Below are 72,089 nucleotides of genomic sequence, written 5' to 3'. Positions count from 1 at the left end.
GGCAAAGTTCTTTGCAAACTTCATATGCTTACAGTGAAAATATATCCATAAGGAAGAAAACTGTTTGGGAACCAAGACTAAGATGTTAATCTTAGTATCTTTTCTCCTTACCTAGCTGCCCCAAGGTTTTTGGTGAGTTTTAATTGAAGCATTCAAATTTTGTATGTGGTTAACATTACTGGAAAATTTTGACTAAATTATCTGGGCAATAAAACAAATCAATAAATCTAAGGGACCTGCAAAATACCCAGTCACATTTTTAGATAGACTTCCATTATCTTTAGGGATATTACTAGACTTGAAATGTGACAGCATACAATATGACTAATGCCATTTATGACTAGAAAGGATTTGGTATAATTCAAATTCTACTTTAATTATATTAGATACTTTAATTATATTAGATGGGCTTTGAGGATTATTCTCATATTTGCTGATGTATTCCATATGTCTTGTCTCATGTTTTTCCTCTTGTACATGATTTTTTCTTCTGCATTGTTTCGATTTTGCACCCTTGGCCTTCAAAGCATTCTTTTACAGAATTCATCCTATCTTTGTTGACAGATTTTCTTCCTATTTTTAACTTGTGCAGCTATCATTCAACTCCATTGCTTAGATTTTCAATATAGCATAGTGGGCAGTAAAAGGTTTTGATACATCTGTTATTAATACGTGCAACCTAAAGAGATGCCAAGGAAATCCAAAACCATGTACCCATGTGGTGGTGTCATGAAACAGAGTCATGAAGATTAAAAACCAATAACAGGTGTTAGAGGAATAAAGTTAGCCAACACATGGAATCTCCCTCTAAATACTTCCACACAGAAATAATAGCACTGTAGGGTTTTTAACTTATCAATTCATGTAACTTGTCATATGACATTATTCATCTACATCTTACGATGCAAAAATTTCCTTATATTCAATTAACTATATGGTTGTTCACCAAAATTCAATCTCCATTTCTTTTACCTAAAAACATGAAAATTTTAGGTAGACAGTTGGCTGTCACAAATAAAAATTAAATTACCCAGGTTCTCTTTGAGTTAAGCAAGGTCACTTTTTTTGCCAGCTCTGGACAAAAAGTGCAAGTCCCTACATGAAAAATAACCTAAAGCAGAAAAAGGCTGGGGGCATGGTACAAATGACAGAGCCCTTGCCTATCAAAAAAAGGAAAAAAAAAACAGAAAAAGAGAGGAAGAAAGGAAGGAAGGAAGAAAAGGAGAGAAGGAAGGAAGGGAGGGGAGGGAGGGAGGAAGGCAGGGAAGAAGGAAGGAAGGAAAAAGAAAGAAAGAAAGAAAGAATTTCTATATTGTTGAGACATTGCTCATTTTTTATTTGGTTTTGCAAACCTTATGGGTAACCTCAATTTTGAAGAATATAAGCCACCATTTCTACAGCAAAACTTGAAATTTTAAAATTGTTTTGCTTCAAGATAATTTGCAAAAATAGATTTTTCAATTTGTGTTTGTGTCTATGTTGGGTGATGGTTCACTACAGGGGGCACTCACCATGTTAAAAAGGCACGCTTTAATTTTGTCAGTCAAATACTAAAAAAGTGGGGTTTTCCCTTTGTTGATTTCTCAGGCTGTTGTTTCAGTCCTGGTGTAAGCCCCCTTCCTTTTTTTCTGTTCTTCATAATGTGTGTATACACCAGCTTCATAAGCCCAGACATGGAACTAATTCCAGATAACTCATTGTCTATTAATCACATTTTCCAGTCAGTCACCAAGTGCTGCCTATTCTACCTTCAAAATACTTCTGCTCGTTCTCAACTTTCCAAGGGTGTCATTTTCTATCGCTCTGCCTCACCCTGTTACCATTGCTCCCAGAAGCAGTGGCCACAGATAGGCCACAGATCTTCCCTGCCTTCCTCCCTCCCTCCCCTCCCTTCCTTCCTTGTAGCCTCTCCTTTCTGTTCCACATGCTCTTCTCATTACTTTTCAGAAATTGAACATGCACATTAAACCACTCAAAACATTTCTGGGATTTCTCATCCCCAGCAGTGGTGGCAATGCGTTCTCCTGAGTTGCGGGGTCTAGAATTATCTTCATGATCCTCAGCATTGAGGGGAAGGCCTGAGTTTGGGCTCTAGCCAACCTATCCTCCTCTACTAAACACACTCAGTGCACAAGGGCAGACCACTGAAACTACTCCTCAGTAGCAAGTATGGCCATATATCTGCATAGGGTTTTATTCCTAAAAAAATACCCATCATTTCAGCGCATTATATTTTGTTAGAACAAAAGTCATTACCCTAGCATTTCACTTATTTTCCTGGATGTAGATTGAATTTGATTGTAATGTTATATTTTCTTATTTTCACTCTACAATTTGCATTCTTTCTTTACCTTAATCAGTCTTTTAAGAATTTGTTCATTTTATTTGTCATTCAAATATCCAATCTTTAGGTGTTTTTGTTTTGGTTTGGTTTTGTTTTGTTTTGCAGTCCTGGGCATTGAACTCAGAACTTCAATCTTCTTAACAAGTACTCTACCACTTGAACTATGTCCCCAGTCTTTTTGTTTTGCTTTGCTTTGTTTTAGAAAAGGCTATCTTTTGTCTGAACAAGGCTTCAAGTTGCCATCCTCCTGCCTCTACCTCCTTAATAGACAAACTTTAGTTTTATCACTTTTTTTTTGTATTTTCTCCTGTTTTATTTTCAGCTCAGTTTGAACATATTTTAGTCCTTTTTTTCTCAGGGTATAATTTCTTTCTCATTCTAATTTTGTTACCTTAATTTATCTTCCTTCCTTCCTTTCTTCCTTTCTTTCTTCCTTCCTCCTTCCTTCTTCCCTTTCTCCCTCCCTCCCTTCATTCCTTCTTTCCAGCCTTCCATCCTTTTACTTTTTCTCTTCTTGCCTTTTTTCCCTTCTTTGTTTTCCCACTCTCATCTCTTTTACACTTCAAATAATTATAGTTTTCATGCCTACAGATTTTTTCTCAGAGCTTTAATTATATAACAAAGTTTTTAGTATGAATTGATCAACTTTCAATTACATTGTCTATAGTTGGAAATTTCAGTTTTTTCTTTTTGTTTTGTATTTATCTACAGGTTACTGAGGAAAAATATGAATTTTAAGTATTGAATTTTTAAAATCATTTTATTTCTAATTTTATTGTTTATAATCCAAGAGTGTAATTATAAAAGAGGTATTCTTTAGACTCTTTGGAGTTGTTGGTTCCCTGGTGTCCTTTTAATCTTTAAAGTTCTCACTCTCTCTTTTTTCATCCCCTTATATAGATGATTGTACTACAATTATAAAGAATAAAAACAAATTCTTTATAAAGAATAGAAACTAAAGACAAAAACAATTAAGTCTAAAATGACCTAAAGATAAAAGACCTATTTATGTATCTAGAACAATGTGTGTCAGGAACAGTTTATATCAAATAGGGTTGATATAAATTGTATTTATCCCATAACGTTATAGGGTGATTTTATAGGAGCTTTAAATAATTCAACATATTAATAGCTGAAGTAGAAAAATGTATACTTCCCCTATAGATACTGAAAGTCATTTTATACAATTTTATATACATGTCAAAGATCAATAATGGATCTCTTAATCAAATGGTAACTCTATCTATAGTATTAACATAATAAAATTGCATATGCAACCACAGTCACAATCAAGTTAGTTGTGAAACACAGGAGGAATATCATCTATACTCAAAAACTAGATAGGAGGATTCTTACTACTTCATTTAACATTGTAATTTTTTTTTTTCTTTTTTGGAGGTACTGGGATTTGAATTTAGGGTCTTGTACTCACTTGGCAGGCATTCTACCACTTGAGCCACACTCCAAGCCTTTTTTGCTTCAATTATTTTTCGAATAAGTTCTCACATTTATGCCCAGGCCAGCATGGACCATAATCCTATTTATGCTTCCCATGTAGCTAAGAGGACAGGTGTGCCACGATGCCCAGCTTCTATTGATTAAAATGGGGTCTCTCAAACTTTTTGCCCAGGCTGGCCTGGAATCAGGACTCTCTCAATCTTCACCTTCTGAGTAGATAGGATTGCGGGCATGAGCCACAACTAGTAAATTAAATTAGTCAGAAGAAAAAATGAGTGGTATTAAACTTGGCATGAAATAGAAGAAAATACTATTCATGGTACGTTGAATAATTCTACACCTTGAAACCGTGCAATGAAAGAAGAAAAGTTCCATAATATAGTGGGTTGTAGAACTAAAACAAAGCAAACAAAAAAGTTTTACTAAGTTTAAAGTATAATTATCCAGACTATATATTAGGAGAAATTACACTGTTAACAAATGTGTCTATAAAATATCTAGACAGAAAGCTGAACAAGGCATCAACTAAGCATGTATGAATAAAATTTAAATTTTTGCTGAAGAAAAATAAAAGTGGTTGGGCACATAGTTATAAAAGTATTACTCTTTTATTAGATGGCATCATTTTTTAATTTGTCAGTCTCAATAGGCAAAGTATAAATTGTGAAAATAACAATAGAATTGTAAGAATTATGTGAAAACCTATGTGTAATTATGCAAGAGGGAAAAGACAGTGGTGCTTGTTTTATCTGAATTAAAATAGATTATTGTATTTAATACAGGTATGCAGTCTCATTTGAGTAAGATCTGAAGTCCTTGAAGGTTAAAGCCATGTGGGAATCTGGGGAAGAGGGAAGACCAAGAAGAAAGAAAAGCAAATGCAAAGGTCTTGAACCCCAAAGACAGATTATTCTTGGCATATCTGAAAAATACCAATAACCTTAGTTTTATAGTAGTGTGAAAGAAGAAAGAAAATCAGATGAGAGAATGAAGATGAGGTAGAAAGTGGTTTGCAGATCACATGGGCCTAATTTGTTATTAAAAAAAATGTTTGGGTGTTTGGTTCCTGTGCTCACTGAGACTGAGAGTAAACTGTTGGGGCTTGAACAGCGAAGTGATGTGGTTTGACTTACATATTAGTGGCTTCACTCTGGCTGCTGTGGTCAGAATAAACTGAAAGGTGACACACACCTCCACATGGAGGTGTGGAGACCATGGTGGAAGCATTTTAAGAGTCCAGGCAGGAAACAATGTGTTAAATTAGAGGTATAGTATCAGAAGAAATGAGACATAGCTTTATATTTTCACGGTAGAATCAGTCAGATATGCTGAGGACTCTAATACAACACATGAAACAAAAGTAAGCAAGCAGGAATTCAAGGTTTTGGTTCTGAGAAACTGAAAGGATGAAATGTACAGTTTGGTCAGAAAAAGAGCAGATTTAAAGTTGAGGACAAACTTTCCCCAAAATTCTTTTCACTTTGTTCAGCTGCCCAGACACTGAGACTGCTGTACCCATGGTCCCAAGTGAGTTTGGACTCTGCTCGAGCTGGTTGTAGACATCTGACATTATCCAGATGGTGCTGATTTTGCAGACATGCAGAATCCTAGAGTTATAGAGTCTTCAAAGGAAGATTTGGGAGACCAGGAAATATGTGTCAACATCAGAGTCCTACAGGTAGTTCCTGAGAGTCCAATGGATGAATTGAGAAGGTGAAGTTAAAGCCTGAGTGCAGGCCCCAGGTTGTTGGAGATGCCAAGGAAAGCTGCAGGCAATGAGTGGAGCCAGCCCAAGAGAAAGAAGGTCACATGTGCTACCAAGGCCAAGGCTACAGGGACTGTGCAAGCTCATTGGAATTCACTTCACAATGCCAAGTGCACCAGATGCCTGGCATGGATTTAAAGGATTTTGTGTTAACCCTGCTGGATTTTGGTCTTGCTTTGGTCTGATCCTTCCTTGTTATTCTTCTAATTCTCCTTTTTGTAATGGTAATGTTTACTCTTGGGCGTTGTTTCTTACAAATAGTAACTTTCTTTGTGATTTGACAGGAACCTACAGTTTAGAGTTTGCTTTGGGTCTCAGAAGACACTTTGAATTTGGACTTTTGAATGATGTTGAAACTGTTAGGATTTTGGTGATTCTTGGGGCTGAGCTAAATGTGTTTTGCATTATGAAATGTACACAAGGAAGTAATGTAATGGTTTGTGTATAAAATGCCCCCCCACCCCAAGTCATGTGTTAAATGCATGATCCCTAGCTGTTGATGCTATTGTGGAGGGTGTGAAATCTTTAGGAAGCAGGCCCTGTATGACAGAAGTAGGTCACTGGGGGGTGCCTTTGGAGGTTATACCTGGTCCCTTTTCCCCTCCTCTCTGTGTACTTCTCCTATGCCTAATCTTCCATATCTTCCTGTTGCCATGACATTTGCCTAAGCCTGCAGTTTCACGCGACCATGGATTGAAGCGTCCAATTCTGTGAGCCAAAATAAATCTTTCCTCCTTTAAGTTGTTTCTATCAGGCAGTTAGTTACAGTGACTCAAAAATATATAATATATGATTTAAATACCAGAAATTCCAGGAAACAGTTTCTAGAGATCCCTGAGAAAGGAGTAAGATAGTGTTACAAATATCACCATGAGCTTCAAGTTTACAGACTGAGAGATGACATGGGACTGTAAGTTTCTGGTTGTGGTTGTTGTGGCCAAGCAAGGAACCAGCAGAGTTCTATTCCTCCCAACAGAGATATGGAAGAATGCCAGCAGAGTTCTCCTTCCTGGTCTTTACTCCCTTCTTGATTTCTGCTAAAGGAAATTTCTGTTTCTCCTTAGTAAGGCTGACCTTAAACCAGAAGCTCTCTGGCCTCTCCTGCTGAGGGGCCTGGGCCATAAAGCTCGCTAACATGACCATGGTTGGTGTTACTCTCTGTAACGTTTCATATGTGGAAATTCAGAGGAACCCTCTTCTCTCTGGCCTCACCCTTATCCTGGGTCAAGTCAATTCTCTACTTTTCCTTATCTCAGCCCACGATACCCTCCTCTGGTTTCCTTAAGACCATGTTAAAAACAACAATGTCTGTATCTCCCTTCATTTCCTACTCAACCTCCAAAGTGGCACAAGTTACATATCTAGTTTCCTTTTGCTCCTTCCCTTTTAGTTTTGAGGAACATATTTTTAGAAGGGTGTAAACCTGAACGTCTATGTTTATTTTTCTATTTCTACTCAAAGATCCACATTGTCAAATTCTCCAAGTGACTAGCAAAATGTCTTGGGCATGGCAGTGAGAAACAAATGCACAACATCAACATAATAAGATAATTATATTTTTATCAGAGAACATATGATATATGCAAGTCAAAAGATATAAAGACCAATTTTTTACATAAAAAATAAATTTTTCTGTATGGCAAAAACTAACCAAACAAAAAGTCATTAAACTAATAAAATGATAAAAAGAATTAGGTATAATTTGAACTACTGATTACAAAGACTAATTTTCTAAAATAATTCTTACGCATCAATAAGATAAATACTGAATCTTTGGAAAGGAAAGAAGAAAGGGAGAAGGAAGGACGGAAGAAAGGAAGGGATGGAAAGAGGGAGGGAGGAAGGAAGGAATAAAGGAAATGAATTTATGGAGGAATTGTGTAATGTTTGCATTTTTTAATCATACTCTTGTTCTTCTGCACATAGGAAAAGAAATTAGAAATTAGAGGACTCAGTTTAATATCACTAACATATGGACTCTTCTAATTATTGATTTAAACTGTTGTTTTTTTCTACAATTGTGATCTGGTAAATTGAATGATGAAGCTCTCTGAAGGTGGTTTGGAATTGGGAGATAGTAAAGAGATTCTGTATTTTCATTAGAGCAGTATTTTTACTAATTCAAAATAAGACTTTATCCTACAGGTAACAAACAATTTTTGCATATATTCTTTATTCCTATATATTTCTAAATTAGAAGTGTTCTGATTCCCCTAAAGAGTTAGTCATATATTTACAATTCAAGTTCTAGTGATTCTGTAGAAAACAAGGTTGAACTACAAATAGGTTACTATGTTCCAAGAACCAGGATATATGAATGCTTTCTCAAAAAGTATTAATCATTCAATGATGCATGTTGTGTACAAGATACTTAGGTACTGTACAGTCCATGTCTGCTTATTCCTTTCTCTACCTCTTAATTCATTCATCAATTATGGGCTCAATATTTTGGCAACTTTTCTAAGTCTTTAGATTGTGTTTTTTTACAAGGATATCAAGGCCTATACTCTAAGGGGGGCTATATTTTAGTCGTAAAGTATGGAGACAAACCAGTAACCCTTCAAAAGGAGGGGATACAAGATAATTTTAAATAGATGATAATAATTTCAAAAGGTAAAATGGGTAATTTGACAAGCATTTGTTGATATTTGGTGAGGTTGGGATTTGGAGTGGGTTTTCAGGGCTCAGAGTATATGCCAGTTAAGGGAAAACACCATGTAGTGAGATAAAGACTCAGCTCACCAAGAAGGTTTTATTTTATTTATAGTTTCTTCTCTGTTCTTCTTAGCATCTTTTTCAGAGGATGGGGAAGTTTATTGTTATAAATGAAACATTGCCATTATTGCAAAAACTTAATGAAGTAAGAGACTGTGCACTTTATTCAAAGGTCGTGTCTGGCCAAAGTTAAAGCATGTCATAGATTGAATCATGTCACAGAAAACAGTGGTTGAATGAAGGACAGACTTTTACTAGGGACCACTTATTCTCATATTCATTCACATAAAAACACTCTTTTGAAGGGTCAATTTAACGTCCAGTTCAGTGATACCAGATTCTCACAAAATTTTTTTATGACTATAGATTTGTCTTTTGTAATATCAGGTCATACACACAGTCTTTATCTCTTTTAAAAATTGTATAAGTTTGTATCTACTTATGACTAACTGAAGTACCACTTAAAACTTCTCTGACAAATTAACATTTATTTACCTTTTTTTCTTTTTGAAGTATTGAGGGTTGAACTCAGGGCCTTGTGCCTGCTGGGCAGGTGCTCTACTGCTTGAGCCACATTCTCCAATCCTTTTTGTATTGGTCATTTTTGAGTTAAGGTCTGTCTTTATTCCTGAGCCAGCCTGGATCACAATCCTATTTGTGTTTCCCCACTGAGTTAGGATGACAGGTGGGTGCCACTGCGCCTAGGCATTGGTTAAAATAAGTTGTCATGAACGTTTTGCCTGAGCTGGCTCTAAACCATGAGCATCCTGACCTTCTGAGTAGCTAGGATGATAGGCTTTAGTCACTGTGCCCAACCTATTCATGTCTTATAAAAAGATGAATATAGAGAGGCAAACAGTTGCAGGAATTGATTCAGTAGCATAATGAATCATCAAGATCAGTCTTTTGAATTTCTATTCCATCATCCTTAACATGTTGTCATTTTGCTTCCTGTCCTCAACATCTCCAGACAAGAAGAAGGAAAAAAGGGTAGTGCCATAGTGATTGTTCACAGTCAGCAAGAGAGCAAAAATATTCCTAAGATCCTCTTGTGGAGAGTTATACACCAGTATCATTGGTTAGAACTGAGTCCTGTGGAGCCCAGCAAGAGAGGAATACTGAAGAGACAAAAGGTAGAATTACTAAAGTTTAAAACAGTTTTTTATAACTTCTTGATGCTTCATATATTTGTACTCCATTCAAAATCAAGGTTTTCTTAGCAAAGAATATTTGTCTCAATGGATATTAGGCAGCTAACTATGAGTAATTTGCTACATGTGCTACTTAAATTATAACTCAACAGGAAAAAAAACTTTCCTTAAATGTATTTAAAATATATTTTAGAGAAAGTTTTAGTTTTCTGGTATTTTTCCAAACTTGCATTATCATTTCATGAACTGAACTTTCTTAATTAACTACAAATGCATAATCAAATTTAACTTGAATAATAATATAAACATCCATAATTATTCTGTGTTCTTCATTCTTTACATGTCATAGCTCACTTAATCCTCACAACTCTGAGAAGATACTTCTATAGACTGGATCTATCACTCTCTTTTTTCTTTCTTTTTTTTTTTTTTGTGGCTGTTCTGAAATTGGAACTTAGGATCTTGAACTTGTTAGGTAGGTGCTATACAAGTTGAGCCATGCCCTCAGCCCTTTATGTGTTAGTTAGTTTTGGGATAGGTTCTTGAGTTTTTTCTTAGTCTGGTTTCAGACCATGATTCTCCTACTGATGGCTTCCTGTGCAGCTGGGATGACAGGCGAGTATCACCACCACTTAGCTTTTTGGTCTTGTTAACTTTTTGCCCAGGCTTGAATAATGATCCTACTTCTCCTCCTCTTGAGTAGCTGAGATAGCATAGTTTGGATCTTCAGTGTTCACTGAAAGCCCATAGGTTAAGGCTTAGACCCCCAGGGTGCTATTGGAAGGTGATAAAACCTTTAGGGTCGCGTCCTTTAGGTAGAGTCAAAGCTCAGGGGTGATCCCAGGAATTTGTGAGGCAGGAGGATTGCTTGAGCCCAGAGTTTCAGGCTAGTCTGAGCAACAGAGTGAGATGCCAGTTAGAAAAAAAAAAAAATCAGGGTACTCTTGAATTGGATTTTGGATTGTAGGCACCTGGCCCCTTCCTTTTTTGCCTTCAAGCAATGCAGTGAGTGCTTTGCTTTGCCACATGCTTCCACTATGAGCCCTTCCTACAAACTCAAAGCAATAGGGCTCACTGATTGTGGACTAGTAACTCTAAAACTGAGAGCCAAATAAATGTTTGCTCTTTCCTTTGCTAGCTATAGTGACAGAAACCTAAGTTTCAATTATTAACTCCATTTTATAGGAAATCTGAGTCATACAAAAGTCAGGTAACTTGTCCACTATCACAGGTACAAGTCTTGTAATTATTGGGCGAGGGCACAGATTCAGGCTAGTTAGTAAAGCTTGTTAGGGAAGAACCCTTTCTGTACTACCTCCAGACTGAAAAGGGCTAAAGCCGTCTTAGCAGTTAGCTTTGTCCTTCCTGTAGAAGGTGTGGAGTAGGGACAGGGCAAAATATCTTTTTTGTCTTTGTAAATATATGTTCTCCTTTTAGGCAAATAGAAGAAGGGCCTCTGTGCCTCCTTCTGATTTGCCTTCAACTCAGAAATCTTTCATATTTTGTGTTAACATATTCTGGCCTCCCATGTTGCTTAATAAGTTAAATGATTATTGAATAAATTTTGTAAAAATATGTAAATTCAATTTCCTTGACCAAGAACTAAAAATATTGTTGTAAATATTGCAATCAAAAGACATTCAAAAGAGAACAATGCTTAATTATTGTGTTTGCAAAATATTGAAATATTGTACATTTACAATACAAGTTCCTTGTTTTGTTTTCCCCTTCCCCATACTGATATCATCTGAGCATTTCTTACATTATTCCTTTTTCTGAAATTATAAAATAATGATTTGCCATGGAAAATCATATTTTGGAAGAGTGCTTAACATTCCAGCATTCTATGTGTTTCTTGTTTTCTGAAGTTACTCGTAAATTCTGTAGAGTGAAATGTAATTGTTATTATAAAGATGAAGAGGAAATGTATCAGAATTTGGAGAAGGTGGTAGAAATCCATTATCAACCCTCTTCTACAGTGAAGACTCATTTCATGACCCTCAAAAGAGAAAAGTAGTTTCCCTAAAGATACACAGGTAGTGCAGAGCAATTAAGGCAACCTATGTTTGACTGCTCAATCTCAGACTGCATTTCCTAAATTTAATCTTATCATTTTGGTGACTCTCAAGTAAATAAATTATTTGAGGTAAAAGGTAAATGTGAGCTGAGATTAGATAAAGGAAGGCCTGGGCAGGAGAAAGTCAGTGCAAAAGGCAAAAATCCAGCCTGGGCTAGGCAGAGTGAAAACAGAATTTAGTTGACAAGCTGAACCCTGTGGTTTATACTTAAAATCTCAACTACTCAGGAGGTAGAGATTAGGATGATCTTGGTTCAAGACCAGCCTGGGAAAAAATTAAGCAAGACTCTGTTTCAACAAATAAGCTGGATAGGGTGGTTCCCACATGTAATCTAATACAAGAAGCATATTAGGAGGCCAGACCAGGACATGTGAAAAAATGACTAATGTAAAAAGAATTGTGGATGTGTTTCAAATGGAACTTTGTTTGCCTAGCAAAGGTGAGGCCCTGAGTTCACAGCCCAGTACTACTACCAAATAAATCAGTAAATAAAATCAACAATAGGTAAACTCTAAAAAAGGTTTTAGTAAGATGTCACAAGGTGGGCCAAGGAAATGTTGAAAACATAAAGAATAAGATGATGAAATAGGTGAAAGGAAAGAGAAGTCTCTGGATCCAAGAATAAGTGCATGCTCTTGCAAAAACAGTCTCATGTTCTCTCCAATAATACACTTATTTTAAAGTTGTAGGAGTTTAGAACTGTAAAACATCTAGGAGATAAGAAAGGATAGTCATTGATTTTATTTACAAGTATATTTATTTGTGAAGATATTTCATACAACCATAAATGTTTCATTTTTATTCATTTCTGCCAGTAATGAAAATGTCTGTTTTTAAAAACAGCACCTTTTGCTTTAACTGTGGTTAATGCTAAAGTATATAGTGTAAGATGTCTCCATATCACAAATAATCAAACATGCAAATCTAAATGTTTTTTGTAACTTTTTGCTACCCTGTTTAAATTTAACTTTAGCATTTTGTCTACATTGACATTTTTAAGCTGATTCTTCTATCAGCAAGCAAGGCACAACATTCTTTTCTTGAAAATTTTATTGCTACTAATTCAAAGGGGTATAGAATAACAAATTTTTTTTTTTTTTTGGTTTATATAAGTACACTTGACCTTGAAATATGGAAAGAAAGCTTCTGTACAAGTAAATAAGCTGATGCATTCTGTCATGGCACATGTGAAGAGGTGATATACATAGGATATCAAGCAATCATTTCTACTATTATTTTTGGTTGGCCTTTTGTTTTAAATGGGAACATTTTGGAAAATACACTTAAAAACAGCAATCTTTGAGACATTTTCCTTATAACAGAGACAAACGTGTGCTCAAGTTCTAGAGGTGAACTAAAAACAGCAATCTTTGAGACATTTTCCTTATAACAGAGACAAATGTGTGCTCAAGTTCTAGAGGTGAACTTAGGACAGGATAAAGCAATTAAGAGGCAAATCATTGTCATAAGATGACCACATTCTTATTATTTTATGAAAAATTTCTAAAACTCTTTTGTTATTCATTCTTTACCTTTTAAATTAGCATTTATTTAATCAGGATCAGAATACAATTTCTTTATTGTTAATCTTTTCCTTGAATGAAAACATGCCCTCATAACATTAAGCTTTATATTTATTATAAAATAATTTAATATAAATGGAGGGAATTCAACATGTTAATTTTCTCTAAGTTTATATAAGCATCAAACATGTTAATAGTCTTTTTCAGCTTGTGTAACTGACAAGCTATTTCAATTTTTTATAAGAACATAAGTAGGTATTTAAAAAATAGAGTCTTTTTGTCTTAAAAATCTCCTTCATTTATCATTAAGATGAGGGATATGAAGTTTAAAAACTTTAAAAGGAAATAATATTGTTCAAATGACAAAGGACAAGGTGAATCTCAGTATATCAGTGATAAATTCTTTCAAGCTCAAAGGTATAATCTAAATGTGAAATGAAATAACAAAATGAAGATCGTGCATGATTCTATTAAAAGAAAGAAGGTAAGGAATTGTGAGAAGCCTAGAAAGGCATTATGAGGATCAATTTTGTATCAATTAGCAGCTCTTACACTGGAAACAATCTGAGCTATAGCAATGTCACCTCAGTTACAAAAGAAATACTAAAAAAATTAGAATCAATAATATTAAAGTTACCATATAATTGCCAAGTGTAGACTTCAATGAATTGGAAGATTGATATACTGCTGTGACGCAAATTAGGCTTTCATGCCAGGTGTTGCTAGTTCTTTAATTTCTGGCCATCAGTAGGACTTCTGATTAGAAACTAGCAAAGAAGGAAGAGAAAGACTACTTCAGTAAGTGGAAAGATTCTTCTCAGAACTATGTCACAAATCATTATTTTGATTCTGGAATTCACAGCACCTCCAAATGGTTGCTTTTGTAATCAGTTAAAAGACATCATCTGAGGATGTTAAAATATTCCTGTAAAAAAGGTACTTGGAATTATTAGATCTATTTTAAATTTTACCCAATTGTGAACTAGCAATAGGAAAATAAATATAGAGTAGAGATTAATAGCAATCATTAAATTAGTGGTAAAGGCATAAAATATTTGAATTTTACTCACTTGACATTGAACATATGTAGAAAGTTACTGAACATCTTATTCCTTGCAATTATCTTAAAGTAATTAAGAAAATTAACATTGGAATGCATTATATTATATATAATTTTGCACTTTTAAAATGGGTTGCATTTCACAATAAATTTAGAAAAAAAACATGCCTGCCATCTCCAGGTCCCCATCACAAGAATCAGGAATGCCTTTAAAAACCAGTGAATGTGGGCCATGCATGTGCTTTTTGAGAAAGCTTTTATGGAATCAATTTTTCTTTTCACACTTCACTGGGTGTATTAAAACTATGATGCTAAACGACACATGGTTACTTCAGTTCCTCAAGATGATATTGAAACTCTGATCTCAATTTATAATGTCTTGTGTTCCTCCTACAATTTTTTGTTTCTAATAAAAGATATAATCAAATTTGTATCCTATCACATTCACTAGTGTTCTCCAATGTGAACCTCCACCAGCAATGGAATGTCTTAATGGAAAGCAAAGGTACCAATGTAAATACCATATTTCAGGTGGCAATTAAAGACTTCACAGGAGTTCTCATTGGTCTGTTTATCACCTCTAATCCTAGCTACTAAGGAGGCAAGAGATCAGGAGGATCGCAGTTCCAAGTCAGCCTAAGCAAACAGTTCACAAGACCCTATCTCAAAAGAACCCTCTACAAAAAAGGGCTGGTGGAATGGCTCAAGATGTAGCCTCTGAGTTCAAACCCCAGTATTGGAATATATGTATACATATATATATATAAATTTGTAGTTTATTTTTACTATAGAATGTCAGAGAGGCTATGTTAGTCAGCCTTTTATTTCTGTGACAAAATTCCTGACATAAACAAATAAAGAAGAAAAGATTAATTTTAGCTCACAGTTTCTAAGGTGTCATCCATGGTTGAATGGCTCCATTGTTTTGGGCCTAGGACAAGGCATATACATTATGAAGACATGAACATGTAACAGAGGCTGCTGCCCTCATGGCAGACAAGAAGCAGAGGTAACAGGAAGGAGCCGGACCAAGATACCTCCTTCAAAGGCACATCCCAGAGACCCACTATCTCCAACCAGGCCCTACTTTCCACAGTTTCACTGCTTCCTAGTAGTTTTATTTAAAGTTTGAATCCATTAATGGATTAAACCATTCATTTGGTCCGAACTCTCACAACCTCAATGTCTCTGGAAACACACTTACAGGCACACTTACATGTGTGGATTTCTAATCCCATAAGCATCCCTCAATGGAATGAAATTGAACATCAAGATTAGCCATTTCAAATCCACCTCTTGTCAACCTGACACCCAAATACATCTCTTTAAATCAAACTTAATATCCAAATAAAGACAATAGCAAAGTCATAATTCCTCTTCTCATGAGACAACTATCAAGAGTACAAACCAAGCCATGCTAATTCCTTTCCTAAATTCTCAACAGTTCTAGTATTGTTCAAAAGTTCAAATCCAAAATTGCTACATGCTCAAGGAAAACTCTTCTGTGAGCCTCTGCAAAATCTAAACAAAAATTACTTCCATGATAAATAACACAGAACAAACATTCCCATTCCAGAAGGGTGAATAAAGGCATAGAAGGAAGGATAGTAAGACCAAAACCCAGGAGGGCAAACATTAAATCCTGTAGCCCTATGTCTGGCATCTGGCCACGTGGTGACATGATATGAGCTCCCAAGAGCTTTGAAAGTTCTGCCATATGGCTTGGCAATTGCAGCACACATGGCTTCTGTCTTGGGCTGACTCGGCTCACAGTCTACGGCTTGTCTCAGGATATCCTCCATGTTCTTGACATCTCCAACTTCATTTTTAGTTTCACATTCATTTTTTCTTGTATCCCCCTCTTAAGGACTTTCCACAGGCATTCTGATCCTCTTACACATCCTCTCCCCTCCCAGGCTTTCCTTTGAAAACCTCCACAATACCAAATATCTTTGACTCTGCATACTTGAAAACCAGTTTGACTTACATGGCACCAACATCTGCCACCAGGTAGATTGATATATTACCACTTTAAATCTGGCTTTTAAGCAGTTAGCACTATCCATATTACAGTCTGAATGCAGGGATGCCTTGAAATATCCTCCATCATATTAATTCTTCCGTCACTTTTAAATTGAGCCTCCACAATGTCTCAAGGAATGCCAAAATGTAGACAAAATACTTATGAGAATGTAACATTCATGGCTTCTAGTCCAATTCCCAAAAGAATCTTTGTTATCATCTGCAACCTCAGGAGTATCGTCTTTACTGTCCACATTTCTATCAGCATTTTGGTCTTCTGAATTCCCATAAGAGTCACCCATTAATATCTGCTTATGGCTTAGAAAGCTTTTCCTAGCTTGCATCTCTGAACATTTACAAATTCTTCTCACAAACCAATTCCAAAGGCTTCTCATCTACATTGTCAGGAATAATCTCAGGAACGCTGGTACCAATTTTCTGTGTTAGCTGGACTTTTGTGACCAAATTTCTGGTATAAACAACTAAAAAGAAGAAAGATTTATTTTGTTTTGTAGTCTCAGAGGCTTCAGTCCATATTCAACTGGCTCCATTGCTTTGGACCTGGGATAAGGCAGAAACATTATGGTGGCAGGAATGTATAGAAGGGGTTGCTCAACTCATGAAAGTAAGGAATCAGAGACAGTATCAGAAAAGGACCAGTCAAGATATAACCTTCAAAGGCTCACTCCCAGTGACTTCCTCTAAGTAAGGCTCACCCTCTACAGTTCTACCACCTCCCAATAGTCTATTTAAAATTTGAATCATCAATGAATTAAATCATCAATTAAGACATAGCCCTCATGATCTAATCATCTCCAAAAAGACCCTCAAATGCACATCGTTGGTGTGATTTCCTAATCTCCTAAACACCTTTGAATGCAATCAAGTTGACAGTTGAGAGTAAACATAACAGACAGTATAGATAAGTAATGTGCAAAAGGCTTCATATTGTACAGAAAATCAGTCATTATGGCAAATTAGGTTGATCTAGTGCACAAAGTATGCTGCATTATAGTATATGCATCAACAGTATTTATTAAGCAGTTTTTCCTCTGCTAGGCCTTGAGCATACATATCTTTGCAAAATATAGTTGGTACCTATTCTTAGGAAGTATATAGTCTATAAGGAAGATAGTCAATAAAAATAATTACAAAAAGTATATAAAGTAGTATGACAGATGAAGTATCCAAGGCACGAGATTAAATTTTGACAGAAATAACTGTGTTGGCAGTGGGTGGAGTGGTATGATCAGAACACATTAAAATTCATTGTCCCACATGGAAGAATCCATGGCAGGACACATGGTTATAAATGGAGTTTATTAAAAGTTAGGGAAGGGAAACACAAAGGGAGCATGGTGGGCCCAGTTTGAATCTAGAGAAGAGAGCATGCTTCTCTTCTCCAGGTGCTTTTTAGACCTACACTAACCTATAGGAAGGGAAGAACCAGGTGATTGCCACCCAATAATCGGTGAATGGGGAGGAGCATGCATGGTTTCAGGGCAGGTGAGAGCAGTCCCTAAACTAGAGTGTGGTCAATCTGAAATGTAATATCAAGTTTCTATGAGTCCTGAACTTTCCCTAATTTTAGCCGGCCTCAAATGGACAATTATTCTTTTTCTTTTAGTAAAAGAATAACTTGATGACTCCTGGATCTGATCCTGACAGTCCATCAACTAATTTTCTATCAACTGAATTTCCCTTGTCACCTACCAAATTTGAGATAGGAAAATGACTTTTTGGTTCCCTTTCTAGGTAGAGACAGTGCCCAAACCCAGCTATAGAAGATTGGACTATCACTTCTCTATACCCTGTTTAAGATTAAAAGGAATCAAAGTCATTTGGGGGAAATGAGGCAAGATTGATAGATGAGGAGGCAGAGAAGTTATATTATTTTAGTAAATATTTAAAGGACCAGATTCTGACATTTGCAACAAGGAAGTGAAGGCTGAAGAGCCAGAGAAGCTAACCTCCTCCCATCTCCTTTTAGATGCTAAATTATAGGAACAAGGAGATACAAAGGAACTACCTGCTTCTGCTTTCCTCTTTAAGATGTTAATAAGCTGCAAAGATACTTGGATAGGTGGAAAATAATCATGTCTAGCAAAGGGATGTTCTAAAGCACATCCATTGTCTCTGTGATTGAATGAGCCAGGATGACCCATCCCTGTTTTAACAGCCATCTCAGCCATGCAGATCCATTATCTTTGAAAACATGTATTCTCCCAGTTCTCCTTTGCTCCCATTTCCTGCATGGGGAACAAGAAATGTTTCTTTTTATTAGCCTCCCCCCACCCCCATCTATAATTTATCTTGTTATACTAAAATAAATTCTTGCTAAAACTTCAAAAAAATAAATGATTGGAATAAAGCAATAAAGTCCAAATGAAATTTTGTGTCAAAATTAAGGATTTATTTGAAGAATTAATAACAGTTTACTCAGAAGTAAATAGGAATCTCTTAGACTGAGGAAAATGCATATCCAGAAGCTTTAAAGTAGGAGAAGCATAGAACATGGAATTATTGAAGAAAGTCTAACATGATTGAAAAATCAGTTTAGTTATTGGAAAAAGGCCATGGGGTTTCTGCCCCTCCTCTGGAAGTTAAATTATTGCTTCACAGGAATAAGGGGTCTATGGAAGTATGCAGCATTTCTTAGAACCAATCACATCTTGTTTGCTTGTTGATCTCCTACATTATAACCACCAATATAGGCTCTCTCTGGTGCTTTTTCCTTGCTGGTAATATTTCTTATGAGCATCCAGTGCAAACCCAAGGAAAAAAATGTATAAAAAGCTATTGAATATTCCTGTGCCTGGGGCTCCAAAGTATTCTATACTGACAAGCTAATCCATATTTCCTCACTAGCCAATTATTCACCTTATTCTCACTCTCTGTTTCAATTATTGTCCCATTTCTTCTTAGAGTCTTCTATCCAACCTAGAAACTTAGATTACTTACATGCTTTATGATCTTAGTTCTCTGATAGACTCAGTAAGTGTTATAATGCCAATAACTTCCTTTTTCTTACTAAGGGAGTAACAGTCTTTCAAGATTTCTACATTGTAAATGGATGGAAAAGATGGGGAATATTTTTTTTAAAGAATATTAGTGGTATGAGAAGTGAACTGTAAGATAAGAAAGTTGGAATCAGGGAGAGAAGTTACTTGTGTGATTCTATAAAACAGGTTAGATATGGTAGTCTAGACTAGAATAATCCTACTATAAGGGAAAAAATATGCATAAATTCAAGAGAGATTAAGGACAGAAAATTAGTGGGTCTTAGCAACTAATTAGGAATATGTGAAAGATAATTTTCAGAATTTTGGCTTACCTATAAAGGAAATTTTTTAGCCATTGGAACATTTTCTTGTTTCATCTTCTTGATTTTCCCTCTTTGAATTATAAGAGTTGCATTATTTTAATTAATATATCAAAACCAAAGAATAATCTCATATTGTCAGTTTAATCAAAAAACATATGTGCTTATGTTATCAGTGCAAGTACATAGTGGCATTTCTTTTTCTAATTGAATGAATGCTTACAAGAATATGCCAGATTCTTTTAGCTAGTTCTTTGCTAAAAAATAAAATGATTCAAGTTGTTCAGGAACTTTTCCTTATAATCTCATTTCCAGAAGACATGACATTTTGAAGCCATGATTTATCTGAAAAAATGCTCACCATCCCTGGCCATAAAGGAAATACAAATCTCTTGTAGGGATATACCCAAAGGAATGTAAATCAGTTTACAACAAAGGTAGCTGCACACCCATGTTTTTTGTAGCACTATTCACAATAGCCAAGTTATGGAAACAACCAAGATGCCCCACTACTGATAAATGGATTAAGAAAATGTAGTACTTATAGATGATGGAATTCTATTCTGCCACAAAGAATGAAATTTTGTCATTTGCAGGTAAATGAATGGAACTGGAGAACATAATCTTAAGTGAAGTTGGCCTGGTTCAGAAGGTCAAAAGCAGCAGGTTTTCTCTCATATGCAGAAAAAAGACCTAATACAAATGTAGTAATATTATGAAAAACAGGACACATCAAGGGGAAGTCACACACAAAAGGGGAAGGTTACAGATCTTAAACAAGCAAAAAGGTCATTTCTTTTTTTTAGCAAAATCATAGAACAGGAGGACAGAACAGGCCCTGCCTGTGGGGCGGAGGATAGCGGGTGGGGAGATGGTGGAAGGGAAGCACATGAATGTAAACAGAAAAAGATACCTGGTGAAACTATTTCTCAAATGGGGGGAGAGGTATGTACAGGGAAATGTTGGAGATGGTGAGCTCAAGTATGATATATTTGACATATGGTGAGAACCTTAGTAATGCTACAGTGTACCTGGCACAACAATTAAAAAAAACCAAAAACAAAAACATATGCAAGGCCCTATGTCAGCCCCAGCACAGAGAAGGAAATGGAAATGCAAGGATCTTGATGTATGCTCTTTGGTTGTCCATACTGTCTTCTAGAAGGTCTTTACCAATGTACATACTCACTCACCAACAATATTTGAAAGTTTAGAATGTGTATGTTTATAATAATCTATTAATTTGGAAGAGAAAAGTAACTTCTGGTTACTGCCTTATTTAATATCTTTGATACTATCAGTTGAGCATTTAAAAATATATTTTTAGCCATTTGTATTTTGATTTTGTAAATATTTATTTACATAGCTCAAATTCTTTCCCAGTAACTACTACAAAATAAAATCATGTCTGAAAAAAAGGATATTAAGACATACGTTACTGTCAATAGTAATAGTAATAGGATAGAAGCTACTCCAAATTAGTTTGCATTGATTAATTTAGTTGGCAGCTATCACCACGGAAGAAAGATTGGCATGGTACCACCTTTTTCTACTGTACTACAAATGATAGATTTTGGCCCAGTATCTATAATGAGAGATTTTTAGGGGCTTATTTAAGCAAGCATATAATCTTATACACTCAGAGATATTCAAAGGATCTTTTAAATCTTGAGTCCTTAATTTTATTTATTTATTGTTAATTTATCTATTCTTCAATGAATTAATGCTGCAGAGTCTTTCAGAGGCCTCAACTCTTTTTTTTTTTCTTTTTGACCTGGCTGATTTTATTCTATTCTATTTTTGTTGTTGTTGATATCTTGTTCAGGGTGGGGATATACTGTGGCACTTACAAAAGTTCTTCCAATGTATCAAATATATCATACTTGAATTCACTCCCTCCACCACTCTCCTTTTATCCCTCATCCCTTCATCCTGGAATAGTTTCAACAGGTATCAATTTTTCATTTACATACATGAGTACACAGTATTTGGACCATATTCACCCTCCTACCCCCATTCTCCACCATCTCCCCCCTCCAACTGGTACCAATCCCCCCCAGACCTGTTCTGTCTTTAGTTCTCCAATTTTGTAGAAAAAAGAAAAAGAAAAATATTTTCTGCTTGATTGAGATAAAAGGTATCTACAAGGAGTTTCCTTGTGATATTTCCATGTATTTATGTATTATAAGCCTATTGGTTCATCTCTATTTTTCTTCATTCTACCTTAGTCTTTTTTTTTTTTTTTTTTTTTTTGGTGGTACTGGGGTTTGAACTCAGGGCCTACACCTTGAGCTCATTTTTTGTGAAGGGTTTTTTTGATTTAGGGTCTCATGGACTCTTTGCCCAGGCTGACTTAGAATCCTGATCCTCCTGATCTCTGTCTCCTGAGTAACTAGGATCACAGGCATGAGCCACTGACGCAAGTTCTTAGTCCCTTTCTTATGGTTGTTTCAGCTGGTTTAAGAATTCTATCTTCCTTCTTTATAGAAGATGTATCAACCATATTCATCTTCTTTGTTTCCTTCTTTTACCCTACTCCTCTTGTATTTGACCTCCCCTTAGGGTGACCTGTTTTTCATAACATTGCTGTATTTGTATTAGGTCTACATTCCACATATGAGAGAAAACAAGTGGCTTTTATCCTTCTGAGCCCAGTGGTCTCTAAATTGAAGAGGCTTCCCATAGAATGGGAAAAAAATCTGCCAGCTATAGATCTGACAAGCGTTTGATAAACAGGGAGCTCAAAAATAAACTCTCCCAAAATCAATGATCAATGAAGAAATGAACTGAAAAGAGTTTGTTCAAAGGAAGAAATCCAAATAACTAAAAAACATATGACCATCCCTGGTCATAAAGGAAATGCAAATCAAATGTACATTAAAATTCCACCTCACTCCTGTTAGAATAGCTGACATCAAGAACACCACCAACAACAAATGTTGGAGAGGATGCAGAAAAATGGAACCCTCATGATCTGCTGGTGGGAATGTAAGCTAGTACAACCACTATGGAAAACAGTATGGAGGCTCCTCAAAAAACCAAAAATAGAACTGCCTTATGATCCAGCAGTACCACTCCTAGGAATATACCTGAAGGAACATGAGAGAGGTTATAAAACAAAGGCACCTGCACATCCATGTTTATTGCATTATTATTCACGATAACTAAGCTATGGAAACAACCAAGATGCTCCACTACTGATGAATGGATTTCATTTATTTTTTAAGATTTAAGGATTGATGTTTTAGATGATGATCACATTAATTTTGAGTATATTTTATATAAAAGTAAAACCTAAGTACCTGAAAATGTAGTCAATTTATTAATTGTATAATTTATATATTTTCCCAATAAGCCAGTTTCCTCCCTATTTACTCTATAATTGAGCTTTATTTTTGATGCCATTAAATATGTTTTGATATTCAATCTTATTGTAGAAAGAAAATCTACCTAGTATGATCTCAAATATTCTTTGTATAAGCAGTTGTAAGCAAGTTTCTCACTGGGTATGATCAATCTCCCCCTATCAATCCCACTATCATAACTAAAAAGCAATCAAGATTCTTATCAAAGTATATTTCATTTTGAAAGCAACAGTCAAGTTTGTTTACCTTAACATTTAAAAGGTGATTAAATAAGCTGATATGTAGAATGGGCCCAATAAAAAGCACAAGGTTGGCCTTTATTCAGAACTTATTGAAAAGAATTAGAAATATTGTCCTTATTTACCTTGGTGAGAAAAGAAAGCAAATGACAGTTATAATGATGAAGGATACACAGTAGCAATGATGATAATGGAAATCAATGAGGACTACTTTATTCTGTATCATATTATGAGGACAGGAAGAACTCAGCAGTGGAAAGGCAATAAATTAGAAGTAAATATTAACATTTTTAATACAAAAAGTATAAAGCAGCTGAAGAGTGATTGAAAGGAGAATAAAAATAACAATTACTCACATCATGTTAAATGTTTAATACTAAAAATCCTTGGAACACTGAGAAAGGAATTTCTTTTCATTTAACTGTTTGTGTATAATCAGGTAGAAGATATAAAAAGAGTATTTGGTTAGCATTTTGAAGGCCACTGTAAATTGATAGTCTAAATGAAGACATCTATATTTGGAGGAAATTATTCCAAATTAATTCAAGAAAGAGTTCACAGTGTGTGATTTTTGACAATCATGAAAGAATTCTAGAGCACCTGTTTGGACAGCTTTTCCTCATATATAAAGGTGTCTGCTATTTTGCTTAGTTTGTGGTAACTAATTTTCATGAATCCATAATGTAGCTCTCAGGTTCTTTTTTTTTTTCTTGTAGCATTATCATGCTAATAGAGCAGTGAAAGAATTTGAAAAATCTTTTTAGACTCAAAATCCCTACACTTGACATCTATATACTCTGTGATAAATATAGCATCAAATTTTCAATGGTAATGTTTTCATAATTCCAGCTTCTAGGCCTAGGGTGATGCAGCATTTGCATACGACTTCCTATGGAAGTTAGATGTTTTGCAGTATGCAAAAAGTCTCCTTTCACTTGAATGGGTGGGATCAGATTGTGGATAAATGGTTGAACTAATATTTAACAACTCATAGGCATCATTTGCCAATCTCAGCTTTTTTCATCAAAAAACTTTCAACTAAAATGTCCTTAAAGAGACTGAACTATGGAAATACTGACTTGAAATAGATTATCTTATCAGCTCATTAAACTATTTATAATTTCCAATCTATGAAAAATCACTCTCAAATCATTCACTCTGAAAATATGAATGTGTGAGGGTCTTTTTGTCCACTCATCATTTTGAAAACACATTAGTGACTGTGAACAGAATTTTGACCTTTACAAATATAAATTTCATAAAGCAATCAAAGCAAAATTAATCAATCAATAAGTTTCATAAATCAATCAAAGCAACCAAATGTAGGATAAATACAAGACAAACAAATAAAAACAAACATGCAAACCAAAGCACTACAGAATGGGTTATAGAACATCTCACCAGAAATTATTTTCTTTATTGTTCCTTTTTAAAATATAATTTTATCTACAAGAATCCTACAAGCTGGTTCTATAAACATAACTCAGATTGATATAAGAAGATATTCAAGTTGTAAATGAATTCTATAAAGTGTCAGTTAAAATATGAGGCAGCACAATTAAGCAATTCTTGAGAGAGAGTTGTGTGGCTGATGTGCTGAAGTCTTGGCCTCTACCTGGTGGAACCAATCTTTGCAAGGTGATTGGATCATAAAGCATCAACTTCATCAAAAGTTTAATCCAATTATGAGTTCATACTGAATGAGCTGTTAGGAGGTGGGGATCTGGTTGGAAGAAATATTTAACTGGGGATATGTCTTTAAAGGGTATATTTTGCCTTGGCCCCTTCTTGCCTGTCTTTCCCTGCTTCTTTGTCACCACGAAGTGAGAAATTTTGCTACTCCATGCCCTTCTGCCATGACCTTCTGGGCCTTATCACAGGTCCAGAAACACAGAAGCAGCTGACAATTGACCTCAACCTCTGAAACTGTGGAAAAAAAAATTCTTCCTCTTTTAATTGTTTTTATCAGGTATTTGTTTCCATTGACAAAAGTCCAACACAGAGAGTATTTCATTTTTTTTTTATTTATACTGTGACACCTTTTTGATACCCTGATCTCAAAATACAGAACATTTCCTTCAAACTACAAATTTACCTTATATCTCTTTCTAGTCAATCCTTCTCCCTCTATCATTATAAGTTAGTTTTTCAGTTCTAGAATCTCACTATTTTTTTTTAAACTCAAGATTTTAAGTGGTACTCTTAGCAGACAATGAATTAATATATATGCTATTTGGCCTTTCTCTCTGTCTTAATGATTTCATTTTCCTTTTGCTTATGTTTGTGCTAATAATTTTGGGTTATATTTTCATGTCTGGTAGAACTATTTCACTCTTTTATTTTTTCATTTTTTCCTAGCCATTTTAAATGTTTACTCTAAAGTTAGTATGTATCAATAAAAAATAAACTTGCAGAAAAACTTTATAGGTATAAGATTATATGTGAAAATTAAAGTTTAGGACATTTACATTTGCTATTGAAGATCATATTTCTTTTGTGATGATTAGGACAGTAAAAAGAAAAGTGACACTGCAAACTGCAACCTGTGTAACTTGGGTGAGCGTCCCTTGATGCATTTAACCTGGATGTCAGGAAATAAATCCATCTTTTCCTGGCACCTTGACTAAAGCCTGGAAATTTGCTTGAATATCCACCACACACTCACAAGGACAGACTGCTGTGAATGGAGGTGGGGTACTAATAACATTACCACCATATAGAACATTATAACTATTGGTTCTGTAGCTCTAAATTGAACAGCAAGAGGAATAAGCAATATGAATAAACCACAGCAGTAGCACATTAACATCTCTTGTATGTGTGTGTGTGAGAGAGAGAGAGAGAGAGAGAATTATGAATGAGAATTATGAATTAGAATTATCAGAATACCCAACAGCTAGAATTCAAAGGAATGACATTACTGACAGCAATTAATAGGAACAAAAACAAATATAAATTAATATCCATAAAAAAGACTTGATTACAGTACAACATTTTCTCAGGAATGTAAAATATGGTTGTTACATTTAAAAATTCTGCAGATAAAATGTAGAGAACATTTAATATTGAGATTTAAATCTATGGTTAGAAAGACCCTGGCAAAATAAAGTGGGAAAATTATCTTGAAACACACAGCAATAATGGAAGACATGAGGGAAAAGGTGAGAGAATTAGAAGATCAAGAAAAATTAATTTAGAAATAGCTGGCTACCAGAAGGGTAAAGCAGGAATAATTGGATTTGGGATAATTATTAAAGCATGATAAAATAAAATTTTAACAGATTGGAGAAAGCAAATTAAAAATGTTCACTGAATTATAAGCAAGACTTACTAAAAAAAAAAGCAGTACAAAGCCATATCCTGAAATGATGTTAGCTTGTAAGAATAGAGATTGTAATAGCTTCTGGAACAAAAGAGTACAATTTAAAGGGAAGAGTAAAGGAATTATATCTTGAAGATTTTATCTGTGTTAAATATGATCCAATGAGAAGAAAGAAACTATAATCAAGTAACAGCAAGGATAGCATTAACCATTGAGGTGAAAGTCACATATTCATAGATATATAAGGATTCAGAAAATATATCATACAAATATCCAATATGAGGAAAATTCTCAAAAAACTCAAAAAAGAAGTCTGTTTTAAGAGAAAGTGAGTTACAACATAGACCACAGTATAGAAATAGATAAATGAGTACAAGGAAAAAATGAGTCTTTATGAATTTTATTAAGAATTTAGATAAAATCATGATACAATTCTTATTAAAGTTAAGATGAAGCAGTGAAGAAATAGAGAACCTTAGTGTTTGACAAGATTTATATGTAGCTTTCATGTAAGAGTATACAAATAAAAATTTTGAGTCTCATGAAGAAGGTAGTAAGTTAAACTGATTGTAATTGTATAGATTCTGCATTGCACCAGGGCATTGATTTCAGGGGTCATCTATCATATCTTACATAGGATGGACAAGAATTTTATGACAGTTGTTTCAGAAGATATAATTGAAATTGTTATTCTACTAGAATTTTCATATTATGGCAAATTATCCAAATAATGGTTTTAATGTCCTAATTCTATCACATCAAGGATTGAGACTATAATATACAAAATTTTGAGGGAACACATTCAATCTATATCATTCAACTCTGGTATGCCCAAATTCATGTCCTTTCCCCATGTAAAATACACTGATTCCATTCCAGAAGTTCACAAAGTCTCAACTGTTTGTATCACCAGCTTTAAAGTCCAGTCTCCTCAGTGGTAGAGTACATTCTTAGCAGGAACAAGGTTTTGGGTTCAATCTCAAACACAGCAGGGAATAAATAAACAAACAAAATAAATTCCAAAGTCTTGTCTACATCAAATATGGGTGACTCTCAAGGTATGATTCATTACGAAGCAAATTCCTTTTCAGCTGTGAACTTAAGAAACCAAGAAGCTTTGTGTTTCCAAAATACAATGGTGGGAGAGACCTAGGATGGACATTCTCATTCCCAAAGGAAGAGAAGGGAAAGGAGAGAGTGGCACATCACCATCTGATGGGCAAAGCTCCTTTAGCGTGAAAGCTCACGGAGCTAACCTACCTAGCTCCATGTTCTGCCTTCCAGGTCCATGATGACAAAGGAATGGCCTCCATAACATTACCTGGCAAGCTATTTTTTTCAGATAGGTTCTCACCTTTTTTGCCTGGGCTGACCTTGGACCAGACTTCAATCCTCCTAACCTAGGCCTTCCATGTAGCTGTGATTACAGTATGGACCACTATACCCTGTTTATTTGTTGAGATGGGGTCTTGCTAACATTTTTCCTGGGTTGGCCTTGAACTATGATCCTCTCAGTCTCTAATCCTGAGTAGCTGGGGTTAAAGAAGTGAATCACTGGGCCTGGCCTATCATTTTTATATAATGTCATTTTCCAATGTAATATTGTTTATATAAAATTATATTATTATTTCTGATGAATATTTCAAGTTATTTTAGATAAATTTTGTGTAGCTTAATAAAGCCACTCATTTTTATGATATATTAGCTGTGGTGAAACTTCTACTAATTGCATTAGATAATTAACACCTCTTTAATGTAACATATTGTGCACTGAACTATGGTGACAAGAAAACATGGTAGCAAACTAATTAACAGCATGAAATTGATTCTTGTTCAATAAATACTTAAGAGAAAATAAAATTTAGCTCTGAAAAAACTGAAATGACTTGGTGTTCAGCCAAATGAGTACCAAATGTGTACTAGGAGGTTGGAGAGGGGCTTATTTGCATAGCTGGTGTAAATCGAATGTTTTCTCTTTTGTCAGTAAGAAAAAAAGATGCCTCCCTCTGTGCCTCTGTCTCTGTTTCTCTCTCTTTTGAGCCTGGGTATTGCTATGTGGTCCAGGTGGGCATGAACTCCAGAACTCCAGTGGTACTCCTGCCTCAGTCTCCCAAGTATCAGGGACTATAAGTGCATGTTACCTTGCCCAGCTAAAAGATGACTCCTTAAAGGACATACATGGACTCCTTGACATTTATTTAAAGATAGATTCAAATTTTTAAAACTTTATTAGCCAGCAGCCCTTTAATGGCAAGTGACAGAAACCCAACTCAAAATAGCTTTCACCAAAGCAAATAGTTCTAAAAGACTCTATTTGGGCTGTCTACAGGACTTGTTATCATTAGCCACAGTTGTACACACAGATTTACAAAATAATTTTATGGTGCTGCTTCTGTTTCTGATTTTGTTCTGACTTTGTTATCCAGATTATTTCTCTATGTGGCAACAAATTTATTTGCTAATTCCTCAGTTACTTCTCTAGTTTATTCATTTCCATTCTTCAACTTAGACCACAGTGGCATATCTACATGTCAATACTGAGGACTCTGAAAGGTACATGTGAATTTGAACAACTGCAAATGTAACTAATATTTGCATATTTGTTTATCAAATACTACATTCCAATCACTCTTCCAAATGTTGCAAACATTAATTTATCAATCTTTGCAACAAGCTGAAGGAAGACTTACTCCTTTTATCTCCCTTTTACCCATGAGGAGGTTGAGTCATACACAGGTTAGTGCTACTGATCTCGTAAGAGTCAGGATTAGAACAAAGCAGTCTGGTCCCACCCAAAAAGTCCTAATGAGTCTTCATGTGGACCAATACAATATGGCTGAAGTCAATTAAAATTAGCCCACCCTTAGAAAGATGTTGCATAGGAGACTGGGAGGAAGGTCAGCACTGGGGTGAGAGGGATATGAGGAGGAAAATCTCCCCATAAAATAGGAGTGTAGAACAGGAAAATCCATGTCATTTGAGAATTTTATGGTATTTTGTAATACACGATGTAAGCTAAGTATTGAATGTTAACAGCAAAAGTGTGTAAATGGTATGGATCTGAAATTATAATGAAAGATAACCAAGCTAAGTGAGTCTAGGTTTACATACTGATAATTAAAAATGATTGTGATGCCAGATACATGGAAAACTTAACCCCCAGAAGAAAGTACTTCCTTTCTTAATGATGCTCTTTCTTCCATTCAAATTCTTGAATGAGTTTCTTCCTGAACTCATGTTCTCCTAGAAGAGAATATTCTAGGACATTCTTTTAAGCATTAAGATATCAGACAATCTGGTGAAGACTTCTTTACACAATTCTAAATGAAATGACTTATTATAATTCAATCATTGTTCTTGAATTATTGAAAATGGGCTGTCATAGTTATGTCCAAGTGCATTTTGAATATGTATGTAGCTCAGCATCTCTTTCTGAAGTGTTTCCCTCCTTTTCCCTATTTAATCAGCTCCCACTACCCCTTTTCAGTGATAGAAGGCAATGATTATCTCTGTGTATTGGGAGTCTCTACCCTGATTCTGCACACATCCATGTGCACAGTCAATGAAGGATTGTTCCCAAGAAATGTTCTTTGTCCCTTCAAGTAACCTGCCTCTCCTGTGTATTTCACACACAGGATCTGGAGGTTGATGGATCTGTTCCATCCCTTTGGAAACAGCTGATAGATAGCACATGCTAGGATGTTAGTTACCGCTTTCTTCCCCTCTGAATTCTAAACAGTTAAATTGGAGTTCATGATATTTCCAGTCAAGCTCATTAGAAATAGCTTCTGGCAATGTGGAGAACCCTTAAAAACTAAAAATAGAACTTCCATGTGATCCAAGGATATCATTTCTGGACATATATCCAAAGAAATGTAAGCTAGGATACAATGGAGATACTCATACACTGGTGTTTGCTGCAAGACTGTTCACAATAGCTAAACTATGGAAACAAATGAGATGCCCTACAACAGATGACTGGATTAATAATTGTGATATATATATATCTACATATACATATATGTGTGTGTATATATATATATATATATATATATATATAAGGAATGTGGTTTGAAAGTAAATGGATGCAATTGGAGGAAATGAAGTTAAGCCAGGATCAGAAAGACAAAGGCCACATGTTTTCTCTCATATGTGGAAGATAGATCTGAAAAATAAACATCTACACAAAAAAACATAATCATATACAAACTTTATATGAAGAACATGTTTGTAATAGTGGAACTACCCTATAGAACTTGGAGGAGGAGAGAAAGGAAAAGAGAATGATAAAGTGTTAACAGTACCAAAATATATTTCATCTGTGCAAGTAGAGGATAAACTGATAAGTACTAAAAGTTTTTGAATAATGGGAGGTGGAAGGAAAGGGTAAGGGAGTGTAATGGAAGGGGTTGAAGGGACCAAAAGTAAAGTATACTCACAGTGGGGATACATCAAGATACCTCTGTGAACATTGACTTTCTTATTAATAACAAAAGATAGGACTGTAAAGTAGGAGTGCTTATGGGATGGCGGAGGGTGAATGGAGGAGCTAAAGGTGAAGGAATATGGTTGATGTGCTTCATGTATATGTATGGAGTAGAACAATGAAACCTCTTGTAAGTACTTCAAGTGGGAAGAAGAGGGGGTGACAAGGAGAGATGGTAGGGGTGATCTAACCAATGTATAACGTGAGCTTATTTGTCACAATGAATCCCCCATGTACAACTAATAGATCCCAATAAAAAGGAAAAAGGAGAAATGGCTTTTATTCTTTACATGTAAAGGAAGTTTGGCTAGAAGAGTTGGAGGATTCATATTACTTTATTGTCTTATTCTAGAGTGCCAGACAGTCCACCGTAATTGTCACTGATTCTCTTCTTAAAGTTCTTCTATTTTCTTAAGAATTTTAGGAACTGAACCCAATGCAGTAGTTAGTAGACTACAGACTTACAGGTTGTTGAGGGACTTTCACTGCTCTGCTCCTGGGCTTTTGTGTATGAAATCCTAAATTACTTCTGCGCCTTTGGATCACTATATCTTATTTCAAGTGCATTTTGACATTTCAGATATTTTCTTCGTTCTCTCTGACATTTCAAAAACAACTGGCCATTGATTTTTTTTTTCATTAGTTATGTCCCCCAAGCCCATGTGACACTCAGCACATGATCCAGAGCACCCTATATTAAAAAATAACCACTGACAAGCTGCAAGGGCAGGTCTGGACCGAGTGACCTTCTTTTATTCTCTGCCGTGATTCAGTAAACATTATCCTCCACAAAAGTGGGAAGCTTGTGGTATCATGACACCTACTGAAAAAGCACAGTATGAAACTGCCACCACTGTGAACAATCTATACACAGTCTGGGGACTGGGGACTATTTACTAATGATAGCCTAACAAGGCTAATGTCAGGTCTTCATGCAGTAGGTGAGCATTTATTATGTGCTGCTTGTAACGATCATCTTTAAAAAAGCAATCAAAGCAACTAACTAGCAGTTTATGTATAATAAAGTAACAAACTCAAATCTAATAAGCCTATGATTAGAACAGTAATTTAATATTTATGTAGCATATTTCCTATGTATGACTCTAGTGAAAGAGTATCACTCTGTGTCATACATAGAGTGCAGGACTTTTATGATTTTTAAATGCATTTTAAAATTATAGGTAATCTCTTGTAAGGTCCTCTTTTAAGAGATTTTAATACCTCACCATATTGATGAACACAACAGTGGCTAGAAGGAGGAGCACAAAAAATGTTTCTTTTCTTACAGTTTTGAAAGGAAAGATTTCTAGTTGACATAGCTCCTGATTAAGACATTTGTTCTCATTAAATAATAAACATTTTCCACTTGAAAACAAGCTCAGCTTGTGGTGAGCTGGTTTTCTATGTTAGACAATTACATTTATTTTTATACCCTAGAAGATGTAGAGGAAGAGAAAGGTGAACAAATAGAGAGATTTTAAAATGACTCAATCAGTAGGGAAAGAACCAGGATGAAAAGAGAAATCCAACAGCTTACAGGTGTTTCATTCTACATGAGCATGGAGATCACTTGTCAGAAAGATGAGACCTCACAGTGTCTATTCCATCACATGCAAATTACTTAAGCTGATGCATTTTTCTCAGGCTTAATTTCATCACTTGTAACATACAAAAATAATACTAGTCTCATAAGTTTGCTAACCTAAGATGGGTTATTTTATATAAAAAAGTCCCTAGAAGGTGTTTGAGACTTTGTACTCAGTACATACGTATGTATATGTGTGTGTATGTATGTGTGTTTTATCTATTTTTAGTGCTGCTGGGGACCCACACCCAAGGCTTTGATCACACAAGGCAAGGAAGCTACATCTTTGGCCCTTGGTTTTTTGAAACAAGGTCGCTCTATGTAACCTAGGTAGACATCAAACTCACATCCTCCTGACTTCTGAGTGCTGGGACAATAGGAATTTGCCATTATATTGGGCTATATTTGTGATTTTAAGTGATTCACTAAACATTTCATTATTTTCATGTATCCAAATGTTATTCATAGTAATGTGTTTCAATTTTGAGCAAAAGAAAACATCAGCAGAAATGGAGTAGCTATATATGCATGCACACATTAAATACGTATAATTTACTTACATATTAATTTATATAGGGTTAACTTTCTTGAATGCTTCAAGAAAATAAGAAATTTTAGGTAGTTTGTTGAACTTGTAATTTTCTTTCTAAATTGTTAATTCCATGTTTTATTCTTTGATGATTCTGCATAAATATAATAGCAAATTTGTTTTAATTTTTAATACAATGCAGCCAAAGATTTACTACAAAAATCTTGTGTTGTATGTGATTTACTTATATTAAAATCATCAATAACTTGTCCAAAATCTGGTGCAATTCAGATAGTATATTACAACTAAGTGTCTCAGTGTGGATGCAGAAGTCTCTTATTTCACAATTTTTATTGATACATTGGAATAAGAATGCTGCATTTCATATAACAAGCTATGACATACATTAGTAGAAAGGGATGCAAAATCCATATGCTTCAGTTTCCTACAACTGAATTTCTGGCAATTGAAACCAACAGGGACAGCTTGAGCGACATTTTAAAATTGTTTCTCTACTCTGAGTGTTTTTCATTTAATCACAATAATACTCTGGGTTCTATCTTAGCCCCCGAAGTCTGTTGAGGGAATATGGCTAATAAGATATATGTCCTCTTACACTATTTTCATCTGTTAATGACATGGGATTGTCTTCACAGTGACCATGATGTGTTTGTTCACGGAAATTAAATGCAGCTAGAGGAAAAACAGAGGGGAAAAAACAGCAGTAATGGGCAATGGCCAAGGGGGCTTTTGGCAAAATAGACATCATTTTTGTCAAACATTGTTAGTTATTGGGAGCAGTGTCTGTGGAGAACATCTTCATGGTTAAGATCAGTAATGAAGTACACTGCCTGTGGCAGCACTTCATGTGGTGTCCATCTAGCTCCAGGCCTACTTTTTGTTTTCTTACCAGTGAAATAAGTTTTCCTTTGCTCTCATAGGCTACACTAATTCATCCTATGTTACTTTATCCATATAAATGCCAATCTGTCCTGCATTTTGGAGTTTATATCCCTTCTCCATAGCAGAATGGATAATATCTGTAGCTCCAACTTATTTTTAGATTTTCCACATATTCATTGTTTTTTATTTTTATTGCTGTGCTGAATGGGGGTACATTGTGATATTTACAAAAATTCTTGGAATATATCAAATACATCATAGTTGAATTCACCCCTCCATCATTCTCCTTTCCCTCTCCTCCCCCAGTTCCTGGAATAGTTTCAACAGGTGTCATTTTTCCATGGATATACATGTGTACACAGTATTTGCACTCTATTCACCCTCCCACACCATTTGTCTACCTCTTTCCCCCCCTCCACATGTATCAACCTCCCCCTTTCATCCCCAGCAGGACCTCTTATACCCTCCTGTTTCCAATTTTGTAAAAGAAAGAAAAGAAAAATGATATTTTTGTTTGTTTAAGATAGCTATTCAGGGAGTAGTTTCCTTGTGACATTTCCATGTATTATATGTGTTATAACTCAAATGAGCTTTCTTGAACCTCCAACTTTCTGACTTATATTCCCTTTGTATGTATTATTGCTTTGGGTTTGGTATTTTGGTAGGGAGGGAAAATTCTATGTGTTCATACTGCCTTGTTGATTCTAACTTTACTTTCAAGACTGGGAAATTACCCTTTAATGGGCTAGAAAATCCAGAAGGTCTGCTGGGAGAAAGATTCAAACAAAAATCATCACCTGAATTCTGTAAACCTCAACTTTGGCATCAAAAGTGTTTGGTATCCCCACCAATTAAGTAAACTCAGTATTAGTGTCTATCTGACTTAAATGATGTATGTTCCTTTTCCCAATGTGTATGGAGTCCCTTTAGGGGCAACTTTAAGGAAGATTTAACGACCTTTCTTGGCAAGTTGTCTCAGGGTTCTTCTTTAAATGAACTTGGCCTGCTTTTCATTTAAAGGGTCTTTTGTCTGTGATATGGCTCTGAAACAGAAACTTATTAAGGGGATTGAGAATCTCCATTTTTGTTACTGAAATCAGATTTCTGCTCCCAAGTGATAGTGTTTCTTTGTGATTATGTATTAATAAATTATTTAGAAGACTGATCATGCCAGGAGTGGGTGGCACACGTCTGAAATCCTCAATACTCAGGAGGATACTCTGCTCCTTGCTGCAGAAGAATTGCAGTTCTGGCCAAACAGTTCACAAGACCCTATCTGGAAAAACTCCTTACACACACAAAAAAAAGTTAAGGCTGGTAGAATGGCTCAAGGTGAAGGCCTTGAGTTCAACACCAGTACTGCAAAAAAAAAAAAAAAAAAGACTGATTGTCATTCATTTTATTTCAAGTGACAAGTTAGCTATCGCCAAAGATATCAATGGATTAAATATTCTAATTATTGCTGTAGATCTTCTCCACATTAGCGCATGTGTACCCACCTTACCACCTTAGCTTGGGTAATGTGCTTGTGAGTTGAAACTTTTTTTTGCTGTAAGCCTAGAAACTCACATTGCAATTGCAGCATCTTCTACCCTTATCTCATCTCTGACCTATAGAGAAGAACTATTAAAGTTTCTAAGAATTTAAGATACTCCCATCTATTAATTTATTTATCAAGTTTGGGAGTTTATTGGGGTGATTGGTGGGTGTTTTGTACATAATACAATTTTGTACTTCAATATGTGTATGTCTTCATGCCTCTGGAGGTGGTATTATCTTAGAATACACTTACCCTGGCCTCAACAGCTAAATTGCAGTCTCTGGGCTGTTGGAGCTGCTGCCTCTTACACAGGGCAAGAAGCCTGGAGCCGACAGTTGCACTGATAGTGCTGTGCTTACTGATGCTGCTGATTCCTTCAGCCCTCTGTAGCTAACTTGTCACCTACTGTTACTGTTGTCACTGTCTTGGCCTGCTCCACTAACCCAGAGGCCCTCAGATATCTTTCATAACTGGCATTTGCTCCTTGCTGCCACTACAGGAATTGAAAGCAGGAAAATGACATCTTTTTTCTTTTCATCCTTTATTCTCCAGCTATTTCCTCTTATCAGCAGAAGCTAAAAGACAAGTGCACAGTGAGGAACTCAGTTGAATGGCTTCCAGGACTTGGAAGCAGAGAGGAGTGGACTTTCTAGTCCACTCACACTCCTTTTCTTTTTAGCAGTTACAATAAAGCTTTTCAGGCAAATTATCAGATGTAAGAAACATAGAAATCAATTTTTTAATTTTCAAATTAAATTCTAATTTTTCTTGTGATATTAATTTTATTTCTTGCTTTACAGACATTTTCCTGGTTCTGGCTTTACTTTATTCTTATTGCAACCCTTTATTTTTAATAGAAAGTAGAATCTTTGAATGGTCTTTCTTATTTTCCTGAAAATTCCATTTTTTGTTTTGCCTTATTGAGAAGAGGGAAACAAAAGGTATCATTACCATATTACTCATCAGAAAAGAGAGACTTAATTTTTTTTCAAAATATGTCTTGGAAAATTTAATCAATATTTATTGGATGAAATAAACACTTTGAAATAGAGTTGAATAATTTCTTTAAATTCTATCTTGGTCTCAGTGACTTGAAGCATCTCAAGTTTCATATCATATGTCATTCTTATGTTATAAAGATAGGTAGATTCTCCTTATCATCATTTCCTTAAATTATAGGTTAATATCCACAAACATACAAAATAATAGTATCACAGTACATAATGTGATGAGTTTAAGATATCAACAAGTACAAAATGAAAAAATTTTGCAACGTGTTTTCTCGTTTGGGGGAATAAAATTAAATGAATAGATCATGACTTTCTAGGATGGGAACAGTATTTCCAATTGCTTACATCAAGGATAAAATGTAGCTGTGTACAATTCTCTCTCAGAGAATTGATCAGAAATTTTAGAGACAGCTGAACTCTGCTTTTTATGTAGTCACTACTGCAACTTGAAGATTTAGATTTTTCAGTTTTATGCAAAATATATATGCAGTGGCTTTTTCTTTGATTTATTTTACTTAATAAGCTCCAAATGGCTACCTTCCAATTGATGGGTGAGAAAGAGCAGTGCCATTGCTAGTCATTCTCATGGTGGTGGTCACCACTGGTCACTTCCCTGATAAGGTCCAGAATATTAGGTTGATTGAATTTTGTCTTGAAACAGCATTTGACACTATGCCCTCATTTGGGAAGAAATGACTCGTAAGTGGTTTCTTACTATTTGGATAGGATTAGTCTATTTCACATGACTACAAACCACATGAGGGTAGAACTAGAATCTGTTCTGACTTACTGAAACTGACGGGAGTACACTATGTTTAACTGTTTTTCTATTATTTTACTGGGGGTACATTGTGTATTTTACAAAGATTCTTACAACATATCATAGTTGAATTTATTCCCTCCATCATTCCCCCGTTCCTGGAATAGTTTTAACAGGTCTCATTTTTCCATTTACATACATGTGTACATAATATTTCCATCATATTCGCCTTCCTGCACCCTTTCCTTATATCTCCCTTGCACTGGTGCCTATCCCCAAACATGACCTGTTTTACCTTCCCGTTCTCTGTTTTTGAAAAAAAAAAAAAAGAGACATTTTTGTTTGTTTAAGATAACTATACAAGGTGTTTCATTGTTACATTTCCATTTATGTATGTATTATAAATCGAATTGGGTCATTCCCCCCCCCTTCTCTATTTTTCTCCTTTCTACCATAGTTCCCTTCTTGTGATTTCAACAGGCTTAAAAGTTCTATATTCATTTTGGATGGAATGTATATCAACCATATTCACTATCTTAACTTGCTTCTTTTGCTCTCTGTCTCCCATTAGTGATCTCCCCTTACCATGACCTAGTTTTGATAATATTGCTAGTATTTGTATTGGATCTATACTCCACATATGAGAGAAAATATGCAGAGTTTGGCTTTCTGAACCTGGTTAATTTCAATTAAGATGATGTTCTCCCATTCCAGAGATGCACCTGCAAATGACAAAATTTCATTCTTCTTTATGGCTGAATAAAATTTCATTGTGAATAAATACCACATTTTCTTAATCCATACATCAGTAGTGGGGCATCTTGGTTGTTTCTATAGCTTAATTATTGCCTATAGTGTTGTGATAAATATTTTTTGCTTGAAAATGTGGCATATTAGAATTAGGTTCAGAGAATGTGTAAGGTTTTCATGGAAAGAAATGATGAGATGTTCTGTGGAATGGAATGGGAGATTATGATAGGTTTTCGTGTAATGCTGAATGCAAGTTGGGCTGACAGTGCTGGGAGGAAAAGAGTAAATGACCTCTTGTGGCTTTAAGCAGTCAGAAAAACAACAAAAAGAGGGTGGTCAAAAGTCAAGAGCCTTGGGGGGAAATTCAAGGAATATGACCTGTGCAGGACTGGTTTTGTGAAGCAACGTGTACTATGAAGTGAAAGGTACCTTCAATCAAATTGCAGAATGTAGACTCAAAAACTGATTTAGAGAAATGAGTTTTGTTCAATTTTTAAGTTTTTGGTGTTTCTGGGATTTCCAATTGATTGATAATTTGGGTCTATTGAAGAGAAGGTAGCCTGGAATATAACCAGCTGAGGTTTGAACTCAGGGCCTTACACTTGCTAGGCAGGTGCTCTACTACTTGGGCCACTCCACCAACCCTTTTTTGTGTTGCATATTTTAGAGATAGGGTGTCTCAAATTATTTCCCCAGGGTGGCTTTGAACTGAAGTTCTGATTTCTGCCTCCTGAGTAGTTAGGATTGCAGGTATGAACCACTGACCCAGCCAGGCTTTTTGATCTTATCTGTCAAGTAAAGAGCCTGTTAAGGAGTTTAAAATTTACCTTCCTACCTTTCTAGAATTTGCTCAGCATAAAGTGTACATTTTTATTGTTGAAATTAGTTTCATTTTTCAAATTGTGGTAAAAAGGGGCCTAAGGAAAAAGTTACCATTTCATCTACTTTTGAGTATGAAATTTAGTGGGATAAAATATATTCATAATATTTAGCAACCATCGTCACTATGCATTTGAAGAACGCTTTCATAATTCCAAACCAAATCTGTGTACAATTAAATAGTAACACTTCATTACCACTCCCCCCAGTCCTGGAAATAACTATCATAATTTCTGTTCTGATGAATACAGTACTTCTTCAAATAGAATTCTTATTCAATATTTAGAAGTTTATCAACACTTGCACTATTTTGTTTCCAAGTATGATATGTAAGTACATGTAAATATAGTATCAGGAAATTTAGCATATATGATCATTCAAGCTCATAGACGTTGTTTAAGAAACTTGTCGTAGTGCATTTAACTCTACAGTTTACAATTTAATTTTAAGAACACTTTATCATCTCAAAAGTTTATGTATAAATGATAATTAAGATCTTAATAAATGTCTAAGCAATGGACTATATATTTTCAGAAATGCATATAAATGCATTATTTTATAAGTCTAAGTCTAATAATCATCAGAAAAAAGTGTCTCAGAGAGCTGCTTTAGAATTGAAAGGATTCTGAGCAAGGTCTAGAAAAATAGATATTGTTCCTAAAATGAATGTTTGATAGAAATTCTTTGATAAAAATATAATTCTTCAGCAATGTGATTTTTGCTTTTTTGTTAGACAGTGAATAAATATGGCATACGAAAAGCACAACTGGTGGTTTATAGCTCAAGCATTGGAATTTTCTAGCATGAGGCCAAATCTTGGGCTTTATTCTAAGAAAGTGAAAATGCCTTTGACATTGTTTGACATTGAGAATTCTAGACTTACAAATTGTTTTTATTATTTTTAAAATAATATTTCAAATTCACTAATTATAGATACTTTTATAATATGCTCTGAAAATTAATTTAATCTGAAATTTTTCACATAAATATTTTATATAAGCTGATACTAAAATAGTTCTTTTTTTTTGTATTTATTTTCATTTGTTGGTCATACATTATTGATCTCCACCATTGTCATATCATTTTATCCCTGAAAATTTGTAGTAATTGCTCCCTGTGGCATTGTATGTATACGTGTAAGTGTGAGTGTATAACCAATGGGAAAATAGGCACATTTTAAAATATATACTTTCCAATGACTCCCAATTTGAAAAAATGAGTGTCAAACTAGCAATATTCATAATATATTTAAGAGTGTCCAGGACATAGTATATCAATGAAAACAATAGTAATAAGTGACATCCAGTGGTCTTTGAGCTATACTTACAGACTTGTTAAGTATTTCAAGTCTTTTTCTGGATTCACCTTTTGGGGGAAATACCTCATTTCTCTATGCCATAGAATCTCCCAGTTCCTTCTGTCCAGAAACTTATCAGCATTGACTTATTTATTCCTTTATCAGCAGATATATATTGAATGCCTCTAAGACTTGGGATTACAGTAGTGACCAGGATGCCAAAGTTTCTGCCTATAAGATTACATTGGGAAGAAGGAGATGAAAACAAAGATGAAATAAAGTTAATCCTAAGCATTTTGTGATAAGTTAAAATACAATGGTACATATGACTAATTGAGGGAATAGTCAGACTAGGCTTTTTTATGCCAGTAACCTGAAAGCTGATATTGTAATGTCTAAAAGGTACACAGCACTTGAAGTTCAAAGAAAAGGGCATTCTAGGCACAGAGACCAGAAGGTGCACAAAACCTGAGAGAGAACAGAGGTTAGTTTGAGAGCAGAGAAGAGATAAATACACATGAAAACAGTGAGTCCATGGGGAACCTGACACACAGGTAGGCAGGCTCCATTTCATGAATGGTAAAAAATTCCTTCCTGCACTAGTTGACCACAACATACTGATCTGATTGAACTTCTATTATATTCCAATTGTTTGCTTACTGTTTTCTGGACAAACCTGTGGCCTTCCCATCTCTGACATTTTTGGTAGAATTTTATCCACTTACAATGTATTCCCCAATTTATTTTACAGATTCAAATATCAGTGATTTTTCAAAGTTTATGTCTTTATGAAAAGCCAAACTAATATTGTTTTAAAGTGGAACCCCCACATAAAATATTTTCAGAAAAATTAATTTTAAAATATATCATGCATGATATTTTAGTTTATTGTCTAGAATAACTGAACTATAATCTTGTTAAGAATAATGTTTTTCTTATTAAAAATGCAATATCTGTTCCTAGTAAAATTTTTGAAACCACATACACAAAATATGGAAGAAGAAAGAAAAATTATGCTATTTTTACCACTCACAGATATTACTGTCAACATTGTAATTTGTTCAGATACCTATCTTCTTATCATCTATACATTACCTGTCTTTCCATTATCTATCCATATCTAAATATATACAACCTCCAGTTTTCACCTTGAAATGTGTCAAACATTCCATGTTCTATAACATTTTAAATTTTATACAGGTTATCAACTCATTTTATAGATATAATCTCTTTTAGTTAATGTCCTGGAATTATATATTTGATTGTTTTGATTATTTAATGACTAGCAATATTTAAACAAAACCTGTTGGCTAAGTTTTGTTCAATTATATACTTGTGTTTTCAATGTAAGTTTCTAGAAGTGGATTGACTAGGTCAAATGTTATGGAAAACCTCAAAAAATTTAAAACTGGTTTCTGAATTGTCTATTCTAAATTAAAGAACAGCTTTATAGCTCTCTTACTATTCTCTAATATTGCACAACATTGGCAACTTATGCTCTTTATTGATTACTGGAGAGTGAAGAACACACCTTCAACTTAAATCTTTCACGTAACTTAACAGCATGTCTTTGTCAACAGTGAACACATTAGGCCATTATTTTAATGGACTGAAAACAAGAATGATATTGAAATACCTATGGGCTTTAAATCATGTGGATTTTTTTCACATTCAAGTTGGCAGAAAAATCAACTTGATATTATGCTTAGGCTTAATACAGACACTATATTGTAGGCAATTAATAAGCCTCTGTTCTCAAACTGAGAGGAAATATTGTCCTAACAGGAAACTAATAAAATCACCCTGTTTATACTACAATTAATACTGAATTATTTTATGAGTCTTGAAAGCATAGTTTCTCCTTTGAAATAACTCACAATGGAAAATATGCCTATAGAATAAGAATTCATTTTATTTTTTGTCAGTAAATACTGCCTAGCTGTGGTTTGTGCTTTCTCAAACTTAATATAAAATTGAGAAAAATGAACTAAGAAGTACCTATAAAAACAATCTCACTTCTTCTCATTTAGTGGTAACCTAAAAATGTAGCCATATGGCTAGATCTTCATATTTAAAAAGTTTTATATACATTCAGTCATTTAAATATCATTGGATATTTAAATCAGAACTATTACTTAGAGATGCGAGGGATATATTTGTAATCCATTTTGACAATGTTCACATAATGAACAGTATTAAAATATCAATGCTGTTTCTGTTTTCAGATCTTTACATAAATAAATAGCATCAGCATAAGCAGAAGTAAACTAGAAATTAATTATTAAGAAAAGGAAAGGCTTTGATTTCTTTTCCCTGCTGAGAAGTGCACTTTAATTGATGATGATGCCTTTGCTTCTGCTCTAAAGTAAATGTCCGCTCCAGGGGCTGGACAAATATGAAATAATATATTAAAGCAATCACAACAATATCCTAATTTACAAGCAATTTGGAATGTCTGAGAGATTACCTGCTGCCTTCAAAGCATTGCCTTTTTATTTCCTACAATCTCATTTTTCTCCTTTAGAATTAGAGCTGACAATTGTAGGAAGAAAGAATAGTTAACTTGAAATGTTGTCAGTTCTCTAAAGCTATATATTTCAAATAAAGGATAAAAAGTTATGAAATCCTAAAAGCTACAGAACATTACTCACATGTGAAGAGAAAAAGGAATGACAAAGCTAATTAGCATGTGAGTTTTGATGATTTTAGAATTATCACATAATTCTGAGGATCAGTAAATCACAAACTTAACAGCCAATGTACAGTGTACAGTATATTTGAACTGAGCCATTATCAATAAAACTGTTGCACATTTAGCACAATTGGGCAACTGAATTGTGCTGCATACAGATGTCTTCAAGCTCTCATTCTAAATCTGCCTCTGCATGTTTCCCTCAATAGTTTAAGCCCATCTGTTGTCAAAATACCTTTGTTGTCTATGTTATCTTCAGATTATTTAGTATGTCACAATTTCGATGAAGAAGATATTTGACTAAATATTTAGAGGGTGAAATACGAAGTAGCCACAAGGATGTAGCCATAGCTACATAGCATAATGTCAATATCACATCACAAACCTACTATATTTAAAAACATACCAAAGGCAAGATCATACTTTTAGGAAAGAAAAAGAATCCAAACATTTAATTTTTTTTTCTCATTCAGGGTGTATGGCTGTTAGCAAAAATGATCATTTTCAATTTTGTTAAAAAACAGCTTTTTATGACTTCCAAACTTCTGTTGGAAATGTCACTAGTATTTAAGTCATTTATATTTGTAACCATGATATTATGCTTTAATTATTTACTTCCTTCAATCTCTCATCATAATCCATCACCAAGTTTTGTCTAACTCTCTACTGCTTTGATATTCAATCCATTTTTCTATTCCCATTGCCAAATGTCTTAACACATAAGCTCTGAATAGAACAATTAACTCCTCAGTTTATCATTTATTATTTATTTTTATTTATCATTTATTTGTATTTGGGGACCATATCATTTATACTAACTTCCTAGTTAATCTTCCCTAAGTAAGATTTGATCATACTCTTCCCAGAACAAGAGTCTCCATTCCTTAATTTACATTCTAAATTGTCTTACCTATCAGTAATCAATTTTCAGCCAAGACTTCAGATTTATGTTTTACTTCTTTAATCATCTGATGTATGTGTAGAACAAACTGGATGTCTGATTATTCTCTAGAAAAAAAGATAACTGTTCCATCTTAGTATGTGGAATTTGCAGGGCTTAATAACATTCAAAAATATTATTAAAGTAGTTAAAATGTGATTACATAAAAGAGTTTCTCTGTAATAGCTTTTATTTTTAAGCAATTGTAGGTTACCATATTCCTTGGCTCACAGCACCCTTCTTACATCTTCAAATACAGCAAAAGCCAAATCAAATGTGTTCTTGCTTTGAGTCATGTCTGCCTCTTTTTCTGGACTTGAATCTCTGACCTCTTTCTTACTTCTAAAGACTTTTGCGATAGAATTTGGCTAGCCTAGACAATCCAGAGTAATCTTCTCATCTCTATAACCACAACTTCATAGCTCTTTTGTTGTACAAGGTAACATTCATAAATTCTCAGGATTAGTGCACAGACTTCTTTGAGGAATTATTATGTCTACAATAGTGACTAAATAAAATGCTATGAGAATTCATGGAGAGGAAGAAAAACTCTAAATATTGAACTGAGGGCAAATTATAGATGAATTGAACCTTAAAGTATAGAGTGTGACCTATCTCAAGTGAGATAAAAGCATTTAAAGCATAATTCTTTTTCTATCTTTTGGAAATATTTATTTATGATTAGACTTCTTTTATATTAGTAGAATTCATCTATAAAATTAGTAGTATTTACTTGGATAATTTTACTTATTATAATTTTAGTGGTTATATGTTCAGTTATCTCTTAATTGCATATTTGATAAAATTATCCATACATATATACTGTCATAAAAGTTACATATCACTTAGGTATTTTAAAAAATTCTGCAATACATGTAACTGTCCCATTTTGAACTCAGACTTAAGTAACTTCTAAATGAATTTTGGCAGAAATTTGTCTACAGTATTAGTCTTACAGATAATCAACATTTGACTATCTTTATTATTTTTAATCATTAATTATTCCATCATTCATATCTTAATTTGCCTTTTCTTTTTCCTTTAACTAATTCATTGTTAAAGGAACATTATGCATTGTTGCACAGTGTTTTGCTCATTAGTTTTTATTAATTTCTTATATTTTAAGCTTTAGTTTTCTCTACATGTTGTTATATTAGTACCTCACAAGTTTGAAACATGAATCAACATGGCAATTTCTGTATTGATCTTCACCAAAAATGCTAATGTTTATATATTGTGCATTTTATGTAAATCTATCTATATATTCTCCATAAATTCAAATTATATATTTCTTAATCATTGATTACTAATTTGAAACTTGATTCTGAACACTTACATTGCATTTTTAAAAATTGTGCATATAAACTTAAGACTAATAGAGCAAAGAGCTCTATTAGTCTCCTTCAGAGAAAACTGTTAAGTAACTTTTTCAAATACTCTGTGCTTAATTATTTTTGTCCAGATTGTTCTATCAATTAGTAAAAGATGAAAGCAAAAGTGTCCCATGATTATTTGGTATTTAAAACACTATTGTTTATAATTCTGTTTTTTTCTTATGTACACACATCTTAGCACATCCTTATCACCTAATCAAAATCTGTATTTAATTTTAGAATTCACTTTCAGTATTGGTCATGCATCCATTATTGTAGTATTGTACAGAATAATTACATTGCTTTAAAAAGAATTCTGTACATTAATCTCTCTGTCTCTCAAACCTTGGCACCATTCATCAACCTTTTAATTATCTATTTAATTTTGCACTTTCCAGAATGCTATATAGTTGACTGTCACATAGTACTTATCCCTTTCAAATTGGCTTATTTCAAATAATAATATGCATTTGTAAGTCCTGCATGTTTTTTCATGGCTTTATAGCTTATTTTATCTTATTATATTATATTACATTTTTTTGCAGTATTGGGGTTTGAACTCAGGTCCTTGTGGTTACTATGCAAGCTCTCTACCACTTGAGTCACACCTCTAGCCCAGCTTACATCATTTTAGGGCTGAGTGATATTTTATTATCATATGAAGCACAGTTTGTTTATTCATTGACATACTGAAGGACCTCACATTTGTTTCCAAGTTTGGACAATCTCAATAAACTAGTATAAACACCTTTATGCAGGTTTTTGTGAGGAGAAGCAGTGAATGAAGTGTTTAGAGGAAAATTGTAGCTTTGGATATGTATTACCAGAGGAGAGATATCTAAAATCAATGATCTAAGCTTTTACCGTAGGAAAGTAGAAACAGAAGAGTGAATTAGGTCCAAAGTAAGCAGGAGAGAAGCATGATAAAAATCAGAAAAGGAATCATTGTAGTTGAGAAATTAATTAATAACAAAATCAACAAAAACAAAACCTGGTTCTTTAGAAAGGTCAATGAAATTGGTAAGTCAACCTTAAGGAAAAAGAAAGAAGGCAAAGTGCCTAATACTAAACATGAAGAATACACTACTAGAATTCTCAGGGATATTAAAAATATAAAAAAGGAAAATCATGAACAATTCTATGTCAATAAATCTGATAACCTAGATTAAAGAGACCAATTCCTTCAAAGATTCAACCTACTAAAACTCACACAAGAAGTAGTCTGAATAGACTTATTTCTATTAAATAGATAGTATCAATAATTCACAATTTTCTAAATCAGAAAATACCGTACCCAGAAGGATTTACTTGGAAATTCTACCAAGCATCTAATGAATAAATTGTGACAATTATCTAAATCTGTTCTAAACCATACAAGCAAAGAGAATACTAACTTATCCTTGAAACCAACATTACTCTCATACCAAAACCAGGAAGACAGTAGAAGAAAACTATAAATCAATATTCCTTATGGATATTGACATATTAGTGATTTGAGTAAATAATAAACTATTTTTTCTTTTCTATTAAATATCTATGATTCTACTTGATATATGATTATATATTCAAAATACTTCTTGATAAATTAAAAATAGGAACTAAATTCATTATTTTTATAACTCAAATAACATTTATCATTTTCTGTATTTGCATGAATTATACTTACCTTTAACAACTGGTTTTCTACCTTGAAAGTTAGGGGCCAATTAATTAATATTTAAAAAATTTTAAAGTGAGATAAATTATTTCACTTATCCTCACAAACTATTTTCACAAAAATTGTGAAATTTTTGTAGTATCTTAAAATTTAAATCTTGAGTCCAATTTTTTGTCAACAAATTGTTCTTTCAATCTTTTTCCCATAAATTCTTATTCCTTCTAAAATACCTCTAAAAAACTATGCCCTACAATAACTTCATATGCGGCTACTGGTCTTCTTGCCCAGTAGAAAATATTTGAGCACTAATTTCACATTATACTCCAGTCCCTGTGAACAATGGCTCTTCTTTACTTCACTTTAATCCTTTTGAAATTACCATGCAAAGACTGACTGTACTGTGACAGGCAGTTTCTATGCTTATGGAGCCTGCAATCTAGTAAGGAAAATATTCAGCAAGTACTGTAACTTTGGTAATGTTTATTGGCTTTGATGATCAATATCAAATTATTATGCTCCTCAAAAATGCCCTCTTTTTTGTCAGTCTTTTCAGAAGTGTCTTCTTTTTCCAGTGCTTTTGCTGACATCCCATTTTAAGTCCAAGCTCAAACCAAAGTTCCTCGAAATTTCCCTTGAAGAAAATCAATTATCCTTACTCTTATTCCCTCATCTGCTTCTCAATACAAATCAACCATGTAAAGGATGGAGAGCTTTCTAAAAAAAATGTAAATATCTTCCTCAGTGGTTGACTAGTAAATATTCGTAGGTAAAGTAGCTATTTTTAGGCTAATTACCTGTGCAAGTACACTCAGCATGCCACTTTTGTCTACATCTGTATAAAAAACCCTCTACCCCAGTGGCCTGGTGCTTGCTACTGGCTGGCAAATGTTAGGTAATAAAACGTGTAAAACTCCCTCTGGCTCCTGTTTGTATTCTGGACTGCCCAAAGCACGACCTACCTGCTTGGAGCAGAACATTGGACACACAATGTTTACAAACATTTCTCATGATGGAGAGAGGGGGAATCCCTGATTTGTAGAATTTGTGGATTTCTGTGGTATAAATACTCCTACCATGGCCTGATTCAAACTACCAAAAGAACATCCTTGGACATGGATTAGATAAGAGATTTTTATTAGCAAAACATTGCAGAGTATTTTATGCAAATTGTCATGTCCATTTTAGGTCTATTGATTCAGTAATTGTAGGATTGGGGTCAAGCTATCATGTGTTGATAAGCCTTCCAAGTGTTTCTGATGCACACTAAAGTCTGAGAGCACTGGTTCCTATATGACACCCGACTTGTAATAAAAGCTTAATGCATGTCTTTTGAATTTGTTTACATTAACAGTCATGTAACTAGTTTCATCAACATTTTTTCTATACTCTCCTCTTTGAACTATCTGATTCTGTGACTGTGACAATAGAAAACATGACTTGAATAAAAAGAAAATATATAGTTCTGTAGGATAAGAAAGTCAGATCAGTGTTCTGCTCTTTAGCATAAATTAGTCAAAGGACAGAAAAATCTGTGCTATGTAAATTCAAATTGCATCTGTGGAAAGTCTGCATAGCATGAGATCAAAGAAATAGCCATTGCTAAAAACAGGCAGCCTTCTCTATTCAGAATCACATAAAACTGGAACTAAGAAACAAAACCCAACAACAACAAAAAATCAGCAACAAAGAATATGTCATATAGTACCTAAGTTTTCAACTGTGACCCTAGGTTTACAGTAAACTGGGAATTATTTTATTATTCTACCTTGTTTTGCTTAATCTCTCCTTTGATAAGTTACTAGCATAAGCATTCACAATCAGTCACTGAGACGAGGACAACAAGAAATTTACCTATATCCATAGCTGTTGAGAAAATGAATGTCAATTAAATAATATTCTCTGTATCTTGTTTAGTCAGTAAATCATCATTATCTTGAGAGTGCATGCTAGCAAAGCAGAAGACAAAGTATCCATTTATTAGATACCATTTCCTGCCCTTCCAACAGATTGGAGCCATCCAAACATTTGCTCCATTGACATTTTAAGTCCTATATTTAGATACAGTAAACTGGTCTTGGGGTATTTGTTCTACATCTGACCACCAGACTTATTTCTTATTCTTCTATTTCTGTTTTCATCACAGAAATGCATTTCTACTTCTACTCATCCACTGAGTGTGAAATAGGACTCTATCTCTGTAGCAAGTGCAGCTATGTGTTTATAAACCACTTCTCCCCAGACACAAACCACACAAACCTGTAAAACCACCACCATAACCTTTACTGCAGCCACTGAGCAGCATCAGAATGTTCTCTTTCCTACTGTTTTCATATTATTTAGATTCTAGTCTGGTGAAATTACCATTTTCACCTTGCAAATAGAGTTCATTGGTATTCAACCTTGAATAAATTAGAAAAACTTTGAAAAATGACTCATAATGAAAACAACAACAAAAAGCATAAACCAATGTTGGAACTGCACATGAGTCAAATAAAGCATAATGTCTGAAGACTAGAATAAGGAATCTGTATTAGTGAAATTCTATTATCTGTGATTTATATTTGTAGCCATGATGGAGAACCACTGAACTTCCTTAACTCATAATGTATAACACATGTAGAGAATAAGTAGTCTTATACAGCTGGACGGCATGATCAGGATCCCAATATAGACATAACAAAAGCAAATTTGATCCACCTATTTAGAGAATGACTCCTTAAAAGCTGAATGGATTCCTTTAACTTGGGAAATGAAATATTTGTTAAAACAATTCCTTAGAATGTATGTACATTACAAAACTAGCTGTGACTATGTCACTGAAAAGTAAATGTAATCAAATGCTATATCCTCAAGAAAGTATGGTAAAGCCAAATAAAAATGTCTAAAGTATATCATTGTATCTTGCCTACCCATGATCTGGTACCAATCCTGGCAACAAAATTGGCATCCTGAGATGAGAACTCTACCTTAGTCAATTGTTGTCCAGTTTTTGTTTTGCTCTCACTGGAGGCTTTTGGAACATCAGAAAACCAATCTCAGCCCCAGGTTCATAAAAGAGTCAAGAAACAATTCATTTACCTCAATCTCTAACTCAACTGAATGTTCCATACAGAATTTCTGATGGTTCTATAAGATCTAAATCCAATGTAGAATGCCAAGATTTTAGTAGACAAAGAAGGACACAGCACACCTATCTTCCACTTTTTTTGACTGGGTCCCAGAGCAGTATTCCTCCAGACATACCTGCTAATAACATATACAGCAGTTACTCATCTCTCAAGGTGGCTCATTGTACATCACCTCCTTATTTTAATGTAGTAGTAATATCATCTAACCTACTGAGACTGTTGTAAGGAATAAATAAGATGATGAAAATTATGCAATTATAGATTGCTACTGTTTGGACAAAAACTGATAATACATAAGTATCAGAAAATAGAGATAGCACAAGTTGAACAGATATAAGACGGTAATCTCCTTTAGTAACTTTCCTCTCTTCCTCCCTCCCTCCATTCAGTCCTTCTTTCCTTCCTTCCCAGCACTATGGTTTAAAATCAGGGCTTTGTGTTTTAAAGCAGACATGAAGACTGTTTGAGCCATGCCTTCTACCCTTTTTTGCTTTTGTTACTCTGAGGACAGATTCTCACTTTTTGTCCAGGCAGAATGGTGAACCTCCAATTAAAGCTTTCTACCATTGCCAGGTATGCATCACTATGCCCAGCTTTTTTCCCATTGACATGGGATGTCATAAAGTTTTTTTGACCAGGCTGGCCTGGAACTGGAATCCTTTGGATTTCAACTTGCTGTGTAGCTTGGGATGACAGGTGCATGTCCTCATGCCCAGCTATTGATTGAGATGAAGTGTTGCTAACTTTTTGCCTAATTGGAGTCCAGTGGTGCTCCTGATCTTACCCTCCTAGGTAGCTAAGAGACCTACCTTTGGCATTCTTTAAATTTGGTTTCTCCATCTGCTTTTCATTTGGAGGATATCATAAATCATGTTCCCTGCTCTTTTTCAGAGGCAGCCCATCCCTATACACCACTTCAAGGAAGCCAAAACACCAACTGCCGCCACTTGAGCAGATGGTCAGTGAGGACAGAGGCAAATAGTTATTAAAGAGGTGATGGTACCAGTTTGGTGTCCTTCCCAAAATGATTATTCTAACACTCATCCCACTATGTCCATTTTAAGAGCATTTCACAGTCCTGTACTGTGTGTTTTACAGTTGCAACTTAATATGTGGCTTAATTGTTTGTATATCCTGTAGATTCTAAGATGTCTGAGGGCTGAGATTTTTGTCTGTCTTATTCATGTCCTCTCAATAAATGTTTTGAATACATAAGTATTTGAAATTATGCCACAACTTTTTCTCAAGTGACAATATCATAATAATAGTGCTTAAGTTTTTGTCTTTTTTCTACCTAGGATGTCTTTAGTCAGGAATGGTTAGGAGAGTGCTGTTTTTGTTCTTGTAATGGCTTGTTTTGTCTGTTTAGTTTTGATTGCTATGTCAGAAGTCCCTACACATTGTGCAGGTCTAACTTTCCTGAATACCTCTATTACTCCTATCTGTAAAAATTCTATCACAAAATGTCTGCACCAAATTCACTCCTGGGATTGAATACTTTCCTTGATCATATTTGAGGAAATATGGTCTTCTGGGTTAATCAATATTTGTAAGGCCCTCCCCAACTATGTGAAGACCACTACTCTTTGGTTATTTACTCTATTCCATGTTAAAGTTTCCTTTCATTTTTCCTCTGCATGCTAACCTCTTCTCTAGACAGATGTTAACAGCTACTTGTTTCCTCACTGGATGATTTTTATTTTTTTCTTCTTGTGTAAGTGGTTGTTTTCCAAAAATAAAGGTTTGGGTCAAAACAACTTAGTCAGTAATATATGTAGCCAGCCCAGGTTTTCTTTCTGACCTGCTGTTTCACATACACTTAACTATTTCTTATGACTTTCAGCTTATAAACATTGAACAAAAACTAATTTCTAAGCTTGTAGGGAAGCTTTATTTCTTCAGGAACACTTTAATTCTCTGCACAGGCCTCAATTTCTAGGAATAAAATGTAACTAAGTAGCTTTATTAAGTTTCCTTAGTGCCAAGTTTTTGTCCAAATGTATATAAAGAAAAAGAATTTGCTGAAAGTTGATGATGCTTTAAGAAAGACTTTTAAACATGCAGAGTATACATAAATTGTTATTTTTGTTAATAGTAAAAGAATGGATTAACATTCACAAAATAATGTTGATCTTTACGATATCTCAATAATGCATAGTTCTAAATTCTTTTTAGCCACCATTACTTACAGGTCAGTAAGGTGACTACATAGTCCATGAAAGTATATTATAGATACAGAATGAATTCCAAAGACATGTTACCGAATCTTTTTTCAAACTATGTATGTTTCAAAGTAAAATATCATTAATATTAAATATACTGAAATACTACCGGTACTGATTCCATTCTTTACAGGGTTTTATTTTTACATTACATGTATCCCCTCAGCATGAGACAGATCAGCCCAAAGTAAAATAAACTTTCCTCCTCATAAAGGAATTTTCTAAGAAAACCTATGGGAACTTTTCAAACTAAGCAAGTGTTATTTTCTCAACTGCAACTAGACAAAAAATATGTAAACTGCTCTTTTCATATAATTTACACAACACTTAAAAGTAGAAATAGAGTCAGTTGAAAGCTGCCACTTGTTGCTTGAGAAATATGGACATTTAAAGAACATAGTGAACCTGTGGTATAACTTTATTTGCATTATTTCAGTTTCTCTAGAAAAGGGGTGAGTTTCATAAGTTCCCTTCCTTTGGTAGTCCTACAATTTTTTTTAACATTTCAACTTCTACGTGACTTTTTATTTTCCATATATGATTTAAATCACTAGCAGAAAATGTGGTTTCTGAGGAGTTAAAGACTATATTACATAAAAAACACATTAAAAAAATACCATCTGTGGCCATAAAGAAAATGCAAATCAAAATCACACTATGATTCCACCTCACTCCTCTTAAAATAGCCATCATCAAGATCACCACAAACAACAAATATGGTGAGGGCACAGGAAAAAGGAACCCTCATACATTGCTGGTGGGAATGTAAAATAGTACAACCACTCTGGAAAACAGGATGGAGGTTTCTTAAAAAATAACTAGATTGGCCATATGATCCAGAAAATATCACTCGTAAGGATATATCTGAAGGAATATGACTCAAGTTATTACAAAGGCACCTGCACACTCATGTTTATTGCAGCACTATTCAAAATAGCCAAGCTAGAAACAGCCAAGATGCCTCACTACTGATGAATGGATTAAGAAAATGTGGTATTTAAATACAATGGAATTTTATTCAGCCACAAAGAAGAAGGAATTTTGTCATTCACAAGTAAATGGATGGGACTGGTGAACATCATCTTAAGAGAAATTAGTCAGGCTCAGAAGGACAAAATTCACATGTTCTCTATCATATGTGGATTATAAATCTAAAGCAAATGCAGTAATATTATTGGACATGGGTCTCACTAAGGGGAGAACATGCATGGGAGGAATAGAGAAAGGGAATATACCTAAAAGACTGTGACACAGGTTACTCCAGAGGCACCTGCACACCCATGTTTATTGCAGCACTATTCACAATAGCCAAGTTATGGAAACAGCCAAGATGCCCCACCACTGATGAATGGATTAAGAAAATGTGGTATCTATACACAATGGAATTTTATGCAGCCATGAAGAAAAACGAAATGTTATCATTCGCTGGTAAATGGATGGAATTGGAGAACATCATGCTGAGTGAGGTTAGCCTGGCCCAAAAGACCAAAAATCATATGTTCTCCCTCATATGTGGACATTAGATCAAGGGCAAACACAACAATGGGATTGGACTTTGAGCACATGATAAAAGTGAGAGCACACAAGGGAGGGGTGAGGATAAGTAAGACACCTAAAAAATTAGCTAGCATTTGTTGCCCTTAATGCAGAGAAATTAAAGCAGATACCTTAAAAGCAACTGAGGCCAATGGGAAAAGGGGACCAGGAACTAGAGAAAAGGTTAGATCAAAAAGAATTAACCTAGAAGGTAACACACATGCACAGGAAATTAATGTGAGTCAACTCCCTGTATAGCTATCCTTACCTCAACCAGCAAAAACCCTTGTTCCTTCCTATTATTGCTTATACTCTCTCTACAACAAAATTAGAAATAAGGACAAAATAGTTTCTGCTGGGTATTGAGGGGGTGGGGGGGAGAGGGAGGGGTCAGAGTGGGTGGTATGGGAGGGGGTGGGGGGCAGGGGGGAGAAATGACCCAAGCCTTGTATGCACACCTGAATAATAAAATAAAAAAAAAAGTAAAAAGTTTGCATTAAAAAGAGACCACCAACAGCAAAATTACTATCGAGGACATAAAAAAAAAAGTAAATGAATATTAACAACTGATACAGTGATGAAAGGCATGTATCACAATAATTTTAAACAAAGCAATTGCGAAGGATAGCAAAGGGTTAAGAATTAAATGTCACTGAGACATTAACCAGTAGAGTAGAAAGCAACCAGTCATGGGGACCTGTAGTAGGTATTTAGTTTCTGGTGTCAAGAATTAAAAGAAGTGATAAAGCTTAGAAAGAGTTGAAAAATGAGTCAGACTATACCATAATAAATGGAAATATAGTCTAATAATATCTTTTTTAGAAACTGAATAAAGAATAAAAAATATTGAATACAAAAATATGGCATAGACATGAGTATATCAAGCAACACAAATGGGAGAAAATAATAGATATGGAAGAAAAAGGAGGTTGTTCATTAAAAATTCAAATATCTGAAGGAAGACTGAAAAGTATCTTAAAATTTACAGAAATCTTCCCTCATAGTAAGTCTCATAAAAGCTATTCTATTCAGATTCAACTCTAACCCATACTTTGCAAATCTCTCTCGATATTAAAGATTCTAGAGGATTATCTGGGCCCAAAATCATATTGCATATAAGAAAAGGAAATCTTTACAATTGTTCAGTGTGAAGAGACAGTGGCACAAATTCTTACAAAGCATATTTGGCAATAGATATGTTTAACAAAAATCCAAGACGGTGACTCGGACACAGCCTCAGACCTCCTGACTTCCGTGATCCAGGGACTTTGCCAAGAGGCTGGAGACACACTTGACTGAGGTAAAGCACCAGGGAGAGCTAAAACATCATCACTCTGAACCCCTAGTTCATGGAAGGCTTCTTGAGGCCATGATATACTAAAAGAATAACAGGCACTGCATGCCAAGCCCCTCCCCATAGGCCTGTAGAGTCACTGTTCCACAAGCTGTGTGATCTCTGATCCTCCAGCCCAGCTCCTCGGCCCTGCCAGGGCCATGCTACCCCAAACTCCCACCCCTAATACTTAAAGGATATGTGCCGAATGAGCCCTTAAGGCCTGCTATGCCAGGGATCCACAGACACTCATGATCTCTGCTGGGCCATGCCCTCATGCCTCCACAGGCCTGCAAGATCTCCACTGGGATTGTTCCCCTAAAGCTTGCCAAGCTGGCAATCCATAGACACATAGGATCTCCACTCCGCCGGCATGCGCTCTTCAGGCATGCCAGGCCCATGCTTCAAAGGCCTGTTATTTCACCTCAAAAGGCCTCCACCTATAGGCCCATAGGACCCCACCCACCTACCACCTGCCACAGAAGGGCTCCAAACCTTCCTAAGAGAATACACAGACAGATCTGGATGCTAGAGTAGTGGCATCACAACAACTAGGACTGGAATTCTACTGTTCCAGAACTGGTGAATTTTGTTTTCCTCTTCTTTAAAGGATTTGCTGCCTGGTTTGCTGTTTCATCACCCACCATCTTTCTCATTTTTTTCCTTTTTTTTTTCTCCTTTCCTCTCTTCTCTCTTCCTTTTATCTTTCCATCACTTTCTCTTTTTTATCCTTCTCCCTTGGTTTTGTTAGTATTAATATTGTTACCCAGATAATACTATATTACACAGTCCAGGGATAGAAACAGTACCTAGTGGAAATATGAAAAGAAGAAAAAGGGATGAAAAATATTCTCCCCCCAAAAATAAAGCAGCACAGGATTTAGAGTGAATTGAAGAAAATGGATACCCAGATCCAGACTCCAACAAAACAAAGATAAACTATACCAAGAAACCCAACGAAGCCCACAAGAACAACCTGAAAGAAGAAATCCTATAGGTAATCAATGAGAATTTCATAGAGATGTTACTAGACATGGTAAACCAAAACGTACAGGAGGCAGTCAAGAAATTCCAAGAGGACAAAAATAAAGAATACGAGAAAACACAGAAACAAATAAATGAAAATCATAGGAACCCTAAACAAACATCAAACTGAAACAAAGATCACCATAAACAGAGAGATAAATGGATTAAGGGCAAAAATTGACAATGTTAAAAAAGAAGTAACTCATGATATGGAAAACTTCAGAAAAAAGAATGAAACAGAAATAAAAAATAAAATGGAAGGTCACTCCAACAAAATAGAACAAACAGAAGACAGAATCTCAGAACTTGAAGATGAAATGGCAAATAAAGGAAAAACTGAAGAACTATTAGGTAAATAAATCAAGACCTGTGAAAAGAAAATGCAAGAACTCACTGACTCCATCAAAAGACCAAACCTGAGAATCATGGGCATTGAAGAAGGAGAAGAGGTGCAAGCAAAAAGAATGAGTAATATATTCAATAAAATAATAACAGAAAATTTCCCAAATCTAGAGAAAACTATGCCCATTCAGGTACAGGAAGCCTCCAGAACACCAAACAGATCTGACCAAAATAGAACTACCCCATGACATATTATCATTAAAACAACAAGTACAGAGACTAGAGAAAGAATATTGAAAGCTGTAAGAGAGAAAAAACAAATAACATACAAAGGTAAACCCATCAAAATCACAGCAGACTTCTCAACAGATACATTAAAAGCAAGAAGAGCACGGAGTGAGATCTTCCAAGCACTGAATGAAAGTAACATCAACTCTAGGATACTCTACCCAGCAAAACTATCATTCAAAAAAGATGGAAATATAAAAGTCTTCCATGATAAGCAGAAACTAAAACAATATATGACAAGAAAGCCACCACTACAAAAGATTCTTAAAGGAATTCTGCACACAGAAAATGAAAGCAAACAAAACCATGAAAGGGCAGGCAATGCCAAACCATAGGAGAAGAAAAGGCAAGAAAGTAAAGAGTAACACTGATTCAGCTACACACATTCAAACCCTTAATCAACAAAGAAAACTACATGACAGGGATCACCACATACTTATCAATACTAACACTGAATGTTAATGGATTAAATTCCCCAATCAAAAGACATCAATTGGCAAACTGTATTAAAACAGAAGATCCAACAATCTGCTGCCTACAGGAGACCCACCTCATCGACAGAAATAAGCACTGGCTGAGAGTGAAAGGCTGGAAGAAGATTGACCAAGCCAGTGGTCCCTGAAAACAGTCAGCGGTAGCAATACTTATCTCGGACAAAGTAGACTTCAAACCTACATTGATCAAATGAAATAAAGAAAGACACTCCATACTAATAAAAGGGGAAATACACCAAAAGGAAATAACAATTATCAACCTATATGCACCCAGTGTTAATGCACCCAGTTTCATCAATCATACTCTGAAGGACCTAAAAACATATATAAACTCCAACACAGTGGTAATGGGAGACCTTAATATCCCCTTTATCACCAATAGATAGGTCATTCAAACAAAAAAAATCAATAAAGAAATCCTAGAACTAAATCACACCATAGATCAAATAGACCTAGCTGATGTCTATGGAATATTTCATCCAACTTCTGCACAATATACATTCTTCTCAGCAGCTCATGGAACCTTTTCCAAAATTGATCACATCTTAGTGCACAAAGCAAACCTCAGCAAATATAAGAAAATAGAAATAATACCATGCATTCTATTTGATCATAATCCATTAAAACTAGAACTCTACAACAAAAACAATAGCAGAAAATATGCAAACAATTGGAAGCTGAATAATGCATTGCTCAATGGCAAATGGGTCTTCGATGAAATAATAGAGGAAATTAAAAGGTTCCTGGAAGTTAATGAAAATGAAAACACAACCTACCAGAACCTATGGGACATAGCAAAGGCGGTCCTAAGAGGAAAGTTTATAGCCATGAGTGCATATATTAAAAGGACAGAAAGATTTCAAATCAATGACCTAACACTACAGCTCAAACTCCTCGAAAAACAAGAACATGCAAATCCCAAAACAAGCAGAAGGAAAGAAATAATTAATGTAAGGGCTGAAATCAATGAAATAGAAACAAAAAACCATACAAAGAATCAATGAAACAAAAAGCTGGCTCTTTGAAAAAACAAATAAGAGAAGACAGATCCCTGGCAAACCTGACTAAAATGAGGAGAGAAAAAACTCAAATCAGTAAAATCAGAAATGTGAAAGGAAAGATAACAACAAACACCATGGCAATGCAGAAAATCATCAGTGACTACTTTGAGAGTATATACTCTAATAAATTTGAAAATCTCAAAGAAATGGACAGATTTCTAGAAAGTTACAACTACACAAAACTCAACCAAGAGGATATTCATCACTTGAATAGATCTATAACACAAAAAGTAATTGAAGCTTCCATCAAGAGCCTCCCAAAAAAGAAAGTCCAGGACCTGATGGATTCACTGATGAATTCTATCAGACCTTTAAAGAAGAGCTAATACCAATTCTCCTTAAACTTATCCACAAAACAGAAAGGGAAGGAAAACTGCCTAACTCCTTTTATGAAGCCAATAGTACTCTCATCCCAAAACCAGCAAAGATAACTCCAAAAAGGAGAACTACAGGCCAATTTCCTTAATGAATATTGACACAAAAATCCTCAATAAAATAATGGCAAACCGAATCCAATAACACATCAGAAAGATCATTCACCATGACCAAGTCACCTTCATCCCAGGGATGCAGGGGTGGTTCAACATACACAAATCTATAAATGTAATACAGCACATCAATAGAATCAAAGACAAAAACAACTTGATCATCTCAATAGATGCAGAAAAAGCCATTGACAAGATCTAACACCACCTCATGATAAAAACTCTAAGAAAACTAGGAATAGAAGGAATGTACCTCAACATTGTAAAGGCTATATATGACAAACCTACAACCAACATCATACTTAATGGTGAAAAAATGAAACCATTCCCCCTAAAATCAGGAATGAGACAAGGGTGCCCACTATCCCCACTCCTATTCAACATAGTACTGGAATTTCTAATCAGAGCAAGTAGGCAAGAAGAAATAAAAGGAATACAAATAGGTGAAGAAACTGTCAAAATATCCTTATTTGCAGATGATATGATCCTGTACCTTAAAGACCAAAAAACTCTACTCAAAAACTCTTAGACACTGTAAACAACAACAGTAAGATGGCAAGATACAAAATCAGCATAAAACAATCATTAGCTTTTCTATACATCGACAACAAACAAACTGAGAAGGAACACTTGGAAACAATTCCATTCACAATAGGCTAAAAAACAAAATCAAATACCTAGGAGTTAATTTAACAAAGGATGTGAATGACCTCTACAAAGAGAATTACAAACACCTGAAGAAAGAGATCAAGGAAGACAAAGAAGGTGGAAACACCTCCCATGCTCATGGATTGGTAGAATCAACATAGTCAAAATAGCTATATTACCAAAAGCAATCTACACTTATAATGCAATTCCCATCAAAATCCTAAAGACTTTTGTCACAGAGATTGAAAAATCTACCCTAAAGTTCATTTGGAAACACAAGAGACTGCGAATAGCCAAGGCAATACTCAACAAGAAGAGCAATGCTAGAGGTATCACAATACCTGACTTCAAACTAAATTACAAAGCAATAGTAATAAAAACAGCATGGTACTAGCACAAGAACAGGCATGAAGACTGGTGGAACAGAATAGAGGACCCAGATATGAATCCACACAACTATATTCATCTCATTTTTGACAAAGGTGCCAAAAATATATGATGAAGAAAAGGCAGCCTCTTCAACAAATGTTGCTGGGAAAAGTGGTTTTCTGTCTGCAAGAAACTGAAACTAGATCCATGTCTATCACCTGGTACTAGTATCAACTCAAAATGGACCAAAGACCTAATGTCAGACCTGCAACTCTGAATTTAGTACAGGAAGGAGCAGGAAACACTCTGGAACAAAAAGGCACAGGCAAAGATTTCCTCAATAGAACCCCAGCAGCCCAGCAAAAAAGAGAAAGGATGAATAAATGGGACTTCATAAAATTAAAATCTTCTGCACAACAAAAGAAATGGTCTCTAAACTGAAAAGACCACCCACAGAGTGGGAGAAAATATTTGCCAGCTATACATCAGACAAGGGACTGATAACCAGAATATATAGGGAACTTAAGATACTAAACTCTCCTAAAATCAATGAACCAATTAAGAAATGGGCAACTGAACTAAATAGAACTTTTTCAAAAGAAGAAATTCAAATGGCCAAAAAAAAACCACATGAAAAAATGTTCACCCTCTCTGGTCATAAAGGAAATGGAAATGAAAACCATACTAAGATTCCACTTCACCCCTGATAGAACGCTATCATCAAAAACACCACTAAAAACAGGTGTTGGTGAAGATGTTGGGAAAAAGGAACGCTAATCCACTGCTGGTGGGAATGCAAGCTGGTGCAACCACTCTGGAAAAAAATTTGGAGACTTTTTAAAAATCTAAACATAGACCTGCCATATGATCCAGCAATCACACTCCTGGGGACATACCCAGAGGAATGCAACACAGGTTACTCCAGAGGCACCTGCACACCCATGTTTATTGCAGTGCTATTCACAATAGCCAAGTTATGGAAACAACCAAGATGCCCCGCTATTGATGAATGGATCAAGAAAATGTGGTACTTGTACACAATGGAATTTTACTCAGCCATTAACAAGAATGAAATCTTACCATTTGCAGGTAAATGGATGGAACTGGAGAACATCATTCTAAGTGAGGTCGGCCAGGCTCAGAAGACCAAAAATCATAAGTTTTTCTTCATATATGGACTTTAGATCTAGGCAGCAATGTGGTTGGACTTGGATAACATGATAAGGGGAGAGCACACATGGGAGATATAGGAATAGGTAGAAAACCCAAAACATGAAAAAGCGTTTAATGTCCCCACTCTAGAGGAACTAATACAGGAACCTTAAAATGACAGAGGTTATCATAAGCAGGGGATCAGTAACCAACATAAAGATCATTGAGTTAGAGTTGAATCAACATGGGTGTAACACATGGGTACATGAAAGCAATAGCAAGAATCTCTCTGTATAGCTGTACTTAACTAGCGAAAATGCTTTGTCTTCCTTATTATGCTTATGTCATTCCTTCAGCAAAATTAGTGATAAGGGCAGAACAGGACCTGCCTGGAACTGAGGGGGGGAATGGGGCAGGGTGGAGAAATGACCCAAACAATGTATGCACATGTGAATAAATGAAAAAATAAATAAATAAAATGATTCACTAAAAAAAAGATATGTTTAACAGCACATATCAACTCATGAAATATATGACTTATGAAATTTTCTTTAAAACAAACAAAAATATAAACCATGATGGTGCAATCCAGTCAAATAGCAATCAGTAGGAAACTACTTAACCACCCTCAACTTCAGAGTTGGATTATAAGGAGGAGCGGGGTGCACACTCAGTGAGACAATGTCCAAATAAGTAAGTCTTATTATCATTAATAATAATTTTAGCAAACTTCTAAAAATTACTCAAAGTCTCCTCAGCCTCTGGATTACAGAGCAGCACTGTTAAGCAATATGTTACATGCCTTGACTAGGAGTCGAATTTGTGAAGAAAATTTTGTGAAATAACTCAGGCTAAATCTATTCTTATTGGGAAAAATTTTCATGGCACAGTTTCCATCCTAATGCTTATGAAAACGTTTTTGGATTGTGTAGCCATAATACATATGTCTAAATCTTAGGATGCACCTACATTTAGTGTCAGTATACTCTTTCAGACTGCCTTGCAGAATAGCTGCACTGATCTACACTGTCAACAGCTGCATAAGAAATCTTGACTGCTCACACTGCGGCCAAAACAAGGTAATAGTCTCTTTCTACTCTATGGACATAAAATATTTTTGCTTGTTTTTTTCTTATTCTGGTCACAGATTACATTGAACTTCTCTTTAAGATTAGTGTTGTTAAAATTCTACTTTTCTTTCTTGCTCTTAATTTCTACTGCATTTCCCATAATTCTCACATATATTTCATGGAGATTTTTTAAAGTGTATTTTAGATACTAATGTCATTAGTTTTAGATGCTTTTGCTGTTTTTTAAATTTAAACAGAAAAAATCCTAATTTTGATGTAATTAGATACCTATTATTTTCCCCTAGTATTTATTTTTTGTTTGTTTTCGGACCTTAAAAGATAAGCCATCCTTACCCTGAGATGAAGTCTTCTCTATTTTCCCTTAAAAGTTTAACTCACAAAGCAAATCACCATTGTACAGTTGTATTTAAGAATATTATCTCCATTTGAGGAACCAGTTCTTCCAATACCAGTCTCTTAGGCAATCTGTAATTTCTGTTTCTTTGTGTTACCATTATTATTAGAATACATCACCTGCATATCAGAATTTTATGTTCTGTTCCCATTGTTTGCTCTTGTCATGATTCCATTCTTTCTCTATTATGTGGACTTTGCTATGACATTATCTTATATAGAAGTTATTTCTGTATTTGTTTTTATTAAGCTGAATTATCTGTTTTGGACTTTTCTGTTTGTTGTATATGTTTTCTAATGAGCTTTGTAATGTGCTCCAGCTAAAATTTTCATTGGGACAACATGGCATTTTTAGATCAACTTGGGACAATTGGGACTTTTCAGGTCAAATGGTATTACTTTTGTTGCTTAATTTTTCTTTATTCAAGTATTTCTTTATGCTTTTTGCCAGAGTTTTAGCTTTTTGCTTTGCAAGCTTCCTTCATTCTCACAGTTAAGCTTAAAATAGAATGAGTTCTGTACTCTTCCTGTCAAATAATATGATTATCTAGATACTCAGAAATATATAACACAGAGGCTGGAGGTGTAGCTCAGTGGCAGAGCTCAAGCCTAGCGTGTGCTAGGCTTTGGGTTCAATACACAACACTTCAAAAACAGTGAATAAAGATAAAGAAGAAAAATATATGGCACAGATGATAAATCAGTTAATTAGCATTCATTTATCAAATTAAAGCCACTTTGCTACTAATATTGCCAATTTTACCAAAATAGTACAAATGTTTGTAGAAAATTAAGAAAAATACTTATGATTACAATGGCTAGATATAAATATGACTGTGCACTTTAAAAGATTGAAAATAACAGGGATTTACATTGTTAATACCATTCTTAAACTCAAAAAGATATAATGGTTCTAATTTTAGGACTTTTTGTATAATGGCCTCATGTTCATTCTAAAAAGTAAAGACTAAAGTTAGTGTGACATTCCATAAGATAAAAAGTACAGGTATGAAACTAGATCACACATGAACAAATCAATTCAAAATTAATGGTTTTTGCTTTATTGCTTCCATATTCAATGTAGATAACAAGAAAAAAGAGTAGTATGCATTCATGAAATATGAGATTAGGTGTCAAGTGAAAACAAATCAAAATGAAAAGATTAGCATTTTCTCCCATTGCTAATACTTTTATGAGAAAAATTTAAGAAGTTTAAAGACTTTGTAGTAGATTAATATGTACCCAACTTTTAATAAGCAATATAAAGTTTGGATTTATTTGATATAAGTTTTAATTTTCAGATATTTTCTGTTAATTATGGATTTCTTTTTATGAAAATATCAAATAGCAACTGTACTGACAAGCCATGATGTTTAATGTCTATATTCCATGAGAACTCCTACAGATTCTGTAGTTTCTTAATTTCACTTTGCTGTTGTTTTAAAAGATTATGATACATGTTTAACAAGAATAAAAAAAGCCTCTCCTTTGTACCTATTTATCTTACTTTCTAGTTACTTTTCTTACTATATAATTATACTTATTCCTTATACTTCTAATTATAATTATACTCTCTCATCCCGTGGGATATTTCTTAACAATCACATCTCTGTTTAAAATTTATATGTTATTCTAGAACTTCACTCTTTTCTTCTTCTTCTTCTTCTTCTTCTTCTTCTTCTTCTTCTTCTTCTTCTTCTTCTTCTTCTTCTTCTTCTTCTTCTTCTTCTTCTTCTTCTTCTCCTCCTCCTCCTCCTCCTTCTTCCCCTTCTGCTTCTCCCCTCCTCCTCCTTCTTCCCCTTCTTCTTCTCCCCCTCCTCCTCCTTCTTCCCTCCACCTCCTCCTCCTCCTCCTTCTCCTTCCTTCCTTCCTTCTTCTTCACTATGATGTTAAACATTTGGAATAATGTTAAGTAAATAGGAATTTTAATAATAGAATACTCATCCCTAATCAGAGATCACTGAAGACTTAAGTATTAAGAACAATGATTTTAAATATTTAGGAGAAATAACTAACAAAATAGCTTTATCAACTTGGTAAAACAAATGATTTTAAATGATTTTTATAAAAAGACAGAGAAAGCACAAGTCATGTCAGAAAACATGAACTAATCTGTGTGCAAGAATTTTTTTTACATTTACTTTTTATTATATAAGGCCTTATCAACAAGCTGCAAATGAAAAACATGCTAGAACTTAATATTATCAGCTGCCTCAAATTCTCTTTTGCAATGCTTTCAGAAGGAAGGAAAGAAGTGAGAGAGGAAGAAGAAAGTAAAGAAGAAAGGGAAGAAGGGATGGAGAGAGGGAGAAGGGAAATCTTTTATATAGTTTATCCTATAGCCCTTATAAAAATATGGACAAAGTAATGGTGTTAAGGGAAAACCCTATCAATTATTTAGGGTATTAAAGTAATGAATAAAGAAAAATAAGGAAAGCATATAAGAAAATAAGTGGGCAACTTACTTCCTACCTTTAAGTAGCTTTCTTAAAAATAGATGCAGTCCTATTATTTTATTATCAGTCCTGCTACTTATTATTTTATGAAGGTCTCCAAGACATTCTTTTAAATATTATTGACTCTACTTGTGACCAGTTCTAAACTTTGGATATGTAACCATTATTTTTTTACATTTTACCTTAGATACTAATCTTAGCACTGAAACTAGTTATTTGCATACAGTGAGCACTAAAAAGTAAAGCTAAATTATGATGAATTTTCTTATTCTTTACATTCTATAGGAAACCATTGACATATTTTTACTCAGCTATAAACATTCCTTCAGCAATAAGACCTGAGGGGAAAAGCACTGATCACTCAGAGGCTAATTAAAAATAGTGGTCCCCAAGCAGGTTCTAGTTTTACCTGAGTCATCATGAAGGAGCCCACTACAAATATCAATCAGATCGTCTTTGACACGAAAAAGCTACACGGGTTCTAGCACCAGGAATGTATTTATGCAAGTTAGTTTTACACTAAATTTTTAGCTCTACCCACATTTTGGTTACCTCATCCCTTTGGTCAATTGGAATTTCGACTACTCGTGTCTCCTAAAATATCTTAATTTACCTTACACAACCTTCCTCTTTCTTCAGACATTTTCCCTCATCACCCGAATACTAATCTTTGCTCAGAATATTTCAAATTGCATTAATAATTGAGTCAACACATTTCCCAACATTTTCCTGTTTTTCATAGAATGTTCCCACTCCCTTCTTCCTGCCTTAGAACTCTGGTTCTAAGTACTGGTCACCCCATTATCAACTTCCCAGTACCTTGGCATATAAAGGACAGAGGAAACAAGGCTGTACATATCAGAGTTTGTCTTATATTATCACCATTTTTCCCTATCTCATTAAAAACTCTTACATTTTATACCCATGCTACACAGTAATATAGATTTTAGACCGTGCTTGAAACCAGGGCAATAATTCTACTGATTTTCCTGAGACTGTTTACTTTTGACTCAAGGTCTTTGGCTGTATGCTGGTTCTACTCATTGTCATCACTGACCCATCATTCATGATGCCTTGTTTGAGCCCCTAAGTTCATGGAAATAGAAAATAAAAGATCAGGAGACTTACCAAAAATTTCTCACTAACTTTTCAAATCTTTGTTCTTTGTATTTATTGTAATAATTTATGATATTGCATATTATACTACCATAATTATATATTTATATAATAAAATATAACATAACATGTATAAATGAAAAAGAATAAGGTGTCAAATATTTTGTATACAATTAAATACACTTAGAGGTATTTGCATATAGAAATGTCCAGTGCTAGAACAGGGATTATGCTTAAAATACTCATCAAGTATTTGCACTGTTGGGTGTGGCAAAGGTTGTATGCAACTAGGTAGTGAGAGGCAAAGGCTAGGTGATTTAAAGGGAAGTAACAAAGGGTGATAGAACAGAGAAAAATGGGAAAGGTCCCTGCCCCTGGCAGACATTCATGCTTCTCTTCCTCTTGCCAGCCTTACAAACACCTGAACAGCAAAGTACTGGCAACTGCAGAAGAGAAAAATCACAAAATAGAATTGACAGTGTTATCTGATAGCTCTAAGCACATCTGTTCTAAATCAGTTTCTCATAGGTACATTTCATTAAAACCAGTCTTGCCAAACTTGTCATTTAGCCAACAGTTCTGTCACTTTCTACTGTAACTTCCTTGACAGGACTCTGACAAGATCCAGAGGGTCAGTTAAGCTCTTTGTTTCTCTTTCCCATTAACAGTTTATTAACTAGGCAAGGCTAAATATATTCTTTTCAATTATGTGCCTCTAAGTCCAAAGTGGATTCTTAGGATGGTAAATTTTAACCCAATGTTCCAACCACCAATTATTGTCTCCCCCAGTTTCAGCAAGAATAAATCTGCTGATGTTTTGACTCACTTTTAGACATAGTTTTTGTGGCATTAACTACAGTGGGTTGAATAAAACTTTTTCTGATAAAAGTAAACATTCTTTTCAGAGATGACTTCACTTTATTTGAAAAACTTCATTTTTTCCTTCCAGATTTTTTTCTCTTTTCTACTGAAACTGACTTAGAATATCTTTCCTACTGTTAATAAGACTCAGAATTCACTAAACTATCTCTCAGTTAGGGTCCAAGTCACAATTCACCTTCACAGGTAGCTTCCACCTGAAGCATGTTTACCATGTTTGGGGCTCAGTTTCAGTACCCTAATGTTAGCATTTCTCTCACTGCAGAGCCAACACAGCACACTTCCCTGCAGCCCAGCCCCAAGACCCACTTTCCCATTGCCTCTGACAGGACTCTGGCTACCAGAATAATTTAATAAAAAGAGATTTTTAAAACACGGACTCTGTGGGATCTGGGGTCTGTAAAATGGTTTTCAGATTATCAATTCTTTGATAGTATATGCTACACACAAATTTAACTGAACTTCTAAGGAAAGTATCCATAGGTTTTTATCAAATTCTCAATGACTACAGTTTTGCCAAAATTAGACTGCACAGATTTTGAATTTTCATATTGAATGGGTGCTGTATGGTACTGTGTGTTAAGTACAAACTTTTCAGCACAATAAAAATCTATTAATAGTAATTTTAGATTTTAATGTGCTACATCAAACTTTCATTTTTTAATTATTTTTAAAATGGTGAACAATTTTCAGACTTTATCCTTGAAACATTAGTTGGGAGTTTATGTGAATATGTATACACTGCTGCCTTCATATTCAATTGGTTAGGCTGAAATTGTCTTTAAATGTCTTTGCTTCCCTAATTATCCACAAAACTACTATTTTATTTCCTATCATTTGCCTATTAAATCTCAGTATAGATAACTTTTGGGAACCCATTTGTGTCTTTCCTCTCTACTTGATAAGTAAGGGTACAAAAAGAATATCAAACAGGGTCAGTGAATAATTACCCTAATGTCAACTAAGAACATGTTGAGAAAAACAGAAGCAGGGGCACACCATGGTATATACAAGAGAAAGGGAGATGGAAAGAAGGAAAAGTCAGAATGTATGAACTACTTCAGAACATATAAACTTCAGAATATTACTTCAGAATATATAAACATACGTATCACTTCAAAATAAGTATTTTATTATGTATGGTAATAAGTGGGTACGGAATGGAATGGGATGGGATGTGTGTGTGTGCATGTGTGGTATCATTATATATTTAGAACCTGGATTCCAAGACTTTTCTTTTGCCATGGACAAAGTCTATCTAAATTCAGATATTTCTTCTTAGAGGGAAACTCATTCATTTTATCAATCCAGGTGTTTTCATTTTCAAAGTTATTTGAGATTATACGTGTTACAGAAGAATGATAAAAATGAATTTATTCAGCAGTTAAATTTGATATAAAAGAGAATTTACATAAGACTACACTGTTTCAGTTTAATCTTGATCACCAATATATTTTTATTGATGTTTCTTATTAGTGTACTAACCTTGGGTCTTTCTTAATTTTACATTTCACCATTTTTCATCTTAACCTAGTGTCATAAGTTTTCCTGGTTGGCTATAACCTTGCAAATGGCTCCCATGCTTCTTCATCTTGTGTCTCTAATCACCCCATGATGATCTGCCAGGCTCTGGAGTGAGAGTGGGGCAGCTGATAGTGATTGCTTTCACAGTTTCACCTTCGTTGGGAAGCTGTTGCAACTCTCTCACCATTCAGTGTTCAAAAATACTTAATAAGAAGGCTTTATTATCCTCTTGGAAAATCAATAAATACAAACAGCCTTTATCTTCTCTGGGGACTTAGTGTCTTGCATCTTTCATGTCTTATACCTACAGTGAGAATTCTTTCCAGAAGCAGTTGTTGTGTTCCTCTGCCGCTACAGTGACTCTCTCTCTAGTGAATAGTTCTTTTTGTTTCATGCGGCTCTGTTAAAGACATCTTTCCACAGCTTGCCATCGATATTGTTGATCTCTTAGGGGACACAGTCTTTGTCGTGCTGCTGTACAGAAGCTTATTCTTGCCTCTGGAATAATGGCAATTCCTTAATTGATACATACCTTCAACATTAATTACAAAGCACCTATTATATGCCAGAAGGTTTGATAACAGGCATTAAGAATAAAAGAATAGACAAGACAGACATGCTTCCTCCACCTGTGACGTTTTTAATATGGTAGAACTAATAATATTCTGAGGAGACTTATTTTGATGAGGCAACTTCTTCATTTATTTAGAATAGAATTCCATTCTTACTGGAAAATAATCAAACATTGGTCTCTCTCCTGTGCAACAAATCAAACATTCATTTTGGTGTTTTCTGTCACTTACTATCAAGTGGATATATTGCATTCTTTGAATTCTAACTCCAATATTAGTGGAGACATTACTATATTACTATGGCAGAAGGTTAAATGTAGGAGCAGTAGTCTTTTGTGCATTTTTATCCAAATTATTTCTGTGTGCCATATTCATTCTGTTCTCATGTTGCCGTTCCCATACAGATCTGTAGTGCATCCCTGAGAGAGCAATCAAGTGTGAAGTAATAATGTGGTTAATCAATAATCAATGTCTTTGATGGAGTGTTTGTATTACTACTACCAATTACTATGGACTGCAGATTTTTAATCTAATAAACATTTCTCAAATATACTACTTTCCTTTTATCCTTGTTTTGTTGTCAAGTTAAATTATTCAATTGGCAACTGGCTCTAACTTTGTGTTCCTCAAAACCATCACCACTATATTCACAAGTCAATATATCAAAAATACAAGTTAAGACATGTTTTGCCATGCATAAAATTCTTTGGTAAGTCTGTCTGTTGTTTACGAGATGAAGTCCAATTGCTGAACACAGCCTGAGTTCCTGCATGATTGTCCTGGCCTATTGCTGTGTTACCAGCAAATAACTAAGGAGTACAACTGTAGTCAAGCAAAGTTGGGCTTATTAGTGCCATGGAAGGAAGATTTTACACCTTGGAGAGCAATGAAACGTTTCAGTGAGAGTGTGGGAAATGGGTGAGCAAGAAGTTCATGTTAGGTTATTTAGTGAAGAAATTTTTTTTTTTTAAAAAAAGTGGCTTGCTCTGGATTGGATGCTAAGCATGAATGGTATCTTAATGAATTATTTGTCTGAAAGATGGAATGGATATGGGCTAACTCTGTATTTCATTAAGAAGCAAAAGTCATTCATGTTAGCTAGGAAAGGAAGATAGTTGGCTACTTGTATAATTTGAAGGGTTCTTGTTTTTGTCTCTGCCCAGGCAAATCTTCAAAGTGGTCTTTTTTGTATCCCACATCCTCATCTCAGAAAGCATCAGCCTGGTGCTGTCCAGTGAATTGATTATGATTAACGGAGAATACCATGGCTACATGTTGTTGTCAGGTCAGCTCCCAGATAACACTGGAAGAAGTTGCTCTGTTTTCTTTTTCATATCTCTCACTACTCCCTGCTTCTCACACTGCAGGCTCTGAACTTAAAATTTGCAGCCATTCAAATACAGCAATGTGATTGGACTTGGATCACATGATAAGGGAAGAGCACATACGGGAGATATAGGAATAGGTAAAAAAACCCAAAACATGAAAGCGTTTGATGTTCCCACTCCAGAGGAACTAATACAGAAACCTTAAAGTGACAGAGGTCAACATGAGAAGGGGATCAGGAAACAGTGTAAAGATCAGTTAGAGATGAATCAACATGGGTCATAACACATGGGTACATGAAAGCAATGCTAGGAATCTCTCTGTATAGCTATCCTTAACTCAACTAGCAAAAACGCTTTGTCTTCCTTATTATGCTTATGTCTTCTCTTCAACAAAATTAGAGATAAGGGCAGAACAGGTTCTGCCTGGAAGTGATGGGGGGAGGGAGAGCGTGAGGGAGGCAGGGGGAGAAATGACCCAAAGAATGTATGCACATATGAATAAATGAATAATAAATTTTTTTTTTAAATTTGCAATCATTTTCAACTGTTCCCTGTTTCCATGGTTCTTTTTCATACTATCCTCTCTACCTGCAATCCATATTTACTCCACCTTTGCTTGGCTAAATCCTATGTACTCATTTTTAAAAAAGAGCATTTTCAGGTTTAGACAGTACAGAAATTTCCGTGTATCTCCTCACCAATTTTCTTATAAACTTTCTATATTAATGTACCATGCATATATCAATATTTACATACTATATTAAGAAAGTACATAATTTATTCAGATTTCTTTAGTTCTTACCTAACATCCTTTCCCATTTTAGGAACCCATTGAGATACTTGTCCTATCTCCTCATCATCCTTTTGACTGTGAATTTCTCTGACTTAACTTAAAACCTTGATAATTTTGAGGAATACTGGATTTTGTAGGATGATTCTCTACTGGAATTTTTATGTTTATCTCATAATTACACTGGGACAATGGGTATGTGAAATAAAACACAAGGGAAAGTTTCAATTTCTATCATACTATGGATATATCCTGTCAATATTGATTTGCAGCTACTGATTTTGACTAGATAGTTGTGATTTCTGGGCTTCTCCACTGAAGTCTCTTGTACCCCCAATTCCATAATGAATATTTGGAAGTCACTGCACACGATATATCTATATTGAAGTCTTATAAAAGTGAAATTTACTTCCTTTCCTGTATTTATTTATTCAATTATTTTATGTAGTGCAGATGTGCTGATATTTATTTTGTACTTAGTGTTTTTTTTCTTTATTCATATATTTATATGTGCATACATTGTTTGGGCCATTTCTCCCTCTTGCTCCCCACCCCCTCCCTCTACTCCCAACCCTCCTTGCTTCCAGGCAGAACCTGTTCTGTCCTTTTCTCCAATTTTGTTAAAGAGAAGACATAAGCAATAATAAGAAAGGCAAAGTTTTTTTGCTAGTTGAGATAAAGATAGCTATACAGAGAGATTCCTAGCATTGCTTCCATGCACAAGTGTATTACAACCTGAATTGATTCATCTCTACCTGACCTTTTCACTACTTCCCAGTTCCCTTCTCATGTTGACTTCTGTTGTTTAAGGTTACTGTATTAGCTCCTCTGCAGTGGGGACATCAAACACTTTAAAGTTTTGGGATTCCTACCTATCTCCATTCCTCCCATATGTGCTCTCTCCTTAGCGTATGACCCAAGTCCAACAACATTACTGTCTTTGCCCTTGATCTGAAGTCCACATATGAGGGAGAACATACAATCTTTGGTCTTCTGAGCCCGGCTGACCTTGCTCAGGATGATGTTATCCAGTTCTATCCGTTTACTTGTGAATGATAAGATTTCATTCTTCTTCATGGCTAAGTAGAACT

The sequence above is a fragment of the Castor canadensis genome, chromosome 5 (genome assembly GCF_047511655.1).
Source record: "Castor canadensis chromosome 5, mCasCan1.hap1v2, whole genome shotgun sequence".
In the NCBI taxonomy this organism is placed as follows: Eukaryota; Metazoa; Chordata; class Mammalia; order Rodentia; family Castoridae; genus Castor; species Castor canadensis.
This window is presented reverse-complemented; position numbering follows the sequence as displayed.